Source organism: Balaenoptera ricei, chromosome 10 (genome assembly GCF_028023285.1).
Source record: "Balaenoptera ricei isolate mBalRic1 chromosome 10, mBalRic1.hap2, whole genome shotgun sequence".
Classification (NCBI taxonomy): Eukaryota; Metazoa; Chordata; class Mammalia; order Artiodactyla; family Balaenopteridae; genus Balaenoptera; species Balaenoptera ricei.
In genome coordinates this window covers 12,139,383-12,211,213 of record NC_082648.1, presented here as the reverse complement: position 1 = coordinate 12,211,213, position 71,831 = coordinate 12,139,383, and the positions used below count along the sequence as shown (strand labels likewise).

Here is a 71,831-nt window from a genome sequence, read left to right as displayed (position 1 = left end):
AGAACTTTTCAACCTAGAAGGGTTCCCGGATAGCTGAGTGGGATCTGTGAAAAATCTTTGTAAATTTTAGAGCACCAATGATAAAAGATAATTGTAAACATTTCCAGAAAGGAAAACACAAGTGTGATCTAAAATAAGAGTATGTTTGGGATGACATAGCAACGCAACAAAGTTGGAAAACAATGAGTCCAGAGTGGTCCAGTAGGACAGAGGCTCTGGTAGGGGTGACTTCCCCAAAACAGTCAGAAGACTTGGTTCAATAAACAAAATAATCGTGAAGCCAGATAAACTTGAGGGTATGACAAAGGCATATCATTCTTTTGCCAAAAAAAAAAATTAGAAAAACATGAGAAATAAACAAGTAATCAAAACAAAAAACTTTACAGGACTTTAAGTAATTGATGACATGTAAGGAAAGAGAGTCCTTTTGACCTTAGTCCTGGAAGATGTTCCACTGAGCAGCCTGGAAATGTAGACATTGAATGGATGGAGGAGGGAATGTTTTCTAAAGCATGCTACTTGGACTTGTTTTGAAACAAATAAAATTATATGGTCCTAATAATGGAACTGCTGTTGATTAGTTCTGCTTTTAGAATCAATTTATAGGAAAAAATATATAAGGTTCATGTAGGGCTAGTGAACAGAAAACTAATGCTAAAAACCGTGAGAATGTAAAAGAAAAGTGTGGCGACAGAATGGGGAAAAGAGGAAGGAAAGTCAGAGGGAGGCATAAAGACACTAACAGTCTCGTCCTAAATAAGCAAAGATTCGAGACAATGACTGAAGCTGATGGAAGACGAAATACCACTTGAACTATATTTTCAAAATTATAGTGATAATCAATGAGACCTAAAAATAATAAGGATTGAATTTAGGGAATAAGAATGGATGGGGAAAGTAGCCAGTGTTATAAGTTAATATCTCATCTTTCATAGCAGGGAGTCTCTAAATGTTGTTTATTTAAATAAAAGTATAAATCTATTACTTAAAGTTGTGGTAACTACAAGAAGATGAAAAATAGAAGCAGTTAAAGAGTCAACTCTAGGAAATGGAGAACAGAAAGAGTATAATGGGTACTTTGCTGTTTGGAATAAGCTCTTTAGTTTTATGAAACGCATTTTTACACTGGCTTTATAACACTAATTTTGTAGTAAAATAATGTATTAAGGAAATTCCCTGGTGATTCAGTGGTTAGGACTCCACGTTTCCACTGCAGGGGGCAGGGGTTTGATCCCTGGTAAAGGAACTAAGATCCTGCAAGTAGTCAAAAAACAAACGAACAAACAAACAAAAACTATAATACGTTGCTATTTAAATGTTTCATGTAACTCAATATCATGAGTGACTAGTCATTTCACCCTCTGGACCTCAAGCTTTTTCTTCTGTAAAATGAGGGCATCAGTGAATAATCTAAAGTCTCTTCCAGTTTTCACATATCTTAAGAAGGTATGTGCATATTTATTTGTCTACATATTTGTTTTCGTCAGCACTAGATTGCAAATCTAAACATCCACAAGATGGCAGTATAAGTCCAGTTCTATAAAGAATCTGCCCTTACTTTGCTTTATAATTGTCTTAGACTTGCTGGTAGAAACTACACAGTGTAAAGAACCAAGAGAAATCTTTTGAGGAAAAGTTCAGTATGGCCATCAACCACACCCAGAGACCAGGCTTACCTCCCCCAACCTTCAAGCATTTACCAGACCTCTCCAACGGCATGTGAATTGCATTGTCACAAGTCCTAACAGCCTGAGTGTAAACATGCTCTAAATAACGATCACAAAACCAAGTTCTCTGCTTTGGACCTCCACTATCACAGTAGGAAATGCAGTCGGCTGCTCATTCCCCTATGCCTTCCAGCTATTTCTGAGATTCCTGGCAGGTGCTTTATCAGCCAAACCTGTTACACCTTCATTTCTGTATCAGCCAATGTTCTGCCGCAGAAACAGAACGACTAGGATATAAACACAGAGGGATAAATTAGGAGTTTGGGTTTAACATACACACACTACTAAATATAAAATAGATAACCAACAAGGACCTACTGTAAAGCCCAGGGAACTCTACTCAATATTTTGTAATAACCTATAAGGGAAAAGAATCTAAAAAAGAATATATATATATAATATATATATTATATGTGTATATATATATTATATATATATATATATAATATATATATATATATATATATATATATGAATCACTTCGCTGTACACCTGGAACTAACACAACATTGTAAATCAACTATATTTCAAATAAATAAATAAATAAATAGTTTTACGGCAGAAATTAATGTACGTGATTGTGGGAGTTGACTAGCAAGACTGAAATCTTTAGGGCAGGCTAGAAACTCTAAAGCAGGTCCACAACCAGGTTTGTTCTCCAGGGAAACTTCAGTACTACTCTGAAAGTGTTGCAACTGATTAGGTCAGGCCCACCTAGATTAGCAAGGATGATCTCTTTTATTTAAGTCGGCTGATTGTAGATGTTAATCACACCTACAAAATACTTTCACAGCCATACCTAGTGTTTGACTGAATAACTCAACACTGTAGCCTTGTCAAGTTAGTACATAAAACTGACCATCACAGTTTTTGTACCATTTTCCTTTCCTCCCTCTTGCGGGGGGGAATGGGTTCTTTGGGGCAATGTCGGCTCCCAAAGATGCAGATGTTGCTGGTGCTGCTTACTTTGGGGGTGTCTGGAGCTCTCCTTCTGAACTACTGAAGCTGCAGCGCCCAAGGGTTTGAATATCCTCGTGCTCCCTTGTCCTCTTAATTTCTTCACCCAGATTTCAGCAACATGGTCTTTGGTTACGGCCTCTCTTCCCTGGCTCTCAGGACACAGGATAATCTGAGTGGGAAGAAGAACCCAGGACACATTCATGTACAAACCCACCCTCAGCCACCAGCTGTTTTCTTGAGACTAAACTTGTATACCTTGACTTCCTCCTGCATTCTCTTAGAATGGATAAATAAAGGTCTAACTCTTGGCGTGGCCTACGAGACACAAAGTGTCTGACATTTTCTGTTTCTGTCTGGTCTTGCACTGTGTTCCCACTGCCCCCCGCCCCCGACACTGGTTAATTGCTTTGTTCAATTCCTTGTCGTTGCCAGCTTCTCTCCTGCCTTGGGCCCTTGTACGTGCTCTTCTCTCTGTCTGGTGTGCTCCCATCAGCCACGCCTTCATTACCCCGGTATCTAGATAATTGTATTTTCCCTCCAGATTTCACTTCAGTTGTCATTTCTTCAAGAAAGTCTGTCCTGACAACGTTACCCGGTTATTTCCCCACTATATACACCTATAGATTTATGTGCCACAAATACTTACAGACCTTACCACAGTTGAAATATTTTTTTATGTCAATTTTGTTTCAAGTATTTCTTCCCAACTAGAGGGTAATTACCACGAAGCTAGGGACTATGTCCGGTTTTGTTCCTTATTATGTCTGCAGCGCTTAGCAAGAGCACCTGACATAAATTGGTGCTTGAAAAATTTGGTGACTAAAGAAATAATTATCTTTTGTATTCCTTTCAAGACTTAACCAAGTATATTCATTTCCTATGACGCTGCCATAACAAAGGCAAATCAGGCTTCCGTAACAAAGTGTCACCAACTGGGTGACGTAAAACAATGAAAATTAATTCTCTTACAATTTTGAAGGCTAGAGTCTGATATGAAGGTGTTGGTCAGGCCATATTCCCTCAAAACCTCTAGGGAAGCATCTTTCCTTGCTTCACCCAGCTTCTGATAGTACCAGATGTTTCTTAGCTTTGACAGTATAACTTCTGTCTCTACCTTTATTGCCACATGGCCGTCTTCCCTGTGTATGTCTGTGTCCCGATTCCCTTTTTTTAATTTTTCTTAATCTTTTCTATTGTTTTTTTTAATTTATTAATCAAAGTAGAGTTGATTTACAATATCATGTTAGTTTCAGGTGTACAGCACAGTGATTCAGATATATATAAATATATATATATTCTTTTTCAGATTTTTTTCCCCTTATAAGTTACTACAAAATATTGAGTAGAGCTCCCTGTGTTATACAGTAGGTCCTTGTGGATCAACTATTTTATATATAGTAGTGTGTATCTGTTAATCCCAAACTCCTAATTTATCCCTCTCCCCCCCCCCTTTCTCCTTTGGTAACCATAAGTTTGTTTTCTATGTCTGTGAGTCTCTTTCTGTTTTGTAAATAAGCTCATTTGTAGCTTTTTTTTAAGAGTCCACATATAAGCGATATCATATGATATTTGTCTTTGTCTGGCTTACTTCACTTCATATGATAACCTCTAGGCCCATCCATGTTGCTACAAATGGCATTATTTCATTCTTTTTTTATGGCTGAGTAATATCCAAAAAATGGGCAGAAGATCTAAATAGACATTTCTCCAAAGAAGACATAACAGATGGCCAACAAACACATGAAAAGATGCTCAATATCGCTAATTATTAGAGAATGCAAATCAAAACTACAATGAGGTATCATCTTACGTTGGTCGGAATGACCATCATCAAAAAGTCTACAAATAATAAATGCTGGAGAGGGTGTGGAGAAAAAGGAACTCTCTTACACTGTTGGCAGAAATGTAAATTGGTACAACCACTATGGAGAACATTATGGAGGTTCCTTTAAAAAGTAAAAATAGAGTTACCAGATAATCCTGCAATCCCACTCCTGGCCATATATCCAGAGAAAACTATAGTTCAGAAAGATACACACACCACGACGTTCATTGCAGCACAATAGCCGAGACATGGAAGCAACCTAAATGTCCACCGACCGATGGATGGATAAAGAAGATGTAGTATATATATTTAATGGAATACTACTCAGCCACAAAGTCCCCTTTTCTTAAGGACAAGTCATATTGGATTATGGACACAGGGCATTGGGTAGAAAAGAGACTTAATGTTGTACTGTGTTCACTTGTATACTCTTTTAATGTTTATCTTGTGCGTAGGCAAACATGTACATGATAAACATGGACAGCCAAGTAGCACAACAGTTTAAACTGGTCAATAAGGGGGAATGAATTCAGAATTAGCTCAATGGATTCCAAAGTCTAGTAGAAATGGTCTTCCCAGGGTTCATGAAGTGTTCATTCATGACAGCAGGTGGCAGCACTATGCATGATTTGGTTTAGGGGACCCTGGAGAAATGTGAAAGGAAAATAGTTAACCACTCATTCTGAAAAAAGCTGGAAACAGTCTCAGTGCCTTGGACCTCTGGCCATAAAGAGAATGGTTTGCTCATGTTTGAAATATGTTTAGATTTATTACCTGAGTTTTAGAGTTTTATACTGGAAGGGTCCTTGACAATTATTTCATCCAATATCCTTGCTTTAATCCCCAAACACTGAGCCCCAAGAAGACGAGTAAATTATCTGATTACCTAGTAGGTGCTGTGTGGCAGGGCCAGGCAGAACAGAGGGCTCCTGACTGCTTTGCCTCAAGGAGATGGTGTCCACTGGTGTGGACAATTGTCCACACGATTCTCGCTTTTAAATTTCAGTTTTCAGCAGCCTGATTCTGCCCTAATGAAGCGAGAAGTCAAGCAGCTCATTTCAAGTTACAAAAAGAGAAAAATCAATACCGTATGCTAACACATATGTATGGAATCTTAAAAAAAAAAAATGCTTCTGAAGAACCTAGGGGCAGGACAGGAATAAAGACGCAGACTTAGAGAATGGACTTGAGGACACGGGGAGGGGGAAGGGTAAGCTGGGAGAACGAAGTGAGAGAGTGGCATGGACATATATACACTACCATTGTAAAATAGACAGCTAGTGGGAAGCAGCCGCATAGCACAGGGAGATCAGCTCGGTGCTTTGTTACCACCTAGAGGGGTGGGATAGGGAGGGTGGGAGGGAGATGCAAGAGGGAGGGGATATGGGGATATATGTATACATATAGCTGATTCACTTTGTTATACAGCAGAAACTAACACACAATTGTAAAGCAATTATACTCCAATAAAGATGTTTAAAAAAAAAAAAGCACATGCTAGTTTACACAAACACACAATTTTTATGGCCTGTATAAGCCTTCCCCTCTGGCCTTTTATAAAACAGAAGTTCTCTTCTGTTTCTCTCTTTGAAATAATTCAGTGTCATATCTGCTCAGTTCTCATAATATTAGTTTTTATGTTGCTCAGTCTTGTGTGATTATTTTTCCTTGCGCTAAATATTAGACTTATCGGTTATTCTTGTCTGTGTATCTTTTCCCTTCGTTTCTCTAGTTGTCGAGAAAATGCTCTCCTTTCCTCAGTTTATGGTGATTCTTGATCTTTTTACAACAGCACAGCGGCAATTGTTTAATAGCAACTGTGTCTCTTTGCCTAGGGTGTGTACACCAGAGGAGCACTTTCTCCTTACATACAGTTTTCTGCTCTAACTGTAATGCTAGGAGCTCTGGAATGGGGGTTGGTGTCTATATCACCAGCACCATCAACCCCAACTTCTACCCAAGGAAGCAAACAAATAGGAAAGGGGTGGAGGGTAAGTGAAGGTCACTGCCTCACCTGCCCAGAAAAAGCTCTCGTTCTCCCTGGTCTACCTACTCCCGTCAGAGGAAGCAGATGAGGACAGGGAGTGACAGAGGCTGCAGAGGGAGGGTGGCCACGCCAGGCAATGGCAAGAAGTCACCCCTGGGAATAATGGTGGCTGTTTGGCTCTAGCTTCTTGGAATTTGTCCAGCACTTAGACTCTGAACTCTCTGACATTCTCTGCAACTGAAGAAGCACTTAACTGGGTTAGGTGTGGAGGAGGGAGGCATCGTCTATCTTATTAGTCCACACAACGGTCTGAGACTCAAAACACATGACTATTAGCCCCTGTTCTCACCCATATTACATATGTTTTGGGGGGCAAGTGGCACTGATCTCGGAGAGAAAGCAGTGAGTGTTCCTGAAGAGAGATCTTAGTTCCCTGCCTGGGAATTGGACCTGGGTAGCCTGGATGAAAACCAGGAATTCTAGCCACTAGACCACCAGGGGCAAGAGGCTTGAAGCAAACTTCCCCTGGCTCTTACCCCCAAGTGAAAGTAAGAATATTTCAAGAAGGCAAAAACTGTAAAAACAGGTACAAAGTATATTAATAGAGACACAGCACAACGTATGGGAGAGCCCACAGAGAAGCAGTTTATTTATTTAAGGTCAGAAGCTAGGCAGAGATACACAAGAGCCCACAGAGAAGCAGTTTATTTATTTAAAGTCAGAAGCTAGGCAGAAATACACACCCAGAGAGAAAGGGTATGGGCGTCTTTCCTAATGAGGAGAAGGGCAGTAAAGAGGTGATTTAAATCCCTTATATAGGTCGGTTCTTCCAGGTCTTTGTTTACCTTTGGCCAATTATCCTGTTTCTTTTTTCACACCTGACCTGCCCTAGGATGTTCCCCAACATGTGTGCACAACTTTTTGCTAGGATGGATCCCACCGCAGAGGCCTGTGGGTGCATGTCCACCCTTATTATGGGGTGGCGCTCCCTCCCTTTTTGACCCCGAAGGAGGCTTCCTGTGCATCGGCAGACGGGGGAGTCTTCCTTGACCCCAGATGTGGGCGCCTTATCTCTTTACTTCAGCAGAGCTCAGCTTCTGCCACTAGCTTTGTCCTTGGAGTGTCTGGGTGCGAACAAAGCTTCCATTTTACTCCACCTGACAAACACCAGCTGTTCAGCCCAGGGGCACATCTACCTACTACCTCAGAGCCAGTTAAATCAGTCACTGGGTGGCAATACACTAAGAATTCGCTAATTCCCAATGTTTAAAATATAGGCTTGGACCACATCAGTGTTTTCAAACTGACACAAATGAAGAATCATTGGGGACCCATATTAAAAATACAGATTCTAAGATCTTTTCCTTGGAGATTCTTATTCAGAAAACCTGGTGTGAGGTTCAAATTGCATGTGTTTGTAACAAAAGGTTCTCAGTGGCTGTTATTATCAAGGAAGTGTCAGAGATTTCAAAAAATCCTCCAAACCCTAAACTTCTACGAGAATTCCCTTCTGCAATTGCTCTTTTTCATCTATTGTGTTCTTCCTATTTGACATTGTGCTTCCTCCGCTTCTGGGGTTTATATTAGAATCAACTTTGGAGGTTTTAAATGTATCCATGCTATTTCCCAGCTCTAAGTAAAGATCACTGGTTGACAAAGAGTGTCTGTTCTTTGATACTATTGCTCTGCTGGCTATGTCCAATTTGCCCCTTTACATCCATTCTCCACCCTTCTCCACCTGATCTTTGGTGTTGAAGGTGAACCCTACTCACCACAGCAATGGGCTCCTTTGCCTCCTGACTTCAAGTTAGGCTTATCCAATGGAAGGCATCAACAGAAAAGTAGAGAATGGGAGAACAACATTGGGGTATTAATTAGCCTCACTCCCACCCCTCTTGATTACCCATGGGATCACGGTGGCTTGGCTGTATCTTACTACTGAAGACCACCTCCCTCTCGGGGTTGGGGGGTGCACTTCCTTATGATTAGAGCTGACCTCTTAGGGTTCCTCCAGATCTAGGTTGGTCACGTAGCCCCAAAATTGTCGCTAGCCCCAAGTTACTCTATTAGCTTTTGTAGATTCTCCTTAATCCTTCCCAAGCCTTTGTAAATAGTCCCTTTGTTAAAATTTCCCCAATTACTCTGTTTGAGTATGGTATCTCTGCTCCTGGGATTTTGATGGGGATAATAATTTACCTTTATCTCTTTCACATGTGTTATTTGTGTAATAAAGGTTTTCTTGTATCTTATTAAAAATAATAGAAAAGATAGAATTAGAATTTAGGAATAGAAAGAACGAAATTCTAGTGCTTGAATAAGCTTTAAATTGTGTCTATTCTGCACTATGCTTCGTAACAGGAACTCACATAGTGTAGTAGGTCAAATATACTTCAAAATCAAACAAACAAGCAAACACACTCATAGAAAAAGAGATCAGATTTGTGGTAACCAAGGGGGGGTGGGGAGATGGGAGGAGAGGGAAATGGATGAAGGTGGTCAAAAGATACAAACTTGCAGTTATAAGATAAATTAGTACTGGGGATGTAAGGTACAATATAATAAATATAATTAATGCTGCTGTATGTTATACATGAAAATTGTTAAGAGAGTAAATTCTAAGAGTTCTCATCACAAGAAAAACATTTTTTTCCTATTTAATTTTCTATCTATATGAGATGACGGCTGCTCACTAAGCTTATTGTGATAATCATTTCGTGATGTGTGTAAGTCAGATCATTATGCTGTACACCTGAAATTTATGCATTATTGTATGTCAATTATATCTCAATAAGACTGGAAACAAATAAATAAATTATATCTATTCTAGCTTACTACTAAATACTAGAATCCTACATGAAATAGGTCTGTTCCATCCTGTTCAGTGCAACTTTAAAAAAATTTATTGGCAATGAACATTTTCTCTTTCAGACTAAATATTATGCATTCTTCAACAGTTCTTCACATAGCATGGTTTCTAGATCCTTCTCCATCCTGGCCATTGGCTACGTTCCTCTGGGTGAATTCTATTGTGTCAGCATTATTGCTTGATGTTTAGGAAACATTTGCAAAGTAAGCCAAATGTGGACAGATCTCCCCAGCTGGAGAAGAGGACAGGCATCCCTAAGTGAAAGGCACACCCTTCCACTGGGATGAGCGAGGGCAGACTGAAGGTTCCGGCTGCCAAACGGAGCAGCTGCTCAAAGACAGGCACATGGGTGGAGGCGTGAGCTCCTGCTGGGGGGAAAACATCCTTACCACTACACTCCTTGCACGTCATGGTTTCATTTTTGAATTTATACCCTACTTTTTCTTTTATACTTTCTATTTTTCACTAAGTGTTATAGGGAAGAACAAATCTGACTCCATACTGGATCTGTTTCTTTTACTTTAACCTTTGTATTTTATTGCTTTTGCTACAAGTTCATCACTAAAGGGATGTTGCCTATAACTTAAAGTACGCATAATGGCCCGTCTCCGAACCCTGGCTCCCATGCCTGAATGTGAAGCTAAAATGCCTTTGTTTATGCTCAGAGGAAACATCCGGACTAGGCCACCTGTGAATGGCTACAGGAAAGAAGAAATTAACAATCCCCTCCAGAGTCTGGCCAGGACCAGAAAATATTTGCAACAATTTATCACGTCTTTTACTTTACCTCCTCACACCTCCCCCACCTTGTTCTAGAAAAGAAACTAGCATCCATATACGTGGAATCTAGAAAGATGGTACAGAAGAACCTGTTTGCAAGGCAGAAATAGAGACACAGACGTAGAGAACAAACGTATGGACACCAAGGGGGCAAAGCGGGAGGTGGGATGAATTGGGAGACTGGGATTGACATATATACACTAATATGTATAAAATAGATAACTAATGCGAACCTGCTGTATAGCACAGGGAACTTCACTTCAGTGCTCTGTACAGTAGAAACTAACACAACATTGTAAAACAACTATACCCCAATTTAAAAGAAACTAGCATCCAAACCTGGACAATTTGGTTCTTTGGGACACTGGTCCACTATCTTCTAGGTCTGCTGGCTTTCTGAATAAAGTTGCTCTTCCTTGCTCCTTTTTTGGCCTGTCATGCAGTGAGCGACACGAGCTTGGACTTGGTAACGGGAGGAGGGAACAAAGTGGAATTCTAGTTGTGCCAAGGGTTAAAATGAAAAATAGGCATGCTTTAAATTTCCATGATCTGGAAACCCAGTCTCCTTACCCCATTCCCATCCAGATGTGTCCCTTGAGCTTTTAGATTTCTGGCCGGAAGGCAACAATGTCATTTGTGCAAAACAGTGAGTGCAGAGCCTGCAGCCGAAGAAATGTTCTCCAGGGCTGAGCATCTCTCATTCCCATGCTCAGACAAAGTCACAGGATTTATTGCTACCGTGAACCTTAGATTACTTAATTCAGGCAAACTGGAGGATCCCAAGAGTGAGATCTTTGCCCAAAATGATGGCGCCAGGATTAGAACCCAAATCTCTTTCCCCTCTATCATCCTGCCTCTCTTTTCAGTTAATTTACTCCATTCTTTTGCCACAAATTACAAAACTGAAATGAAGAAGTTAATACTGCTAGTACCCAAAGCAACCAAGTCAGACAGAGGGAGCCCTTGAATTGCACAATTGCCTTGAAAGCACTGGGGAAAGATAGCTATGTGCACATTACATTTGACACTACTTCAGCGGTGAAGCAAACCATTATTTTATTTTTCCGATTCCACTACCTATCTTTTGCATCTGAGTCTAAACTTTAAAGGATACAAATCTTTTGAATCAACTGAATCAAGGCACTCAGAAGGCTCAGAGTCTTGAGTTTAAATCTCCAGTTTGCCACCAACTCAGAACTGTACAATTTAAAGCTGCATCAGATCTCAGGGATAACCTAGTCCAGTAAAATTTAGACCCAGAGAGGCCATGATTTACAAAGTTACAAAGCAGAATCAGAACTTGACTCTTAATCCTATGCTCTTTTGCATGCACTGTGCTTATTTCCTGTGTGACTGTGCCTTCTTTGTTTAATTGGGTCTCAGAACAGGGCATCAGATATTTGCATATAGCATTTAATAGAACTTCATCATGAGATTCGAGGTATCTCCTTTATTAAAGAAAAAGGTAGAGGAGTGACATAAATGGTATCTTAAAAGCCTAATACCAATCATAATGAATGCCTAGCAAAAACAGATTTGAAGGACTTAAACTTTAGAGAAATACGGATGACTTCTAACCAGCTGATAGGAAAAAGTGGTAATGTTTGAAAGGCCCTATCAAAAGTTGATTTCACCCGCTGTTCTGAGCTAAACTATACTGCATGAGAGAGTCTGACACTAAGAGAACTCTTAGTAGTAACTTAAGGGAAATGACTGCGTAAGCCAAAGAAACCATTTCCGACAGCTGTATGTCAAGACTCTGGCAGGTCAATAGGGCAGAAGTAACCAAAGTTACAGCAGATGCTGTTGAGAGTGGCAGAACCTCTGGTGCCTCAGATGATCCCAAACTAAGCGAGCTCGTGCAACTCCAAGTGGCTGAATGCCTCCCAAGGACAAATTACCGTGATATCTGCAAGGGAAAAAAGAAGAACTTATAAGCCAATCTCACCCCTAGGAGAGCCTCTTCTGCTCAAAAGGGCATCCTTCAGGCAGAGACCCCTCACCCCTCCCTTCCATATGCTGTCCAGATGACGGGGAAGTTCTCTAGAATGGCCCTTCAGCCCAGGAAAGATCAGACCAGTTGTTTAATCCTCTGCAGGGCTCTGATTCCCCCAGAACAGGCTCCCAAGGTATTTGTGTTGGTTTTATTCTGCATCCTTTTTGGGGACATGATTCAAGGCTTTGGACTAGGTCTATCCTGGGGGAGTGTAGCTCTCTGATCACACGGAGTCTCACAAAACCACTCAAGAGGGAACAGAGGTGGAATTCTAGTTAGCCCAAGGGTTAAAGTAAGAAAGAAATAGGGCCGCTTTAAATTCCCATGGTCTGGAAATCCAGTCTCCTTACTCCTTACCAATCCAGATGTGTTCCTTGGGCTTCTCTGACTGCTCTTAAGCTCCTTTACATTCTGAAATGCCTATATCCCACTGCCTACTGGGAAGTGATCTCAAGGCATCATCTCATCCAGTCTCTTGCATCAGCAATAAGATATTATTGTTCCTCAATTACAAGGAAGCTGGCTGATACCCAGAGGGATTAAACACCCAGCAAAAAAATCTCACAGTTGTAGAGACTGAACTAGAACCAGATCAAAGACTTCAGAATTTCCATCAGTATAAACCTTTTGCCACTATTCCAAATACGTTGGCAGAGTTAAGGATATATTCCAGAGTCAAAAGTGAACTTGCTGGTCTTATACACACCTGGCCAAAATAGAGAAGCGTTTGATTTAAAAGAGTAGCATGTGAGCCTTATAAAAGTGGCTAGAAATTCTATTTGAGATCGGAGGAGTGGCATTAGACAATAAAAAGTAGATATGCTGAGAGTTGCCCGGAAAGGACACTGATTGCTCTGAGTGCCACCATTTATCAAAAGTGTATTGGATGAGCTGGAAAAATGTGGCTACACAAAAACCTGCCCAAGGAAGTTTATAGCAGCTTTATTCATAATTGCCAAAACTTGGAAGCAATCAAGATGCCTATCAATAGGATAAATAAACTGTGATACAACCAGATAATGAAATATTCAGTGATAAAAAGAAATGCACTATCAAACCATGTAAAGACATGGAGGGAGCTTAGATAACTATTATTAAGTGAAAGAACTCATACTATATGCTTCTAACTGTAGGACCATCTGGAAAAGGCAAAACTATAGAGACAGTAAAAAGATTAGTGGTTGTCAGAAGTTTACGGGGAGAAAGGGATGAACAGGTAGAGCTCAGGAGATCTGGGGGACGAGTGAAGGTATTCTGTATGAACCTGTACTGGTGGATACAGGATATTGTGCATTTGTCAAAACCCATGGAACTGGACAACACAAAGAATGAACAAGCTATTTCAGTTAATAACAACGTATTAATATTGGTTCATGAAGTATATAACAAATGCCCCACGATAACGCAAGATGTTAATAATAGGGGAAACGATGTACAGGGGGAGGAAGGTGGCAGAGGGGGTCTATAGGAACTCTGTACTTTCTGCTTAATTTTCCTATAAACCTAAAACTGCTCTAAAAAATAACGTCTATTAATTTTTAAAAGGATATGCAGGGGGCTTCCCTGCTGGAGCAGTGGTTGGGAGTCCGCCTGCAGGTGCAGGGGACATGGGTTCAAGCCCTGGTCTGGGAGGACACCACATGCCGTGGAGCAACTGGGCCCCTGCGCCACAACTGCTGGGCCTGAGCTCTGGAGTCCGCGAGCCACGACTGCTGAGCCCGCGCCCCTAGAGGCCGAGCTCCACAACGGGAGAGGCCACCGCAATGAGAAGCCCGCGCACCGCGGCGAGGAGTGGTCCCTGCTCGCCGCAGTTAGAGAGCTCCCGTGTGAAGCAGCAGAGACCCAGTGCAGCCAAAAATAAATAAATAGAATAAATAAGTTTTTTAAAAAGGATATGCAGTAATTTGCATGCATTATCCAACAAATAAAAATTCTAGCCAATTCAAAAATATTGTACCGGATACTTTCAGTATGCAGGGCCCTGTTCTGGGTGCCAGAGGATGTGTGAAAAAAGGAAGTAGGTGAGGGAGTCGTTGGCCCGGTAGAGTGAAAAGGCTCTCCTGGCCCCACCCTTGTTTCCAGTACCTCACTCTGTGGCCTCAGATTGTCACTTAATTCCTCTATGTCTCAGATTTCTCTTCTGAAAAATAAAGTTGGTCTAGACTCACTCGAAGAATCCTTCTACCGTGAAAGACTACAATTCATCATTGTACGCCCTCAAGAGTATTTAACAAAACACAAAGATTCATTAAACTTTGGGGCAAGTCTGATTTCTTTTAGAGTTTTAGCCTCTGGGCACACACATACTTATTTAGGAAGTTAAATTAAAACCCCACTTTTCTAGATCTTTAAAGAATCTGCTGCCTGAGGTATTTCTGGTAACTTTCAACTGCCCCATGTGGCCTGAAGTAGAAAAAAGGGTGAAAGTCCAAGGGTAAAATTCACTGAAATCTTTGGGTGGCTCACCTGTTCCTAGTCCCTCCATGCCCGGAATGTCATCTCCAAACCTATGGAAAAAAATACAAGAGAAATTAGCTGATATCGGAGCCAAAGGATCCTGGAATAAGTCATGTGAAGAGTTTCCAGATTCAAACGGAAAGAAGAAGAAGTTTAAGTTTTTGTATTTGAGAAACCCCTTCTGTCTGCATTGAACTGGGGCAAAGGAAATGGCACTCAGGCAGGTTTTAGACAATGTGTCCCAGAGGAGGGATAGTTTCCCCTCTGTAAAAATTTAACTCAAGACAATTGAGAGCCAGAAAAAAAAAAAAAAAGAGATCAGTGGGGCAATTTAGTTAAGCTCCACTTTTTTTTTTTTTTTTTTTAGAAATTCACGTTCTTATTTATTTATTTATTTTTATTGATTGATTGATTGCTGTGTTGGGTCTTCGTTTCTGTGCGAGGGCTTTCTCTAGTTGCGGCAAGCGGGGACCACTCTTCATCGCGTTGCGCGGGCCTCTCACTGTCGTGGCTCTCTTGTTGCGGAGCACAGGCTCCAGACGCGCAGGCTCAGTAACTGTGGCTCACGGGCCCAGTTGCTCCGTGGCATGTGGGATCTTCCCAGACCAGGGCTCGAACCCGTGTCCCCTGCATTGGCAGGCAGATTCTCAACCACTGCGCCACCAGGGAAGCCCCCAAGCTCCACTTTTTAAAATAGAAATTGGAATGAGAAAGCAATATGAAAGTCATTAAAATGATTAATTTATCCATTTGTTTAGTTTATCCAAAAGTACATATTAAGCATCTGCTATGTCCCTGGCATTGTGTTAGGCCCTGGGAGTTAAGGAAAAAAACAAACACACAAATTTTCTCTGAGGGATCTCAGTCTCAGGGAACAGATGACAAGAAATAAATGTAATATAAAATAACACAAGTTACCATTGCTGAATGTAGAAAATGCAAACATGGAAGTAATGATAATGTTTGTCTAAGGGAGTCAGCAATGGCTTTCAGAAGAAATTAACATGAGTGTGTGTTGAAAATAAGCAAGATTTTGCCAAGAAGAGAAAGAGAAAAACAAAGAACTGAAGAGAGAAGATTTGAAGGCATAAAAATAAACGGTGTGTTCTAAAAGTGGCCAGTGTTTCTGTGTTCCAGATTAAAGCACAGATTACATCAACGAAGGAGAGTGGTCAAGAAAAGTCTGAAAGGTCAAGTCGAAGGTCACTGTGAAGTTTCCATTTTCCATGTTAATTCTGACTGTAGATCTGGGAGCTGACGGAGGAAGGATTCCAGGACTGAAAACATGATTCAGCAAAGATTCTGTTAGATAGGAAAACAGAGGGTGGGGTTGGAAATTTTTATAAGTCTATTTAATATTGTGAGCATTAATTTCTTAAAACCAAAGCACTCTTTTTTTTTTATAGACCTTTATTGGAGTATAATTGCTTTAAAATACTCTGTTAGTTTCTGTTGTACAACAAAGTGAATCAGCTATATGGAGGGATAAAAACAATAGAAAGTCTTCTTTTTAATCTTGGTCTTACCCTTTCACACCTTTCTTAGGAGGCTTGCTCTTGAACTGACGTGTCTGCCTCTGCTTGAACTTGGGGGGTCCTTTGCGTGGGGTGGTGGGACCTTGGTTTGAAGTTGGAGGGGCCAAAGTAGAATTGTCACTCATTCTGCTGGTCCTTGGGGGGCTGATGGTTTTCTTTCAGGCTCCTTAGACAGTAAGAGAAAAAAAGAAGACCCTTCGAGGTATGAGAACCATTACTTATTGGACCCCGATGATAAACTGGAGGTGGGGAGAGAAGCACCTTGATAAAGAAGCTCAGTATCTTGTGTTGACACCAAAAGGGAGAAGTTATCATCTTTTAAAGGGATTTTTAAGAGAATGTGGTATAAATCAAGGGAGGCGCTCATTATAGTGGGATATAAACTGGCACCTGATAGAGTTCAAAAATCTAGGTGGATTTGTTGTTCCAATAAATCTGCCACTAACTTTCTATGTGAATTTATTATAATGATGTCCTTCTGTTTGATCACCAGTTCCACCATCTATAAAGGGAGAGAAATGAACTAAAGAATATCTATAGTCTTTGCAGCACTGAAAAATTCTTTAAGCTTTACATATTTTTCCATCTAGCTATAAAATAACCTGACTCTAAATGTTTACTGACCCATTTTTTATGGCCTTTGTTCTTTATGGTCCTTATTTTATTTACTTCTCATGTGATCCAGAGACTTCTTTCCTAGTTCTAGAGATGACAGTGTAGTAGTCTGGATAGGGGAAACTCTGAACCTGGTATACCAACACCACAGAAGTGTTCAATACATCCCAATACACACACACACACATACACACAAACACACAGAAGACAGTGTGGGGTGATTAAGTAGTAAGTGTGTGCTTTAACTCCACATCCAGATATAAAGCTTCCTAGCCACATATTTCTCAGAAATCTTCAACATTTTCTCCTATCTAAATCAAGGAGCTATCCAATATGATTTTCCCAGACTTTCATTTTAGCTACAGAAATGTACATAGTCATTCTTCAAGTACAAATAAAAGAACATAACAGATTTTTATTACATGTTACAATAACATGTAATAAGAAATTAGCATGATTTATGCTAAGCTAAAGAATATTCTTCTTTCTCCTTTTCTATCACAAAAGTCGATAGCACTTAATCTGGGAAGGAAGATTCTGAAAAAACTCCACAGAACTTCCAAACAGCCTTAATCTCCCACCTGGAGCCAAACCGTCCATAATCTACCGCCTGGGAGCTTGTTTTCGTAGAATTCCGTATTTCATTCATTATAGATTTATGCTAATATTCTTAACTTCAATTGTTCCCAACAATGTTTGGCTCACGCTAACCATCTTTTCTCTCTCTCTGCCACACTGCACATCCTTCAAAACTAATATTGTATAACTTTATCAACTTGTTCTTACTACTCTCAAAATCATGTAAAATTATTAATAAATCCTTGCCTCCAAGATATTTTTCCCTATTTTCTCTTCCCCAATTACTATTTTAATTCTCTCCTGGCCAGTCCTCAACTTGTTCAATAAAAACACATTGACTACTCTGTGAGCTGGAACCAGGGATGGTGAAACTGGACAGGGTCCTGGATCAACTTCACATGCAATGGACCTTGTCTTAATCCCCCACTGGAATATGCTCCAGGAGGCTGCTTTTTCAGTCTTTGTTCATTTCTGTAGCCTCAGAACCTACAACAGTACCCGGCCCATAGTAGGTACGCCATATACATATTTGTCAGATGAGTGAATAAATAAATAAAGAGAACTAATGCTTTGAAACTTGGGTCCTGAGATCCTGACCCTGTGACCTTCTCCATCAAACCGTAGGTAAAGCATCAGCTGATCTTCACCTCATAAAGCCCTCAGTGGCTTTAGAAAATATGCTGCCAACTCCTCTGCTCACTGAATCCAGTTCTTGTGCTGCGGGCCCTCTCCTTCCCTGGTAAACAGGCAAAGTTTGTGCCTCTCCCAAGTGTGGTTGGGACCATGGGAATGTCTTGGCGGGCAGCCAATAGCAGTGTTACTCTCTGACTGTGCCACCAGTAACTGACACATCCCAGCTCTGCCAAAGCCACAGAGGAAAATTGGAGAATTTCCCTCAGATCAAGCTTTTGGACTTCCCAATTCTTTCAAAGCAGTAAGAAATTGCAAACTTTCCTTTCTTTAATCTAGAGAGCCTCCTAGGCTTAGGATTGCCACATTGAGCAAATAAAAATATAGGACGACCAGTTAAATTTGAATTTCAGCTATACAACAAATGATTTTTTTTCTAGTATAAGTATATCCCAAATATTTCATGGTACGTACTTATACTTAGAAACTTGTCTTGTTGTTGTTTATCTGAAATTCAAATTTATCTGGGCATCTTTTATGTTATCTGGCAACTCTAACTGAAATCCTACTATGTTAGATCCAAAGTCTGTAATGTGAGGGTCTAAGGTAACCTTAATCAGTCAAATCACCCTTCAGGGGGCAAAACAGTGTAAAGAGTAGATGCTTTAGAATCAAATAGAAATAATCTCAAATTCCTGCTCCACAAAACTGTTTATGTGACCTTGGATAAGTTGCAAAACCTCTCTAGGTCTCACTCCATCTATAAAATGAATCAAATAATATCTTCTTTTTAGGGTAATGGGGAAAATAAGAGGGAATAATATAGAGTGTTTGGTGAAAAATACTCAAAAAGGAGTAACCTTTTTATAGTAGACCTTCTGGGAGACAAGGAAGCCCTGCAAACAAATTTATGGTTTCGACATAGGTTCACCTGGACTCCCACACCCTTTCCTCCAGGCCATCTGCTGAAGGGTCCTTGTCAAGCACCAGAGAGGTAATTGCTACCTGCACTTGCTGGGTAATCCTCTGCATCCTTCAAATGCCCCAACTATTAACTTATTTTTGCTCTCAAAATTCTGTCTTAAGAAGACTTCTTTGGATCCCTTTGACAACCCTAACAGCAACCCCAAAGAACATAAATTCACACTTGACTTCTATGTACCCCTGATTACACTTCCCCTTTTCTCTGGCGAGTTTCTTTTGCATGTTTATATAACTCTGAAGTTGCAGTTGCAAGTTTCTCTAGGCTTGGACCGAGTTCCTGTCTAATTCCAAGTGTGATGCGTTACATAAAAGAATTGTCCTTGGAAAGAGTTACGTAACAGTTGCCTGGCTAATCCCTGAATCCTCATGGCCCTCGGGATTTGCACTATGAATAATAACTGTTTTTACATTTACTGAGCATTTCGTGTACAATATTTCATCTTTGAGTACCTAGGACAGTCAACCAATCCCTAGGGTGTTTCTGTCATAGATTTACCCTCCAGTGTTCCCTGTAACATCTTTGGGATGAGCAGAACAAATATGACCTTGTCCTGCCTTGGAAATCAGTCTTGTCAGCCACAGGTATCACCTACAGCTGAACTTATCCTGACCGTGCTTTCCGAAGAACTCCAAGGGCATCCCTGGAAGCTGAATAATCCTGAATCTAGTATCAGACTTGATTTTAGCTGCAAGCAGAGGTTTCACATTTTTGCCTCCCAAAGTATCTAGTAATTCATTCCTTTGTGAGACAGAATGTTTTCCCTGTTTTTAAAACACTGTTAGCCCTTCCCCTTTTGAAAATTACAAGCTGTTCCTCTGCAGAAAGTGGATGCAGCAATGTAAGCTTTCAAGGCATAGGTTTGAGGGAACTGAGGTTACTGTTGCCTTAGACCCCAGGCAGCAGAGCTCGGCTGTAGGAAGCTACAGATGATACTTCATAAATTCCAGGTAAGGAAGGGCAGTTTCTGAAGATTCCTGAGTCAGGTTCTCTAATGCTACTATTATCGCCCTAGGCTTCGAGTTCCCTCTTTCTCAGCATAGATATGGGCAGATAGACGATTCCATTGTTGATGGATGAGGATGGGGAGAATATAGGCGAAGGAGCAATTTCCTCCACTGATGTGGTTGGACCTATAAACGTCACCCAGGGTCCCACTGAGGCAGAGAGAATCTAATAATTTGGAGAGCCAAGGAAGACCCAAACCAAAGCCGTGAAAAAAACAAAAACAAAATTCCAGCGAGTACCTTGCTTCAGCTAGGAACAAACAAACGTTTTAAGCTCGGAGGGAGAAGGTTTAGCACACCTGCCCCTGCACTGCGGTCATTCCCCTCCTGGTTCCGGGCTCCTTCCCCTCATCCTACGCTCCCACATCAGCCTCCTGGTGCCTGGACTAAGTTTTCAAGCACACCCTGGGAGTAAAGAACTGTTTGCTCTGTGGTCATTTAGTGCCCCAGATCCCCCTTTTCCCAGAAAACTGTTTGCTTTGGAGCCACCAAAAGAGAGGGTCAGTTTTGGGTTGCTTCTAAGTGAATTTAGTAATCAAGGTTTGCAATGACCTTGTAATAATCAAGTTTCACTTATGAGCTTGTCCCATGGCATTATAAGGAAGTTTTGGTGTATTTCCTCCATGTTTTCTCCCATTTCCATCCCCAGCCCTGGTCCAGGCCCACAGGTTCAGTGTGTTCTTTTCTTCCATTTCTTTGTTTTAGAGCCAAATCAAACCCCCACCCCTGCCCCCACAAACAAAAGCCCTTTGATTATATCCTGCTTAAACTCCCCAGAAGTTGAGGAATACTCACAGAGCTGAGTGTTTCTCCAATGAGCTATCCGGTTGCCTTCTTCACAGTAGATGAATAAAGGACCTTTGCATCCTGATTTATCTCTCTGTAATACACTCATGCTATCTAAGTGCATCATCATAGGCTTAGGAGCATAAGCCCAGGTGCAAAGAAGCTGGAAGAGTGTGGGGTGAGACTGGGACAGGCTTTTCTGTTAATTGGATGTTCTTACAAACTGACTTGGGCTCTCTCCTGCCCATAAATAGGTATTGAATTCACAAACACACACAAAGTGTTGATTTCCAAGGGGAGACTTGCAGATTGTAGTTCAAAATCTTTTTTCCTTCTCCATTGTTACCTTTAGTCCCTACCCCCCATTCTTCCCTTTTCCTGACACACACAAGCCCTTGCATACTGTCTCTCTCTCTCTCTGTCACACACGCACATATACACACACAGATGATCACGTAATTCTCACAGTGTCCCCTGCTTCATTGGAGACATTGATCATGTGAGCAGTGCCATTGTGAAATACCAGTATCTCTCCCTAATGAGTGTTATATGCATTTTCTCAGACAGATGAAACCACAAATCAGGAATAACCTAAAATTCAGTGATACGTGACAGAGAAAGAGCACAAGTGATAGCTGGGAACTCTTAACTGATGATATTTATTTGAGAATTGATTGCTGGATCTTTCACACCAAATGCTTCAGGGTGTAGGGTCCAGACTACAATCCCCTTCAGTGGGACACTTGACACACAACTTCCAATTGCATTGAGCCACTAATATGAATTTGTACATCACTTTATACAGTTTTGAATAGACCTTAACTAATATGCCAGCATCATTAAGCTCTTTTGACAAATTTGTCATAAAGAAATTAAATGATTTATTCAAGATTGCATATAAAGTGAGTAGGGGAGCCAGGAGCAAGGCCCAACCCTGCAAATATCTTGTTTATTCAGCTATCTTTCTACTCTACTACAGCAAAGCAGACCTGGACCGAGATGCCTGTGTTGCTGGTTACTCTCATGCATTGCTAGTGAACTACAGTGCGCTTCTCTAAATTGTTACTTATAGGAGAATTGCACTCCATGAGATTATAGAGAAAGAAGGTCAATTTATCCTTTCTAGGCAGGGGATGATTCTTAACCTGCAGCCCCAAGCAGATTACATAGGCAGCTAACCAGCTTAAGGGTTTTTTTCAGTAATCTTTCCCTTGGTATTTACCAAAATCAGAGGAATTCTGAAGACAGCAAACACCTTGCAGAGCCAGCAGGGTGTTTTGTCTCTGGATGGGTCTTTCCACTCCCTCCTTTGTCTCCATTACTTTTCACATCTTTCTCTACCCCTACACACCAGACCCATGGATGTCTTGATGCTTATCTGTCAAACCCTCCCACATTCCCCATTTCTTTGGTGAAGGACAGAGGACTTCTCATCAGAAACAGTGGAAGCCAGAAGGAAGTGGCACATTTTTCACATCCTGAAAGAAAAGAACTGTCAACTCTGAATTCTATTATCAAGTGAATTGATCCTTCAGGAATGAAGGGGAAATAAAGACATCCTCAGACAAAGGAAGATTAAAAGAATCTGTCATCAAAATACCTTAAAAGGATAATAAAGGAAGTTCTTGAAACAGAAAGGAAATGACAGAAGAAGAAAATGTTGAACATCTAGAAAGAAACAAGGATGAAAAGAGTAAAAGTATGGGATACAAGGAGGAGTATGAAAGACAAGGAACACAGTCAGCTTCAGCAAGGCTATGTGGAGAATGAAACATTGTTCAAGACCCTGCAGTTCTAAAGACCTGGTCACCTGGTATCTTCAGGAGGTGCATCGTGTTTCCCTGTTCCAAGTGGCTGCACTTTCTGCTCTGCCTCCACTGTAGAAGTAGAGTAGACTCTACTTCTACTGAGTCTTAGAGGATTGGAGTAGACTAGCCAGTCAATCAACACCCCCTGCCTCTGTTGGACAGAGCTCTTCTACCAGGTCACTTCATTGGTCATTGCCTTGCCTACTGTGGTGAACTTTTGGTCAGTTATCTATCTCAGATCTTATCAATCAGGTAATAGGGTCACACAGCTATAAACAAGGTGATCAGTAACCAAGTAATTTCCTGGAAGAAACTTGGGTGTGCCTGGATTTCACAGACAAAAGAAACAAAGCCAGCAGGAACCTTGCTGGGGGAAAAGAAAAAGAGAGAGAAGATTTATAGATGGATGGAGCGACATAAATGGAATAACATTATTTAATAGATGAATATTAAACACATTTTGCTAAGTGAAAGAATCCAAAGTCAAAAGACTCTATACTGTCTGATTTTATTTATGATATTCTCAAAAAGGCAAAACTATAGGGCTGGAGAACAGATTTGTGGTTGCCAGGGATTGAGAGGAGGAGTTGACTATAAAGGGAAATGAAAGGAATTTTTGAAGGGTTATGGAATGATTTGGTATCTAGATCATAGTGGTGGATATACAACTCTATGCATTTGGCCAAACCTATAGAATTGTACACCACAGAGAGTGAGTCTTCCTATATGTCAATTTTAAATCTAAATATCATAAAATACTTTTTAAAAAAATAATCTTTGTTCCATAGCTCTGTAATCTTTGTTACTTAATCCTTTCTGATGGATGGGAAAGTCTTATTAATTATATACAGGAAAAGAGTTAAAGGGCAAGTACTAAGTAATTAGAAAGTAATTAAGATTTTAGCTGTCCTATAAGCTGCTTACACAAGTGCTAATCTCGAATCTTTCTTTAGTGTTTCTTAAAATACCAGTGAGTCGGAAGACACACGTCAAAAATGCATCTCCTCCACATTTTGAATCCCCTAGACTGAGCTTCCCACTCTACTAATGCACAATGGACCCTAGAGAGGAACACGCTAAATGTGAAGGAGGAATGCACAAGGCCGGCCCCTCCTTCCCTCAACACCCTACCATGCTAAGGGATTCTCCAGAACAACGTTATTAATCTTGAAAAAATAACTTCATTAAAAACACAATATTCTCTTTCAGAAAATAGAAAGGTAGACTTCCCCCACTCATTTTATGAGGCCAGTTTTACCCTCATGAGTTTTTAAAATTATTTTTATGTAAGATTCAGGTGTAAGAATTATAGTTTAACATCTGTATACACTACAAAGTGATCACCACAAGTCTAGGTATATAGTTACCATCTATCACCATACAACTGACCCCTTCACCCATACCCTCATGAAACTTTTTCACACCAACATCAAACAAAAACAGTAAAAAGGAAAAATACAGACCAATATCTCCCATGAATTTAGATGTAAAAATCCTTAAAATATTAGCATATCCAATACAGCAATATATAAAAATACTAATGCATCAAGACCAAGTGGGATTTATTCCATATACGCAAGATTTGTTCAATATCCAAAACTCAATCAACATAATTCACTATATCAACAGACTAAAGAAGAAAAATTCTATGATCAAACTAACTGATGCAGAAAAACCATTTCACAAAATCCGGCAGTCATTCATGATAAAAACTCTCAACAAACTAGAAATAGAGGGAAACTAATAAAGACCATCTACAAAAAACCTACAGTTAACATCATATTTAATTATGAAAGGCTGAATGCTTTCTCTCTAAGATCGGGAACAAGTCAAGGATGTCTGCTCTCATCACTCTTATCAACACGGTACTGAAAGTTCTGGCCAGTGCAATCAGGCATAAAATAATAGAAACCACAAAGACTGGAAACAAAGGAAAAAAACTGTTTCTATTCACAGATGACATGATTAGAAAAATCCTAAGGACTTATATTTTAAAACCTTCCTAAAACTAATAAGTGAGTTCAGCAATGGGAGATCTCATCCATTTACATAATTAAACCAGTGTTTCTCAAACTTTACAATTTACCTGCAGTTTTTTTAAAACAGCTTCCTGGCCCCAACCCCTGAGATTCTGATACAATAGTTCTGAAATCAGGCCTAAGGATTTGCATTTCTAACAAATTCCTGGGTGATGCTGATCTGCTGATCTTCAGACCGCACTTTGCGTGACCTGGTTTAAACTACTGCCCATAGCCTGATGAAGTGTAAATCATTAACTTAAGGTTGAAATCCAGTTTTATACATCACACTTACTGTCTGAAATCACTTCCTAGAAGTGACCCAGTGTCTTTCAAACTCAATACTCAACATGTCCAAACTCAAGTCATTACTCCCCCAGTACCTCTGTTCATTCCTTTGTGTTCTCTATCTCAGCTGGTATTCCTACCAAGGACCCACTCATCCTAGCAAGAAACCCATAAGTTATCTGTGATTCCACACCCCTCCTCACCCTCATCCTTCACGTCTCATTAATCACCAAGCCATGCCAACTTCACCTAAATCTTTCTCGAGTCTGATCACCTCTGTCTCTAGTTCAGGCCTAAACAGTCTCCAAACTGGTTTTGTTCTCATCGAATCCATCTACACAGCTACCAGAGTAAACTGCAAAGGAAAACACAAAATCGATCCTGTCCCTCCTTCACTTTCAATGGCTCCGAATCGCGGACAGGATCAAGGCCAAGCTCCTTGTTTACATAGTGTAAGGGGTCCACTGTGACCTGGACCTGCACTTACCCCGCTCCAGGCACGCTTCTCCTCCTTATGTAATGTGCACTTTGAGGTCCAGCCACCCTGAGCTGCTTCCTTGTAATCTCCTGCACATACCACATTATTTTAGGATGCCACTCCTTTGCTCATGTTTCCGCTTTCCTCAAATGCCTTCTCCTCCCCTTCCAACCCTCCCCATGTCAACAACCCAACACCTACTATCCTTTGAGACTGAGCATTGTAGTCACCTCCTCCAAGAAGCCTTCTTTGATATCCTTACTTAGTGCTCTCATAATACCCCATGTATATTACTTTTCCTAAGCTCACAAAAAGTTTTCCATTTGTTTATTTCTGTTTTCCCCCATTACATCGCTGGCAACTAGAACTAGCTGCACAGGTCTAGTTCTGTGTCTTGTTTATCTCTGTACCTGTGCACAGGTCGTGGCATGGTGTGGACTGGGAAAGATTAAGGGTTTGTGGAATTAAGAAATGAGTCTTGGGGCTTCCCTGGTGGCGCAGTGGTTGAGAATCTGCCTGCTAGTGCAGGGGACACAGGTTCGAGCCCTGGTCTGGGATGATCCCACACGCCGCGGAGCAACTAGGCCCGTGAGCCACAACTACTGAGCCTGCGCGTCTGGAGCCTATGCTCCGCAACAAGAGAGGGCGTGATAGTGAGAGGCCTGCGCACTGCGATGAAGAGTGGCCCCCGCTTACCGCAACTAGAGAAAGCCCTCGCACAGCAACGGAGACCCAACATATCAATCAATCAATCAATCTTTAAAAAAAAAAAAAAAAAGAAATGAGTCTTTATGCCAAGGCTATGGAACCCTGAATAACGTAGTTAAAATGTCATATATATGAAAGAAAGGAAGAAAAAGAAAGGTTGGTCTCATTGACCCCTGTAGATACGTGACCATACTCATACTCATCCTTCTGCAAGGCAATATTCTCACCACAGGAAGGAGATGGAATCAGGGGTAGAATGCAGGTAATTCTGTCTAGTTTAGATAGATATACTTCTACTAAAGAACTTCAATTCTGGCATGATTTGGTCAAGTCTTACACTGGGCATTCCAAAGACTGCAAGTTATGTAAAACACAGACCTTTCCTCCTGCAATTTGTATTTGGGTGGAGAAATGAGATTAATATTCATAAAATAATCACTAAATAACACACGGCAGTGTTTACTAAGGTACTAAATTATATTTGTATAAACAGTGCACACTCTAGGGGTTCAGAAAAAAACTACACACTTGTTTTGGATCAGCAGTGGAAAGGTTCAACGAAAGAGGTAATATTGGATATGCATGCAGGCTGATTATAAGCACTGAGATGAAACTGACTCTTTTCTAGTTATTCTAACATTTGCTCTGCAGTAATAAGGATCAGAATGTGATGGTGGTGATGATTCTCTTAGGCTGGACCATTTATTGAGCACTTACTCTGAAGTAGGGATGCTGCTATATGATTTCTCACACATTATTTCCAACCCTTCCAGGAACGCCGAAGTATGATATCAGCCTTCTTTTACAGAAGAGAAAACTAAGGCTCAGAGGAGTGAAACCATTGTCTTAAGGATACAAGGACAGGGAGACACAGATCCAGCATATCTGCCTGACCTGCAGCTCTCCCGTCCACCCCAGGTGCTGTTTGGGCCTCAAGGACACATTGCAGAATGAATAGCTCTTGGGGCAGAAAGTCTTCCCCTGAGAGTTTATTTTCCCTACTTGTAGCCTCCAAGAAATATATCTGTGCAGGTGGGTGGAGGCAATGGTGGGATGCAAATCCCACATCTCTTTGAGGACTGAAGTTGAAGAGTCCCTTTGGGATGTCTGTCGACTGAAGAAAATTTGTGCAGACTAAGATTTGTGAGTTAAGTTTTATCCGGGGATCTTACTGAGGACTGTAGGCTGGGAGTCAGCCTCTCACATAGCTCTGAGGAACTGCTCCAAAGAGGTAAAAGCTCTGGTTCAAAACGACAGCGCCTACCACTCTGTGACTCTCTCAGAACTTGTCACTGGCAGAGAGAAATTTCTTCCCTGCAGGGGAGATTAGCCCCCTGAATTGTCGTTCTTCTTCTCTGTGTAATATAAAAGCACCAGGCCAAGAGAGAAGACTCCCTAAGAACAAGTTCAGTCCTCAGACACAGATCCTGATGGCACCTCTGAAGGCAAGAAGCCGTTAGACCCCAGGCCCTGTGCTATGACCTAGCAGTGCCTGGTCTAATTTGGGGGGAAGGGAGGGAAATAAAACATTCAAATTTTTACTCCATCGAATGATGAGAGAATAATGCTAGTTTTGAGCTCAATTTTTGGTCATGACGGATGTATTTAGACTTGATTTTAGTGATTTCTGCAATGTCAATAGCATTTTCACCAACACTGTGAACTTCTCTTCTCCTGGCTTAAACATCCTTAGTTTCTTCAGTAATTATTCTGATAATTTCTAGAATTTTCCCTCTGGTCAGCCCTCCTCCACATCCTCACCAAGCTTGTTGGTCTCATCTAGAACGTATGTAGTTAGCCAACATTTTTCTTGAAATACTGTGTCTGCATTAACATAACACTCCATGTGTCATCTAGCATGGCTAGCCCACATTCTAATAGTACAATATATACATGTGATCAGGACAGTATTACTGAGAGAGTCCAAAGTTGAATTGTCCACCCTCCCACCATCTGACACATCACACTATTGACTGTCTGCTAAATCTGTTGTCTGCTACAGCCTTGGGAGTAACTGCCAAGACAATCTCAACTCTCTTTATTCTCAACATTTAGAACTTCCTTTTCTTTTTTCTATTTATTTAGATATAGAACTTTACATCTATTTAATTTCAAATGCATCTAGTTTAAGTCTGTGGAAGGCCTCATTTAGTATCATATGATGCCCCTAGAAGGTTCTTTAAAAATGCTGGTTAACAGAATGCTTAATATATGCTTTTTAAATTAAAAAAAAAAATGAAATATGTGTCTGCAGAAAGGGGAAGTTTCAACAGTCTGCAGTCATCCGTCACTTTTTCAGGCTCACGGCGAAGGTACCATGGAAAATTTGCCTAGAATTTACATTTCAGTATCCTTATAGCAGCAAAGGAAAGCTGGAAAATACTTAAAAGTTTTGATTGTTTTCCGGAAATTCCTGTGCAAATTTCCCAGTTCCATTGATTTCATTTGGCATTACAGAGCTAAGGTCCTTAGAGTAAGAGCATATTACTACCATGGCAGGCATTTTTGTACACTTGCAGAAGCTCAGATATGGAGATGGGAGCCTTGGTACATAACACATCTTTGTCAGCATGGGCTAGAAGGGGGGTGTCTGCCATGTTAATCTTCTTGACGGAATCTCTTAATCTCAGTTTTCTCATCAGATAAAAATACATGTGAAAAATGAACTGCAACAGAAGAAAATGAGAAATGGTAATTTCAGGTAGATCCCAACCCTGACTGTGATGCTGGAAGATATTTTAGAAGGGTATGGCAATTGTCCTCCTACTTACTGAAAATCCATCATTATATCATCAAGAAGAGGCTCTATTCTACATTAGCAACTCTTAATTCATTTGAGGTCACGGACCTCCTTGAAAATTTGATGAAAGCTATGAATTCTCTCTCCTCCCCCAATAAATGTACACACACTGCATACATACATATTCCTTTTACAGACACTTTTAGGGGTTTCCATACCTTCCAATATCTGTGCCTAAAGCAGTGCATTAAGAAAAATTGTGAGGACGTATTGGGTTTAGAAGAAAAAAAATGCCCTGTTTGAATAGTGATGGCTTCCCTAATAGCATGAGAAATGGGTAGTGGCATCCATTGAATCTACCACTCTCAATTTTTCAAATCCTTCTTGTTCCAAATAATTTATTCTACCTATGTTGTTTTTTTTAATTGAAGTATAGTTGAGTTACAATGTTGTATTAGTTTCAGGTGTACAGATCCTTCTTCAGATTCTTTTCCAGTATAGGTTATTACACGATATTGAATATAGTTCCCTGTGCTATATAGTAGGTCCTTGTTGTTTCTCTATTTTATGTACAGTAGTGTGTATCTGTTAGTCCCAAGCTCCTAATTTATCCCTCCCTCCTCCTTTCCCTTTTGGTAACCATAAGTTTGTTTTCTATGTCTATGAGCCTTTTTATGTTTTGTAAATAAGTTCATTTGTATCATTTTTTTAGATTCCACATATAAGTGATATCATATGATACTTGTCTTTCTCTGTCTGACTTACTTCACTTCGTATGACAATCTCTAGGTCCATTCATGTTGCTGCAAATGGCATTATTTCATTCTTTTTAATGGCTGAGTAATATTCCATCATATATATATATACCATGTCTATATATACCTTCTATATATATATATACCATGTCTTCTTTATCCATTCGTCTGTCAATGGACATTTAGGTTGCTTCCATGTCTTGGCTACTGTAAATAGTGCTGCTGTGAACATTGGGGTGCATGTATCTTTTTGAATTACAGTTTTTGCTTGTTTTGGATATATGCCCAGGAGTGGGATTGCTGGATCATATGGTAGCTCTACCTATGTTATTCTATGTTATTTTTCAATTGTCTGTCTCCCCTAGAGCATAAATTCCACAAGAGAGCAGAGATTTTGAGATTGTCTGTTGCCTACTGCTGTATCTAGATACCTTGTATTTATAAACAGTATATCTAGATGCAGTGTCTAGAACAATACCTGGAGGAATTATGTGCTCAAAAAATATTATTGAAAGAAGAAATATGTCCCTTCTTGAGAGCTCTGAGCTACAAACTTTACTATCTTCTGTGTAAATTAATATTTGCTTTTATTTATAATACAGTCAGATACTTTGTTTCAAAGGCTATGTTCTATCTACATCATTTTGAAATTTATAGACTAAATCTGTATTTGGTTTTCCTCGCTTTTATTAATTTTAATTCTATACTGTTTTCCTTTTCATATTTTTCTAGATTAATCTCTTTTCTCCCATCAAATGACCACCACCTCCTTATTTATTTCAGTTCCATTGACTAAGGATAAGATCTAGCTGGTGGCATCAATTTACTAAATGAAGTGAACAAAATGCACTACATTTAAATGACTACAAAATAAATGTCAGTTTCTCCAAATATATTTGCGTAATTTGTCAGCTCTAAACATATTAGAACAATGTAAATACTGAATATTGAAATATTAATATAAATAAGCATTTATTATTAGCAGCAACAATGGAAATGTCTAGTGAAAATGTGGCTTGGATGCTTTAAAAACTGTTTGTTCCCTCAAATGATTTAAATATGGCCTCTGCAACTTGTTCCCATTTAAATTACTTCACAAGCCATTTCCTCAAATAAGGTACAAAGTCAGTTTTAGCACTTGTTAAATTATAACAAGTTCTGAGTTTGAAGACTATGAATTAATGAAGTTTTATTTTGTAATCTGCATTCTTAGGTTTAATCAAAACAGTGCTTTGGCTTCTTTTAATTTAAAAGAAAAATTAGTGAAAACTACAATAAATAACATTTGATAGTTTGTGCTGGAATACACGCTACATCTTGAAATTATGACCAACAAAACTCTAAAGCTCAGTTTGAGGACAAATCTTAAGATTTAGGGCTAAATACATGTAGTTAAAATTCATAATTTCTTAGCACCCTGCATTCACTGCCAGCTAACTTTCAAAATATCTGGCTGATAAGGAAGCTGGCAGAGACCCCAAAGGAACAGAAGTTAGTGATACAAAGTAAGGCCTATGCGAATTTTCTGCTACTGGTTTTAGATTACTTGCCTCAGAAGCGTATGCACTGAAATGACTTGATTTTTAGACATAGCCACACAATTATTCATAGGACGCACAGTTATAAGCTCCAGGCCCTTGTCTGCACACTCAGATATATCCGTGTTCACATGGGTGGCCGTGCTCTCACATGTGCCATGAATTGTCAGGAATGCTGTTCAGAGTTGGCTGATCAAGAGATACACAGCGCAGAGGAACAGGATTTGAGACAGCCCAGGGTTTCCTCTTCAAGTAGGTTTAAAACTTTTTTTTTTTTTTTCTCACAACTTCCTTCCTGTTCTAACTGCCAGTACTCAGAAGTCAGCCTTGAGAGACAGAGGCACCCAGGACGGAGACGTGAACCCCTGAATGTAAGTTGAAATACCTTCAGGGTAGGGGAGGCTACAGGTGAGCACAGACAAACGGAGGAATCTCTACACCAGACGACAGTCCTCTACGGTTTATTTTTTTGAGAGGGGCTGTGCCTCTTTAAAACAAACATTATAAAAGAAAGTACTAAGGAGGCTGCAGAGAAGGGGAAGTCAGAGCAGGGAGTGGCAGCAGTGACTCAGGCGAGGCACCTCGGTGAGGGAGGGTGCGTGCTGCAGCCCAGGAGAAAAATTCTGGATGTCTTGGAAAAGGGCTCTGAGCGTAGCCACTGGGTGTGCCTGGCCAGGTTCCTACAAGGTTGGAGCCGGCATCTGGCCAAGCTCAGAAGCAAAAAGACTGTAGATCCAAACTGATACGAAACGCGTTGGTAGATGGTGGGTTGGTGCTGGGGTGGAGATGTGTGGTTTCCTGTTTATAGGCAGACTTTAAAGAGACTGGTTGAAAAGAAAAAAAAAAATGGTTCAAAGTTGTCAAATATTAAGCTGTTTTCCACTGAAGAATTTTCTGGTGATATAAAAGAAATGCATAATGAAAGCCTCCCCTAGGGTACAGTGGGATTTAATTATCCAAGGGGGGAGCATGGCTATTCACTCATCCCTCTACAGGAATAGGTAGCATTTCTACCACTAGCAAAAGCCAATGAGATGGGCAAAAAGATAAGTGCTGTTGTTGCCAAAGACCAGCTCTTTACCTCTGAGAGAACTGAAAGCAAACACGGAAGATACCAAACAATTTATTAAGAGATACATTCTAGAAAAATCCAAGTGGGCTCAGAGAGGACCCCCAGTCAGTGGGCCTTCAAAATGTCAGGGTCTGAATTTGGCAGCCATGAGAAGTGCTTTAGGTGTGACCTGAAATACTTTCTTCCTTTTTAGAGGATGTCCTAGGCAGCATGTTTCAGAAAGTGGTCTGTAATTAAACTCTGGACCTAGGGTAACTTGTGGCATGGGTCTGATAAACTCTGAGCTGTTCTGCTCAGGGTGGAGGAAAGCAGATTGCTCCTACATGGAGGTCCCATAGTCGCCCCTTCACGTAGAGACCAAGAACCACTGAATTCAGGGTTAGCATGTTGGAGCCGCAGCGCAGGAATGATCAAGTAAAGGAAATCAAGCGGTCTGTGCTGGCCCCAGAGAGTTCAGTCGTAGGCAACCATCATTCACCCTCGCCATTGCTTTGTCTCATTACATTTATAAGGAAAGATCCCTCCCAAATCCAGATATGACACAGACATAGTAAGATCATCGTATTATTTCCTGAGATGTGTGGACTTCTGAGAGAATAGTTCATTCCCCATGCATACCGCCCAGATCCAGCACACGTGGAATAACCAGGTTATAGCCGAACAAAGGCTGGCATCTTCCAGGCATTGGAATTTGGTCCTTATTTGGGAGACCGTGAATTTGTCCCTCAGGAAGTATCCTCTGAGCAATGTCAAGGTTCTGTTTTCAGTGGAAGCTCGGAACAGCAGAGTCAATCTGATGGAAAGATGAGGGCCCCGACCAATTCATGGGAGCACAATAAATTCCAGACTTCAGCTGGCAGGAAGAGAGGTGCCTTGGGGGGAGTAAAAATTAAGCAGATAGAGAAAGAGAAACAACTTACGTGGAGGGCCTTCTACGTGTCAGGTCTGGTATGAGAAATTTATAAATCTGAATTCTGAGAGGACACAGTGAAGGCAGGAAGGCTCAGAAGTGTTCAATGACTTGGCTAAGGTCACACACTGGTGCAAAAAAGAACCAGTAGCTACAATGCCTCAGAGGGACATTTTAGGAAATGCCCATGGAAGAAATATTCTTTAATCCCACATTCTGAGCATCCTTGTTCCTGGGTCAGTGTTACCGTCACCCAGGATCTTGCGTTAGAGTCCATACTGGCACCCCCAGAGATGGGTCTCATGTTACTCCTGAAGCTTCGACATTTATCCATTCAATGAAGAATCACTGAGTCCCTCCCTGCTGGTTTGCACACACTCTGGTTTCCACAGCCAGAGCTGGTAAAAATTCACTTGGGTTTTCTTAGAGGCGCTGATATTCACCAATTGTGCTTATAAAAATCGTGTCTACTTCTGTCTAACTTTTCATGCTTAATTTACAACCTCTGTGAATGGATCGAGTAATTGCAGTGTAGTCTTTTGCCCAATAATGGCTGCCTTAATGCAATTTTCTTTGAGCATTATTTCAAATGAATGTTTGTGGAAGTAGGGTGACTTCACACAGTAGAGGCTCAGGAAAGTTGAATGCATCCGCTGAGTTCTCGCTCCTTTTGCATATGAATCTGGGTGTCCACGGGGCATTGGCGCTAGGACCACCCGCCTTCTTCCTTGATACTAAAATCCACGGATGCTCTGAGTCCCGTGCCCTCAGTATCAGCAGAGGACCAACTGTACTATGAATGTCCAGGAAGGAATGATGTATTATTTCTTGGGAAATAATTATTTCAAGGGAAATGCTAAAGAATTCTGCTTCTAGGAATCTGTACCCTCCTCTGATTGATCTTAATGTTTATTGTATGTAACAAGACACTGTCCTGTCAGGCATTGGGTTGGTTCCTCTTATCCAGCACTGCAGTTTCAGATGTTCTTGGTGGGGCGGAGGTGGTAGAGAGCAGCTCTGAGAGGCCCTGGAAGCACCAGTTCCTCTAGGTCACTAGGGAATAGTGACACACCAGAAAGGAATCCAGAACCAAGACAACTTCTGGTGTCCCGAAGGATAAACTTGGATTCCCCCAAATGAGCCGAATTACCACGTAGGCAGCAGAGCAGACCCAAATCCTCCTCAACTAGCTCTGAGATGGTCCAGCTCTCCATGACCCGCTATAAAGCTACAACCCCAGATTTGGGGAAAGTGGGCATATCCTGGACATCGGGAAGTGAAGATGTCAGGGATGAAAGGGAGTGCTGATGCTCACATAGGTTCTTCTCTGATGGGAATCCCCTACTCCTGTTACTTCCACATTCCTCTCTCTCTCTCCCTCAACTTTACTCTTTTATCTAATACTCCCGGCCTGTGCATCTAGAAGCATGATCTGGCAACTTTGGGGCATGAGTTAAGTCTCCACTGTACTTTGCTCCAGAGCCAGAGGGAATTCTCTCCATTAGCTGCGCCTGTGTCTCCTGTCATTTCCCATCATTCACAGAGTGACCCCTGGCTTCACTTATGAAAGAGAGCAATAAATAGAATCTAAAATTAAATTGCTTTTTAAATAAATATAATAGTGACAGTCCCATTTTACGGCTGACTCAGTTCATAAACAATCCTTGCAATTCCCAGAACTTCTTGTCTCTTTCCTACTCCTCAAAGAGACAAAATCTATTTTTAAGAAGGAAGGAGAGGACCTTGTCAACACTGCAGATCCAAAAGAAAGCATTGGTGTCTGGCAGCCAGTTACCTTGCTGAAGCTGAAACTGTAGCAAAACAGACAGCGTCACCAGGAAGGGAGGAGACAAAGGGAACAGAGTGTTATTGAGCATCTACTAGTGACCAGGATAGTCCAAGAACTTTTCATGTTTTCTCCCACCCTGTAAAGAAAGATTATTATTCCCACTTTACTGGTGGAAAAACTTGGGCTCAATGAGGTTAATAACTGGCTTAAGTCACATAAAAAGTCAATCATGGATACACATTTTGAATTTCTGGTCCATCGGTCTCGAAGCTCAAGTTCCAGGAGACATACAGGGTCATCTTTCTATGAATTAACCAGGTGATTTGTTTCATCTAAACTCAAGAGTTTTACCTTTTCTTGCCCTCCACTTATTTAGAACTGCATTAATGGACCAGAAGAGTGTGCTCCATCCTGGAGACTGGTAAATTCTTAAGTGCATTTCACTTTCAGTGTCTTGGAAATTTCACCGAATTTGTAAGCAAAAACACCGATTTGTGCTATGTTATACTCATGCCATGAGTACCCACCCTAATTTAATTTGGCATTTTAATTGAGCCTGAGAGGATTAAGTTCCTGCCTCAGCCCATCTAAAGCTTGGCACTGTTTCACTGAATACTAAACATGGGTGTGTGAGGGTTTGCTGTGAAAATTCACATGTGTAGGCATCTGTGAAGCAGGAAATAGATAACTAGAGTGGTGAGCACATAAAAAAAAAAAAAAAGCGTGTGTGCTTTGGGGCCTTATGAAATCTAAAATTGATAATTCTCCATTTCACTTCTACTGTGTAAAGAACCAAAGTCAAAAACAACCTACAAAGAAACAAACAAACAAAACAACCCTGCTCTTTGTGGAACAGGGGGTGAGCTGCAGAGGGAAGGGAGCAGACCCCAACAAGAACGTTCTATGCTCATGGGCTGGGTTCTCCCCAACCTCACCTCCGCTTCCTCTTTCCCTTTCTTGTTTTACAGGCTTCTTTAACTTAAGGAGCATTAGGGTCATTGAATTATGAAGGGGGTCTCAGAGATCTTTTAACGCAACGATTTCATTTTGCAGAGGCCAAAACTGGAACAGAGGTTCAGTGACTTGCGCAAGGGGACACGGAGCCTAGTTGCACCGAAACCCTCTTTATGTGACACTTCCCTGACTTGCTAAAGCCGCCCTGCAGAGTTTTGCAAAGCAGCACTTACCTCTGCCTGTGCACCCCCCGGGGAGATTCCCACAATGACCAACGAGCTCTCCAGAGCTCTCCAGTTTCATTATTACTTCTTAATAAAGACAGCTGGAGCGACAGAGCATAGAGCCTCAGGTCAGACCACCCGGGCTCAGATATTCATTCTGCCGCTTGCACAACAAGTCTTCTTGGGCAAGTTACTTACCTCACCTTTAGTTTCCTGATCTGTAGAAGGGAATGATGATAACGGCCGTCCTTAGGGTTGTGGTGAGGACTAAATGAGATAATCCTCAAGACAGCATTTAGCACTATGTGTGATAACTGTTAGAATTATTATCATCAATTACAAAACCAGCTGTTCTTTAGATGATGAGATTAGAAAAAAGTCTGGAATTTCCATAAAATTCCTATTCTCACTTCAGCAGCACCCATAAAATGGAAAAGAGAAAAATGAGGGAGTTCCCTGGTGGCCTAGTGGTTAGGATTCCGGGCTTTCACTGCCGTGGTCCGGGTTCAACCCCTGGTCAGGGAACTGAGATCCTGCAAGCTGCACGGTGCGGCCAAAAAAAAAAAAAAAAAAAAAAACAGTAAAAATTATAAAAAAAAAAAAAAAAAGGAAAATTGTATTTGTAGTTCAATATACACACACAGGTAGTCTGGGACACCATTGTCAAGATATATAAACCAGTTGGGGCTTTGGGAGAATCTGAAGTTCCCCGGAAATGAACTGTGAAATTGAAAACGTAGGATCTTTGGGGAATTCACATAAATTTGAAATAGTAAAACAGAGGTAGGTAGTCTCTTATATACACCGGTGAAATACGGTAACTGAATGGCAATTTAGCTGACACTTGACTACAGGTAAAGGCCTTAGAAAAGGAAAGCACCTAGAGATGGTCTGCCCTAACCCCTCACTTCCCAAGATGAGGAAAGGAAGATCACAGCAGTTGGAACATTTGCTCACAGGGTTACAGCTAGTTAGTGGCAAAGCCAGAATGAGAACTCATGCATGATGAGGCCTAGTTCAGTGAGGGAATAATTATCCAAAATCAAATAGATTGACCCAGAACTCTTCCCTAAAACTGCCCCCTGTGCACCGTCGCTCTTCTGCTGGGCTTGTGGTCAGATCCAGATGTTACCTGGTATCTTCTCCTGCTTCTGAGGGCCAACGTTTCAGGTTCACAGACAGGATCCTTGGCTTGAGGCTGAGTTGTGCCATTGGTCTGGCCAGGCTTCAGAGACAAGCAAGCTTCCCCTTTAACACTCAACGCTCTGCTTCATTGTTTCCAAAAGTTACAGTTTCAAGGTCATGTTCTTAATCATGGACTTCAGTAGAATCTACAAAGGACTTCAGGAGTCCATGAACCCCTGTACTGCATGCACAATTTCATGGACTTTTTCCTTTTTTCCTTTTATAAGGACCGTGACCCTTACCCAATTTTTAAAGAGCTTTGTAATCTCCAAAAAGATTAAGAACCATCAGTCAAACGAGCTGGGCTTTTTTGATATGGCTAGATTGCTCTTCCTCCAGCGTTTTCTCCACTTTGGAGAATAACTTAAATATCAGTATGTGCTAAAGTACAGTGTCTTGTAAATACTAGATGCTCATCAAATATTTGTGACCTTAATTTTGCTTTTAAAAGGCCTTTCCCTGAGAAGTGGTTTCCAGTCTTTTATTTGCCATATTATAACATTTTCATCTTTTCTTCCAATCAGCTCTCCAGAGTGAACTGGTTTGGGGTCATCTGACTTCATATCTCTTTTTTTTTATGCTATATAATTAGACCAAATTATTTTCATGTAGTCCCGAATTTCCTCCTTTTGACTTCCACAATTTCATATAGTAATCCCACATTATCCTCTGATCTTCAATGTCTTTAAATAAATTTTTGGCTCATTTTTATAGAGCAACTATTGTATCTCTAATGAATCAAGGAAATTTAAAAGTGACACAAGTCTCAGATTCACTAATGAAAAGATCAAGCTCTAGATGACAGTTAAATTGACTTGTCAATGATTACAGTGTGAGAAGTTAGCAAATGCTGTCCTAGACCAGATCTTTCTCTCTCTCTGTCCCTCTGTCTCTGTCTTTCTGTCTCTGTCTCTATCTCTCTCTCTCTCCTTTCAAAATTGAGATTGGAGGGTGCAGAATTACAATTCCCTAGGTTATTAAAGTCACCTTGATCTACTGTGATGTCATCGTCTCATGGTCAAACTTCAAGCACATGACTTGTTAGAACCAAGCGATATATTCCAGAAAGTCCTGCCTATGGGGGTTGAGATGCTTTCATCTGTAGATAGCTTTACTGATGCTCTGTCTGCAGGTTTCTTATGTGACCTCTACCCTGGATATCTGGTCAGGCTCCAGAAGAGAACCTGTTTCATCGGATTAGTCTCCTCTGGGTTGCTCTTTATGTGTGGCTTAATGGTTGTCCTTAAACTACCCACAACCTACGACCTCCACCCACTGCATCCTTCATTGTTTTTCCAACCAGTTCATTCACTTTCCCTGAGTGTTGTTTGTAACATGAGTTGAGTTAGTCACTCTGTTTATTGTGATCTTCTCTAGAGGCTCAACTCTGAGTGGAGCTGGTTCTGTAGCTGAAGCAAGAGTTGCCATAGGAACAGGCCTACATGCTTCCTTCCTACACAGGAAGCGGACCTGGGCATTGCAATACTGTTTTCAGAGTTGATCAGGAGTCACAGTGTTTGGCTTGTTATTTTGCTGGAAGAGGATTGATGAGCCAGGAGATATGATTTCTTTTCCTTTCCTTTTTTTATTCTGTTAAAACTGCTTTTGTTTGGCTTCACTTCCAAATTATTTTTCTTCCTGTTGCCAGTAATAGTGACATTGAGACTCAAAACCATAACTGATTTTGGCCAGACACAGCTTCACTCTCAGGGGACTTTATAGAGATTTGAAGAGTCACTCAGGATGAGATGTGATAGGTATTTTCTTAGTGTTCTGCCACTTCCGAGCACTAAAGCCTTTACCCAAGACAGGGAAGAGAGTTACCCTCAGAGCAGAACAAAAGGAAATCAGGACATTATCTCCTTCTCCAAATATGTCCCTTGTTTCCCCAAATAGCTCCATTGCTGCCAGCCATGGGGCCTGAAATTCTTCCAGTAGAGATTTCTTCCTCTTTATTAAGACATGGCATCTCACCCAGCTATGTGAACTTGGGCAGTTCTCTTAACCTCTGGGTTTCAAGGTTCTCAATGATTAAATTAGCGTTTGGAATATATTACCTCTAAGGTTCATTTCAGCTCTGAAAAGCTCTGACTATACATGCCCTAAGAGGAATAATTTTTAAATTTATTATTCATTCATCAACACTTAAGTGTGAATAATTTTATTAGATCTTCCCTCAATGTTTTAACACAAAACAAGTAAATATAAATGATGATGGAAGAAGACAGACCCCAGAGTATGCCCGGGCGAGGTCTTAGAGCATAAGGTCAGGGGAAATCTCGAGAGGGTAGAGAGGTACTAAATGGGAAGTGGAAATGGATAGAAGGTACTAAAGACACAGTTACAATTTGTCTGGAGGAATTTAGAGTCCTTTGCTATTTTGTGTCATTTCCAAAGAACAGAAGATCTTTATATATAGAACCTATTAAGTCAATGAATGAACACTTATAAAATGGCTGAACTATTCCAGTGTCTTGGGAAATTCAAGAGAAACACAACACTTAGTACCTGCCCTCAAGGAATTATTAGCAGTGTGGGGTGAAAACCAATCAGACACTCAGGCAGGTATCACAGGGACCTACAACTTCTCAGGAGTTACCTTTGAGCTCTTGCAGGAGTTCAGGGAAAGATTCAATGAATGGGAAAGAGCTAACTTTTTTTAGCACGTACTTGAAACCATCATAACTGGGATTGTACACCCTGAGCACTTTGACACTGGCAAGGCTGGCTGGATTTGGAGGACTGTGATAATTTCTATAAGTATATGAACTAGGGCCACTCATTATTGTCCGGGGCAGCTTGCACTATGTTGTTTCACTTGTTTTACAGAACTCCCAAAGAGTTACTTATTTTCTGTCAGTTTCATTCAGCAAACGGGAGGGACCCATCACAGTGTGGTAACATTCAGGCATGTCAAAGGAAAGCCTGGAATGCATTATATTCTTATTTTGTGAACTAGAATGAGGCTGAATTAGCGGAAAATCTGGAAAATCACTGACAATTGCACAAGTTCATTCTGGCAAAAATAATGCTAAGAACAGCCCGACAAACATCGTTCATATCCACTGACTTTTGGCTAATAGACCGTCATCTCTCTCTCTCTTTCTTTCTCTCCCTCCCTCTCTCTGTAGATCAAAATGACTGAAAAGGCCCCAGAACCACACCTGGAGGAGGAGGAGGAGGAGCTGGATGGCAAGCTCAATTACAAGCCTCCACCACAGAAGTCCCTGAAGGAGCTGCAGGAGATGGACAAAGATGATGAAAGTCTAACTAAGTACAAGAAAACGCTCCTGGGGGACGGTCCTGTGGTAGCAGGTGTGTGTGTGCAGAGATGGGGGGCAGGTGGAGGGGCACTGACAAGGCAGACATTTCAGCTACTCAGGAGCAGTTGCAAAGGAAAGTGTACCAAGTGCTTCCAGAGTTAAGTGAGTGAGGTGCCATCTCTATGTGCCGAATCAAGTTATGGACCAGATACTTAAGTCTTCTTTCGAGATAAGGTGCAAGTTGACATTGAAGTAGATAAAAATAACACATAGGGAGGGTTTAGAAGGAATTTCAGACTACCACTCAGAATTGTATTTTCTCCACGATTGCTCACATTCTCTCCTTTTCTTCTCTTTCTCCTTCTCACTCCTTACCTAAATAACCATCTCTTCCACATACACATACGCAATGGCAGACTAAGACATGGCCCAGAGATATGGATGGGCCGTGACTAACCAACAGAGTACCCATAGCCACTCAGGAAATGTCTGCTACTGATGATTGAGATGGACCTACAAGTACCTGAAGCAGAAATAGCATCACTGGAATTTATAAGGCCACTAAGACCAAGCATGGTGAATCTGCCACTTCCATTTCTATTTCTCCTCCAGATGGAGATATCCCTTTTCTTTTTTATCTTCTCTCTCTCCTACTTGAAATGCACACACACACACACACACACACACACACACACACACAGAGTATGTAAATACCTCCTCTCTGTGCTTACATTCCCTTTTGAATCCTGCAGACCCAACAGCCCCCAATGTCACTGTCACCCGTCTTACCCTGGTTTGTGAAAGTGCCCCAGGACCAATCACCATGGACCTCACTGGTAAGTGGACACATCTTTTCTGTTCAGTGGGGCCTAATGGCATCACTGGGTAAACTGGTTTTTGTCCTCTGTCCCAGCAAAAAAAAAGAAAAATCCTAGTAAAGTGAATTCTAGTAAGGTATGCTGAGACCAGTTCACAAATCATAGTTTTCACAGTATTTACTGTGCTTAATGAAAAGCCCAATCTCTGTCTCTAATTGAAAAGGGGTCAGGTGTAAGTACTGGATATAGCTACCTATATCATATTTATTTCAGATTTTTATCTCCACATGGTAGCAGGAGAATTACTATTTGTGTAAAAAGACTGCTGATGGAAATGTTAAGAAGCAAGCTGTATGCTTCTGAAATGGTAATATTTATATAATCTAAACATCAGAGAAAATATTGACCTTACATCAGCTACAGAACTTACCTGAAGACAGGAAGCCATCTAAGACCTCCTGAATAATGCTAGGAATTCCACTGTTAAATACACATTATTTAACTTAAAGCTCTGATTCTTTTAAAGAAGCAACTTCCCCCACTAAAGATATACAAATTAACATGTTATTTTCTTTCACTTTATTGTGACAAGGGTCAAGTCCTTTCCTGAGACTTAGGTCTGGAGGAAATGAGGAGAGACAGGGAAGGTGGGTGATTTGGGGAAAATTGGCAACTGGAAGGAATGAGGAAAGGGCCACCGAGCTAGGGGTTGGGGGCATGAAAGGCAGGTCTTTAGTAAAAAACAAAAAATTATTACCAGATTCAAAAAATGGACTCATGAGACAGAATAAAGCATGACTCTAGAACAGTAGGCTTAGCAACAAGGTGGTTCCCCTCACACAGGACACATCCACTCTTTACCTTATATGGGCTTTTTGTCAGAGAGAGGAAATTGGAGGCTAAGACACACTTCCTATTCAACCGAAATCATTAGAGCACGCATTCGACTACCTCCATGTTCTAGCATCTCTCCAAGAGAGAAACTCTCTCTCTCTCTCTCTCTCATCGGACCTCAGACCTCTTCCTGTGCGAAATTGCGTAAAGTTACCAGGTACAACCGTCATTTTGCAAGATAAGGTCTGAATTAGCGCTAAGGAAACCTGCTCTGTTCAGAAGGGCTTGATGATATTGCAGGGAAAACTTGGTCTCTGTCCTCTTTTCCCAGCAGCAAGAAAACCAAATTCAGTTTTCTGTCACAAAAAAGCTATGGAGGTGAATCCCAGATGTATACATAGGATTCTGGTACCAACTCTGTACATGAAACAGCTGCACAGAACTGTGCAAAACATACACACACACGCACACACACAGAGTCACCCCGAATGTCAAATTATACAGGATCACATTGGGAGAGGAGCAGAGAAAAATCACCTCTCTAACCAGGGTACAGGAATTAGGGGCAGATCTGTTTTATGGAGCCTGAAGCTTTTATAACTTAAGTGATGTTTCCTTTTCCTTAAGAAAAATGATATGAAATTGCAAATGCAAAAGCAAAATTAAGTACAAAAGTGAATTTTTTTTAGAATGATAAAAAGGAACCAAATGAGTACATTTTTTAAAGCTAGAAAACACCACAAATGCTAACAAATCTCCAAAAACAAATAGCTGGCACTCATATAATATTTTTCTCCTGTTTCTTTATTTGTGGGGTGGGGGCAGAGTCTTTAACCATAATGTCTTACATATTCTTAAGGTTGCAGTCAAACTTGGGGAAAAGCTCTATCACATTTCTTTCACATCTGGCTGCAAGATTTCAGGCATTTCAAATGTGTGTTTGTGCAGCAACTAATCTCAGACATTCTTTGACTTGAGGACCATGTGGATCATGTTGCTCTGAGGAGCCCAGCAAATGGCTCTGGAGCTTCAACTTCATTCATCTCCTCGTGAATGTCCTTCTGAGGAGAATTAACTGTTTCAAAATCCACTTCTACAGGGGATCTGGAAGCCCTCAAAAAAGAAACCTTTGTGCTAAAGGAAGGTGTTGAATATAGAGTCAAAATTAACTTCAAAGTAAGTATCTGGTTTTGTATGTTTTAATAAAGTTTAAATCTTTCCTATAATCAGAGGAAGAAAAAATCAAATTCCTTGCATTATCACGTTGGCATACTTTTTGTTTATTTATCTTTTTTCCCTAGACTGTCCTCTCCCCAATCCTGGGCTCTACCTGTTAAAGGTGCACCTTTGCTTCATGCCCTTTTTCCAGCCAGGACCCTTCCCTTGGACTCTCCCTTGATCACTGAAGCCAATGGGATCCCTCTCCTGGGACCTTCTAATACTCCCATCCACAAGACACACATTACTTTGTTTTATATCATTTGTATCATTTCTCCCCCATTCAGCCTAAACACCTTGAGATAGGGAGAGACTATCTATCCCTTCTTTGCAATATTTCAAGCAAAACTTTGTAAATGGTAGATATTTCATGACTATTTATTGAGAAATAGATAAATGAATGAATAAATTAATAGGAAAAGAAAATAGAACAGCTAGAGCCTCAGCTCTAATTGCTCAAGGATATATAAATCCAGGGGGTGTGGTCCTTGGTAAATAACTGGAAATTACAACTTAGTTGTAGAGCAGGTAAACAAGTAAGAGCAAAACTAAATAGGAGATAAACTGACATAGAATGAATAGGCCCATATCCCAGTGAGCAGCCAAAATCAAGGAGAAAAGTAACCTTGACTTTGAAAACAAATGAGTTAGAAATTCACTGTTTGCATTTAATTGCTTATATGTGCCTTGGTTGCCCCTCACTCCCACTTGGTCACTTCCTCCAGGGCTTGGGCTCCACCAACAAAGACCCCATCTGCCCTCTCTATTTGCACACCAGCCCTTCTTTCTCCAAGGTTCAGGATATGATTCAGGGTCCATGGACAATCATTCCCCACCACATACAAATATGCCTCAATATAATTTCCTTCTGAAAATATTTGTTGATGCCTACTCTATAATAGACACTCTATAATAGTCACTTACTTGTTTCCTGTATTTATTACTAAAGCACCTGAGAGTTTAGTAAGGCATTGTATCCAAATATGCTTCAAATGGGTTTCACATCAGTCCAATTTCGAATCATTAATGCTACTGCCTTAATTTTTCAATTTAATAAGCAGTTGGGATTGACACATATACACTAATATGTCTAAGACAGATAACTAATAGGAACCTGCTGTATAAAAATCAATAAATAAAATTCAAAAAGAAAATGTTGATGTGAATAAGATGAGAAGGAAAGGTCTGGTACATGGGCTTCTGCCATGGGTGGGAAGGCCGGGGTTGGGTCCTCGGCAGTCAGGGTTACACATGAAGGCGATGGAGGAGGTGGGCACAGAAAGCAGTTTTCAAGTCCCATCCACTTCAGAGATTTGGCCTTGTCTCTAACAGGGAAAGATCACTCTCTATGTGTAACCCACATAAAGTCGAACTGCCCTGTGGCCTGTCCCAGCGTGGATCGAGGAAGAAACACCAGTCCAAAACTGAAAATATGTAATTGGAAAGTGATTTAAATCTTTACTGATGTCTCTTGAAAAATGGCCAAGAAAGTTTGCATTCATAACACCAGCAGCACATCCTAGAATCCTCTTTCACTATCTCTCTTAGTTGCTCTCAAAGTTCTTCTCTTTCTTCCTCAAAACTTAACAACAATCTCCAAAAACTGGGATGGTTCTTTTAGTTTCTCCCCCTTTTCCTTCTGCCTCCCAAGGAGGTGTGGTATATGTGATTTCCATGGCTCTCACTTTCATTCATGCCCCCAGTAAACTGTCTTTTCCTGGGGTGGAAAAGACAATTGCGAGGGATGTGCAGGCAGAGGAAGAGAATAGCTAGGAATATTTATACTTTTCTTTTGTCTGTCTCAACCATATTTATATTAAATGAACACTCCATGCAGCATTAGAAAAACAGGAGTCTCTTTATTTTGAAGCCCTTATTTACTACTCTGCCACCATTCCTGTGTTTTGGTCTTTTAACCACCAGACCACATCTTCTACTAGGCCCAGAAGACCAGCTTAGAGACTTCTAGAAAGATGCATTCATTTTTCCTATTTCTATGAGTCACAAGTGGAAGTCAGAGGAATTAGAAAGTTTGGGTTTCGTTTCATCACAGTTTCTTCAATGAAGCTGTTTTCATTCTGTCTGCTTTTGGTAGGTTTATGCTACAGATTTTACCGAGTGACAGTTTCAAACCTCAGCTGGCAGTATTCACTGCTATGCTACCTCACTGCCAACAAAACAAAATGTAGCACTGACAGATTGCTTTAACTATTCTGTCCAAAACAAAAAGGGAGTCCTACTTATTGTTGAGGAGAAACTATTTTTAAGATGCTTTAATTCTTACATCGGTGAACAATTAACCAAGCCATCCAGCTAATGCTGCCATGCCCACTTTAATTTGTTTGTATAAACATGACCACTGTATAAAATTAGCAGAGAGACCAGTTCAGTCCTAGGTAGAATGAATCATGGAAAAACAAAGTGCTTGGGCTGTCTATATTTTCATTCTGCTTTAGTAAATTTTCTTTGAAAGGCTTGGGAAAGTGGCAAGATCTCAGACAACGTCTGAAAATGACAGTCATCCAAAATACTTGCCAGATGCAAATGGATTTCACCCATTATTTACATAGGGGGATGTTTTCCTGTGACCCATCTCCTCATCTCTAGACTCCAATCACAGTTACATTACAGGCAAAATCATCTTCTAGACCTGATTTTCCATTACGACTTTTGTCTGTTTGTTTTTCATATGCTAGGTGGATCATTTCTGAAGTTAGGATTTTTCAGATATCTACACAATAGTTTCCATTGGTACCTTTGTAACCTAAAACAAGGGTGGTCTTCTGGCCAGTAATATCAGGGAGGGGGAGATCAAGACCATTCTCTGGACCATTGAGGAAGGAGAAATGTAATGAAGAATACTGAGACAATGTTGTAATTAACCATTCCCTCCCCGACACCAAAAATCACAGTATTAGACAGTTACAACCAGATTGGTAACGTGGAGTCTTGTGACCTCCTCTCTCCAATGTCTGCCTCATCACCACGCTAAAAGACAGTAGTAACTTATTCTGAACCAAATCTTCAGTCCTTTCGTCCTCAGAGAAGCCTCAGCTAGGTAGGATCAGCATGAAAGATGAGGAAAAATGAAAGACCCTCTAATCTGAATCGCTTGGATCCTTCCCACCTACAGGTGAACAAGGATATTGTGTCAGGACTGAAATATGTTCAACACACCTACCGGACTGGGGTGAAAGGTAAAGTATCCATACTTTCCACTGTCCCAAACTCTGCTTCTCACTGACACTTAAACTTCAGGTTATTAGCAATTTTTAGTCCTAGACTCATTTAAGAATCTGATGACAGCTGTGGACACTCACCCTATGAGAGGCACACATATACTTCTGACCTACATATTAATGGCAAGTTCTATATTCAGGAAACTTAGTTAAGACTGGGTCAGCCACTAACCTTCAGCATTCAGCTTCTGGAATTCAACTTTATTACTTATGAAGGGGAAGAGTAACCAAGATAAGTTTGAATCAAAGTACATAAATGTACTCTTAAAATTTAAAAAAAAAAAAAAAAAAAAGCAGTCCACAAGTATAAAACCTGGGTGTCAGAGAAATCCAAGATAGGAAAGATCTATCCAATGGGAGGTGGGAGCAGCATACGGGGGGCAGGTGGCAGGGCAGAGGGGTGGGGACGGTGCTCAATTTCATAAACAAAGAAATAGAAAAAAGTACTCTTTCTAGAACTGAGAAAAGCTTTGTAACTGAAACAAATAATATCACATTACTTAACGTGCAGTTTTCTCGACAAGTTGTACCTAAGCGGTACATGCCGTGGGAACCTGTCTTCAGTTGTCTTCCATTAATATGGGCAGGGAGAAGAGAAAGGTGGAAGGCTGATGGAAGCACTTGTAAAGTTCCCTTTTACCTGAAGGTGTCAAACAGCATCCCCCAGAAGTGTGAAACAATAATGTGTAGGTCAGTTCCTCCGAATCAATCAATGAGGGCTAGGGAAGACATTGATCAATTTGCATGACATAGAGAACCACTCAGTGACTCAAATGCCACAGAAGATTGTTAACCTGAAAGATCTTGGTTGATCTTTCCAATACCTAGTCTCATGAAAAAATAGTTCAGTTTCCTATTTTCCTTTAGGCGTAAAGGCTGTGGTGCTTCACTCGGGCAAGAGGTCGATGACATGTCTGTAGCTGTTCCTCCAAGCTTATTCAAAACAACAGCCAACTAAATGTCACCTGCCTGCCTACCTACCTTTACTTATACTTTCTAATCCCTACTATTCTTAATATATATCCCAGTTACCTATTAATAACTTTGGTTGGCTATTTTTACTATCTATCCCAGTTCATCACTATTTTTTTTAACCAAATTATTGGTTTTTCCTTTTCATTTAATTATTCCATCCATGAATTCTGTTCATTCTGATCCCCAGCTGTTACCTTACCTCCTCCAACTGTTCGTAGAATGATAGTTTGTAGACAGAAGATCCTTAAAGTTCATTATATAGAAAAGAAAGAGAGGCTCCAAAGTGTTAGGTAGTTGCAGAGCTGAAGCCAGAACTCAGGTCTCAACTAGTTTGAGATATTTTTTTATGGAGATATAATTGACATATAACATTGTATCATTTTGAGGCTTATAGCATAATGATCTGATATATGTATATATTGCAAAATGATTACCAAAAGTTTAGTTAATACCCATCACCACACATAGTTACAATGCTTTTTTCTTGTGTTGAGAACTTTTAATATCAACTCTCTCAGCAACTTTCAAATATACACTAGAGTACAGTTAACTATGGTCACCATGCTGTACATTACACCCCCAGGACTTACTTATCTTAACTGGAAGTTTGTACCTTTTGACCACCTGAGATTTTTTTTATGGTATAATCTGCTACATCTCCATAAAAAGAGTCTTGATCCCCATGGATTTAGGGCACTGATTCCCCACCTTCCTGAATCTCAAAATCAGCTGTGATGTGTTTTAAAGACACTGTTTCTTGGGACCCCCAGCAGATCACTAACCTTTGGGAGTGGGTCAAAGAATAGTGTATTATTAAAAAGAACTCCAATTTTTTTAAAAAAAATGTTTTTAAGAGAAAACAAAAAGTTGCCCCAGGTAAATCTGGTGTTTAGCCAGGATTGGAAACCATTGCTCTTGGCTTTGATCACAGTGAGCTGTGCTCCAAATTCTCCAGTGTGCAGAGTTTGTTTTCCCTCTACCAGGCTTTCACCCTAATGAACTTTTCTTTCTTCCCAGTGGATAAAGCAACATTCATGGTTGGCAGCTACGGACCTCGGCCAGAGGAGTATGAGTTTCTGACTCCAACTGAGGAGGCCCCCAAGGGCATGCTGGCTCGAGGCACTTACCACAACAAATCCTTCTTCACAGATGATGACAAGCACGACCACCTTACCTGGGAGTGGAGCCTGTCCATCAAGAAGGACTGGACAGAATGAGCGCCTCTGCCCATCCCTTTCCCTACCTTTGCCACCCAGAAGAGCCCCGTCCCTCCTCCCTGATCACAGCTGAGCCCCTTCTCCAGCAACCTCCACCTTCTCTTATCGCTGCATCCTCTCCCACACTGTCTCTCACAGTGGTCCCCCAAACAAGATGCTTAAAACCCAGGCTTTAATCCTGCCCCACCCGTCTGATCCCCTCTCATAGCCAGATCTCCCCAGTTCTCCATCCCAACAGACAATCGTTTAATATTCCCTCTTTTATTCCCATTCGAGCAACTAGAGGCCAGGAAATGGGCAAACTAGCACTAACAGTCCTTTTGCCTGGGGTCCCTGTATCTCCTCCCATCCCTGGATTCTCCTGTGGTTGCTGCTCGTTCACTGAAGGTCCCTAATCACATTCCCTGCCAACTGGGGTTCTTCTTTACTGGGAGACACTGTAAACAGCACAAGAGTACAAGAATAAAACAGTTGTATGATCAGATTGAGACCCTCATTTCTTTGCTTTCTTCCTTCAAACAAATATGGTAACCGGATGGTTCCCATTCATGAGTTTCCTCAGAGGAACTGGGGCAGAGCACAGTACACGTGGTGTTACATCATTGGGAGCAGTGTCGTTCCCCTCTTCCAGTGAGATGGGCAATGAGCTTTCAGGATAGGAATGGTAGGAAATCTCAATTTATTTTATTTTATAGTATGATCATATAGAAGTTTCTACTAAGCTTGAGACTTATATATCCCGCTGCCTGTGAGAATGTCTCAAATTTCCACAGGCACCTGGGCCACATCAGGCACTGTTTCTCTCCTGCTTAAGATCTTTCAGTGGCTTCCCATCACCTACGAAATAAGACAAGCTCCTACACTTAGAATATAAAGCCCCTTGCGATCTGGTCCCAGCGTGCCTTTCTGCCTGGATTTATCATTCCCTTTTCTGGTAATACTAATAATTATCTCTCACACCACGTTTACATCTCTGTGCTTTGGCTCTTTACATGAAACTCCCTTTCCACCTTCGTTGCTTCGTAAAATTTTATTTACCCAGGACTCTGTTTAGGCATCCCCAGCAGGAAGAAAGCCTTCACTGGACCCCACCAGTGTTTAAAACGTCCTCAGTCCATCCTCTCCTAGCACCCTATGAGTTTCCCAATTTTATAATCACTTTCCATTTTATATTTAAATGATCTGTTCATTTGCCCATTTTTCACATAAACAATCTAGGCTGGGAGAGGTGATCAGGTCACAGGTATCATTGTATCTCTAGTGCATAGGTCAATACCCGGCATAGAATATTTTCTTTAAATGAACTGACCTGACTTTCTTCTAGCTGGTTTTGTTCTGAGGCCCTGTCACTGAACTCCATCTCTTATCTCAGAAGTTGAAGGTCCCCCATCCCAGAGCCAGCTGCAAAGTTCCCAGAGCTTGAATAACACCACAGTCAACTGAAGAGTGGGCTTCCCTGATTCGGCAGCTTCAGACACCACGGCCGGGGTTTGCAGCAGGACCAGGAGCAGGAAAATGGGGGCCATGCCGTTCAGATGCCTGTATCTGTTAGGTCTCTTCACATGCAAACTATCCCCGGAAGTTGCTGCAGAAGTTCAGGAATCCTCAGGTAAAAGAAAAGAGCACCATGGGGTGAAAGTGTTGTTGGAAGAAGGGAAGGGAACACGCTAAGGCTCTGGGTATTTGTCTTCCAAACCTAGGAAACTTCCCAGGAGATGCTGGACAAAGATCTGCCTCGCGTAGTCTGGCATTCTCCTTCAGAAATAGGCTATCTTGTGGGGACACCCCCCTCCCCACGTTAGTAAAAAATAAATAAATAAAGCCTTGGAATGATAACTGCGCTCCTAAATCTCATTGGCCTTAGTATGAAGAGAAAAAGTAGAGATGCCCCTATGATTTAGAGCTGCTTCTTCTCTACTCAGTATGCCCAAACCTTCTGTCTCTCTCTCACTCTCCCCCCACCACCCTCCTCTGTCTCTGTCTAGATGGTCCCGGCGCCCGGGAACCCGTGCGGCTCACAGATGTCCAAGCCGCCATGGACTTCGTCGCTGCTGCTGAGGTGGCTGTCATAGGCTTCTTCCAGGTTTGTCCAGATACCCCCAGCTGTCGTCCCTCCAAAGAACCAGAAATATTCTACCTTAAGGGAGCCGCGTTAGTCACATGCGGGCCAGATGACACTGCCTTAGCAGCCAAAGGGTACAGAGTCTGCTTTTAGCTTGTCCATCAAGATCTCTCAATTTCTAGACATTCCCAGTCTCTGAATTATGTCTTCCTCACACTTGCTTCAAGAGTTCTGAGACTGCCGACTGTGTCTCCCCATCTGTGGATGCTTTGAAGCTTCGGACAGTATCTGAATTTCTGAGGCAGGGGCCAGAGTAACCCAACTTCTATCATCCAGGCAACGCATTTGTCAATAGTTGCCTCCAGTCTAGAGCCTCTTACCAAATAAGTAGTCCCCCATGCTTCTCTCTCTTTGTTTGCTCTGAAATGTTGAATAAGGATGGCATTTTATATATTGAAGGTGTTAGCCTCCATCTTCCAGATTGGCTTCCTGGCTAAGAAAAGCAGCCATAAAGGAGAAGGCATCATTCCATCATTTTTCTCTTTCTCTGGAGGTAACATCTGGAGATTCTCACAGCTGATCAAGCCCCTGCTCTCTCCTGGCAGACCTTCTTGTCTTCTTTCCATTCATTAATTCCAACTCATCATCACCCTGTCTATTCTGTGTACACAGCTGGAAATAGCCTTGATGAGATGTAAGTCGGGTAGGAAGACCAGGGAGCAAATTTTTCAATGATGAGAGATCTGAACTGTAGACAAAAACAGCCACCCTCAGACAGGCAGGAGTGCCAAGTGGAGTTGGGCGCAATAACTTAAATGACCACCGGGTGTCGTTGTTTGATTCACGAGCAATTCCATTCTAAGGAGCAGAATAAAAAAAGAGGAAGCCTTGATGAACAATCGTTCATAACCTCGAATGAACTCCACACACCCTTTTGGATGAGCAAGGTGCCAACTCCCTCTGCTTGACCCCAGATGCAAGGCTCACCATGATCTTTTCTCTTAGCACATCTACTTCTCTAGCTAGAGAGATGTCAGGGACAAATACATTCACTCTATAGTTTATTGCCTGGAGCTGCTGAGGACAAAGGTCCCATGACAGCAGGGAAATAATGCCAGCTTGCTATAGAAGGACTGGACTCATCACTCAGAATAGGCTTCCCTGCTCTGTCCTGCAGGCCTGGGTTCTAGAATTGGACCAACGCATGAACAGTATCTTCATGGCTTACACACAGTGGAAAGAGGATTGTTCCTCTACATCCTACACAAGCCTTTGTTAATAAACCTTCTAAGCTTCCACTTTAATTTCTCTTATTTTCATTATTTTCTTTTTTGGTCCTTTTGACAGCACCTATTTCTGATTTTTGCATTTCTTTTTTCTTCCACAAATTATTCCCCAAACATTTGCCCCCTCTGGTATATCAATGATAGCGCAGCCCAACTCTGCAGGTCTCTATGATTTTGAGACCCCTCTCAGCTACTAATAAACTGCAAGTTCTATGGTAAAGCCAGACAGGAGTCCCAGGCTTAGCCACAATGTCATAGTTACCTATTAACCCACCCAGCCTGGAAAATTCAACTATGTGGCTGCAAATCCAGCCTGCATTTTTAGAGGTCAATGTTGTCTCACTGGACACTATGATTTCTGATACGAGTGAACACATTTCTACTCCCTAGCCTGTTTCTCTGTCTCTCTCCTCCAAAAACAACCTGTGGGGTTTTTTCTTCTCGTTTTTAGGATTTAGAAGTACCAGCAGTGTCCCTATTCCACAGTGTGGTGAAAAATTTCCAAGATGTGTCATTTGGAATCAGCACTGCCTCCGAGGTTCTGGCCCACTACAGTGTTACTGGGAACACCATTTCCCTCTTCCGTCTGGTAAGTCAGGTGGGCAGCTCCAGCCTTCTACCAGTTTTTCCTTGGGTTGTGGATGTACAGACTTCTGAGACCAGGAAGGAGCCTAGGTCTTGAACACTAATGGTGCTGCCTGAGTCATGATGACAAGGACGATGGCTCAACTCAAGCTTCCTAAACAGGTGGTGTCACGAAATGGGAAGAAGCCTGGACTGAGGGTCAGGACATAAGATTTGGAGCACTGCTTTGTCACCGACCAGCCATGTGACTTGGGCAGGTCACTGAACATTTTTTGGCTTCAGTTCTTTCATCTATAAAATAAAAGGGTTTGACCATATCATCAGTAAGGTCATTGTGAGCTCTAAAATTTTATATTTTCATACCTTTGAGAGTTCACTTACATTCATCAAACATGTGGTAACAACTACTCTGTGTGCTATGCAAGATAATGATAATAAAAACACATTGAGTATATTCTCCCCTCTCATAGATCTTACAGATATAGTAGAGATTGTAAACATAATATGCACGTATCTATAATACAAAGAGCATCACCATAGATAAAATATTACAAGGGTTCAAATGATAAAGGCAGGGTAGGAATTCTGACCAAAATAAATTATGAAAGAGACAACTGAACTGGGATTAAAAACAGATAAAATTTGGACAAAATAGAGGAGAATTCATGGCCAACATGGGGGAAAAAAAAATAAACTTGGGAAACAGTGATCAGGCCAACTTGACTGGATCTCAGGGAACATGTTTTGGGCGAATGAATAAAAGACAGAGAAGCTTGATTGGAACCATATTGTGAGGAAATTTGAATAGCAGCAAATGGGTTTGCACTTAAGTTGCTTGGCACTAGGCAGCCCCTCAAGCCTTTAGGTCAGGGGAATAATATGAACAGAAATGTGTTTGCAAAATTATTTTGGCAGCAATGAGTCAGATGGATTGTTAGGCAAAAAGACAAGAGTAGAGAGAACTTTTATTAGGCTGACAAAATAGATCATGTACTAAGGATCTGTAGCAAAGAGGTAGCAGTAGAAAGTGAAGAAAAGGCAGGTCCTGCAAGGATTAGATATCAAAATTATGGAAAGGAGGCGAGGTTTAAAGCCAGGGTACCTAGGAATAGTGAGGGCATAACAGAAATAGGGATTTCTGTTGCTTTATTTTGTTGTTGAGTTTACATTGTTGGTGGAACACCCAGGTGAAAATCACCAGAGTCCACTGGAAATGAGAAACTGAGCAAAAGTTAAAGTTTCAAGATTTCTGAACTGAAGGTCCGTTCTGCTCTCACCTCCATCCTATCTATCTCATATGCCTCATCCAACTGTCTTTTAAATGTATTTTCTACTCAGTGTCTCCAACTTTCTTTAAGCCCATAAACTACCTAGTTTATGTACCACTCCATTAAAACTGCTTTCATCCAGTTCAGGGTGGCTTCCATATTTCCAAATCCAATGAATACTGTTTAAGTCTTATTTGACTGAACATTTCTGCCATATTTGACATTGTTGGCCTCTCTTTTCTGTTTAATATTCTCTCTTTCCTTGACCTAGGAGCCTCCTTCTCCTGGTCTACCTCTTCTTTTCGTCTCCCTGGGATATTCTCTTCCTCCACCCATACTACTGCCTGACCCAATGCTCTTCCCAATCTAGGTTATATAATCCATGCTCCATGGAGGCAAAGGCCGTCTTGTTCATTACTTCAACCACCGAGCATTTAAAAGTGCCTGTCATGTAGCAGGTACTCATAAATGTTTGGTGAATAGATGAATATGTGAATGAATAATTATTTTTTTTTACTTTTTGAAAAAGTATTTACTTGGAGTAGTTTTAGGTTCAGAGCAAAATTAAGAGAAAGATATAGAGATTCCTCTTATCTCCTGCCCCATACATACATGACTTTCCCCATTATCAACATCCCCCTCCAGAGTGGTACCTTTGTCACAATTGATGAAACTACACTGAAACATCATAATCACCCAAACTCCATAGTTTACTTCATGGTTCACTCTTGGTGTTCTGTGGTCTATGGTTTTGGACAAATACATAATGACATGAATCTATCATTACTGTATCCCAGTATTTTCACTGCCTTAAATTCCTCTGTACTCTGCCTGTGAACGAATCAATTACTGAATGAATGTGTAATCCTTCAGTGATATAATTCTTTGTCATGTTTGACGATTATGTGTTTGTTGAGGATTTGGAATGTTTTACCTCTAGCCTGGACCTCTCCTGTGATTCAAATGCTTGCTGGATATAACTGTTTGAATATCCTCATAAGCACTGCAGTCTTAACTTTGTCAAAACTGAATTTGTCATCTGCACCTGCTGAATCATGTTCTTCCCTCTAAAACACTGTCTTACTGAATGGCTGTGTTCATTCAGTATCTAATCTTTGCCAATCATACCTCCTAGCCTACTGGGCCTATGCTCTCCTCCACTCTTTCTATTTCACTCCTTGCTTAGATTCTTAGCATCTTTGGCATAAATATTTTCAATACCTTCTTAATAGATCTCCCCTTACTACTTCTTAAAGTTTCTAGGTTGGTATCACAATGATGGATATAAAATGGAAATTTGACGATGACACGTCTTTCTTAAAAATTCTTCAATAGTCCCCATGTCTTAAGAGAGCAAAATCAAGATATTTAAACATGTAGTTTTTATGACGTGGCACTACCTACTTCTCCATTCCCTTTTCTAGCACATTCCCACCCTGGGCTCTACACTCTCAATACCCAACTATACACAGTGTAGTTCCACCACATCACACAGGCTATTTCTCTGCTCAGAATGCCAGCTCCCGGCAGGGCCCCTGTCACAGCCTCACCCTCATATTCCAGTGGATCTGTTCAAGCAGTTTATCCTTCAGAAAGCCTCCCTGGAATCTCCAAACTGGCCTAACTATTCCTCTAAATGTCCATGTCTCTGTTTTCATTTACCACTTTTTATAAGGCAAGTCATGTATTTCTGTGTCTGTCTCACATTTTACCCCACTAGACCATGAGCTATTCAAGGGCAGGAACCATGACTTATTCATCTTTGTATTCCAAGGTCTACAGTATGTCTCTGGTACCTAGAAGACACTAAGAAAGTGTTTCAGGAACTTACTCACTCCCAAAAAATATGTCTGAAGGTGCCTGAGTCCCTTCAGCAATTCTTCCCCAACCTGGACAGCAGTTGCAGCTTTGCACTCTAAAATAGGATGAAATCAAACTCTTCTGTGAAGAGCTTTGGTGAGAAAGATACAGACTATATATAAAATAGATAACCAACAAGGGCTTACTGTATAACACAGGGAACTATATACAATATCCTGTAATAAACCATAATGGAAAAGAATATGAAAATGTACATATATAAAACTGAATCAATTTGCTATACACCACAAACTAACACAACATTGTAAATCAACTATACTTCAGTAAAAATATTTTTTTAAAAAAAAGATATGGAAGGTTACACTAATGCGTTTCATTGTACTGTTGAACTATTTGTAGCAACCTATCAGTACAAAAATTCTAATTAGCTACAGATCCACAAGTACTTCTTTCCCAGTTTTTTGTTTATAGATCTTATGAAAGCCTGATTTAAAGTCCTAGTACCACCAAGATACACATGTGGGGAAGAAAAACAAGTGCTGTTGCTTCCAATGTCTCTGCAGGCTTTACAACCTCTAATGGATGCACTACCTTTGTTTACAATTTATTCTTTACAAAGCCCTGTTGATGACTTCCCAGAGCTGCTCGCTCTCCTTTAGAATCTGTTTGTTGTTTCCCACTAGTGACAGACATACTCCGAATGAACTCTTGGAACCTCTGGGGACAAGATTATTTATGTCCCATACCAAAAACAAGCACCCTGGTTTCTGCCCTACTCCACTGGCAGGTCTGGGACAGGATCAGCTTCTGCAGTGACAGCTTTTAGATAAACATTTTTTTTCTCAGTTTACACTTTCAAAAATTCAGTCCAAACTTTACAAGGATTATTGTTCAGGAGTTTGGAATAACTTTATTATTTTTTTTTTTTTAAAGAACATCAACCAAGAGTATTCTTCTTTTTTTTTTTTTTTTTTTAGGGTTTTTAAAATTGTGGTGTATTTCAAATTTTTGCATTGAAAAAACTTTTTTTTTTAACATATTTATTGGAGTATAATTGCTTTACAATGGTGTGTTAGTTTCTGCTTTTAACACGTTCAAAAAACATCACACAATGCGATCGTGCCCTTCAGAAGATGATCCTAGTGTTTAGAAACAATGGTCAATTCCCGAGTCCTGCAGGGGTGGTCTGGGAGCTAACGGATGTCCTTACATGATGGACATGGTCTTTACTGATTCCTGCCAGTTGGTCACTGTGGACCCTATGTAGGCCCATGAGGAGACCCTTTTACGTCTGCAGTTAAGACTCTTCTTTTTGACATTGGGAACCATGAGCCAGTTGCAATCTTCTGGTACCTACTTTCATCTAAGGTCTAGAATTTCATCTGTTTGCTTTTCTGCCTAATTTATGATAGGCGCTCTGCCAGGTGTTCCCCGAGGTTCAACCATTGAATTCTCACAAGGCTCTGATGAATTTATTATTATTATCCTTGCATTATCAATAAGGAAACTAAAGTTGCATGAGATTGATTCCAGTATCTAGACTCGCACAACTAAAGAGTCACAGACACCTGATTCATCCCCAGCATGGCCGACTCCAAAGCTACCATTTCTACCATATTATAGTGACTTTCTACAGTACTTAACCCTGAAGAAAACCAATGTTTTTACTCCTAGATTCTATTTACTCTAATGCCCCTCATTCTAAAGACTTAAAAAAAAAAAGAAAAGAAAAGAAACACACTTTCTCCTAAACCATTTCTCTATCTCCATGGCACTATTTAATCAAACCCCAGGATTATTTCTCAAGAGCTAATCTAGGCATGGCATATTTTGACAAAGAAATTGCAGAACTTGTCCCTACAGTAAATTTCCATTGTAAGAACGTGTTTAGAAATAAGCTGAAATAATAAGTGGGAATATGATTTGACAGCTATGTTGGAGAGATGAGAGACTGGCAAATGCTATATTTATGGAACGCATCACCTGCAAAAACAGTGCAGGCCAACTATATACATGTGATTGGGAAAAACGTAAAATGGAGCAATAGTAAGTTGTGTATGACAACCTGTCTGTGTGAGGACAGAGCTTGTCTTTTGTGAGAGTGATAGTAATCCTCACCACTCTCAATAGGACTCTTAATGTTGCCCCAACAGAGATGTAATCCCATGTTGAAAAAACCATGAGCCTGTCCTAAACTGGAATTTCAGATATTATTTGAATGTTTACCTCATTTTGAATATTCTCAATCACTTCTATTTTAAGAAATATAGGGACTTCCCTGGTGGTCCAGTGGTTAAGACTCTGTGCTTCCAGTGCAGGGGGTGCGGGTTCGATCCCTGGTTGGGGAACTAAGATCCCACATGCCAAAAAAGACATATAATTAGCCTAACTTTGACCCAATGGGATAGTGATGGAAACACAGTAGAGGCATCCTTTCATGCCTTTCACAATTATTCCTTGGAAACCTATTATAAGAAATGCACCTTTCCAAGCAGAGAATCAGAAGAAACCAGTGCATAAAAATAAACTGATAAGAAAGGCAAGAAGTAAGATAAGTCAAATTTTTAAATATTTTTTCTGAAGTATATACTTACCAAGTATATGGTAAGCTAAGCAGCTTATAAAAACAAACCCAGAGAAGCAGCCGCATAGCACAGGAAGATCAGCTCAGTGCTTTGTGACCACCTAGAGGAGTGGGATAGGGAGGGTGGGAGGGAGGGAGATGCAAGAGGGAGGAGATATGGAGATATATGTATATGTATAGCTGATTCACTTTGTTGTAGAGCAGAAACTAACACACCATTGTAAAGCAATTATACTCCAACAAAGATGTTAAAAAAAAACACACAAAAAAAACAAACCCAGAGACATGAGGGCATTTGTTAAACAAATGATTTCTCCGTGATAGCCCAGATATTTAATATTGTAACTGGTGTAAACTAAGACAACTTTAATATGTCTTATGAACTGCTGGGTTGTTAATTAGAGAAATCGAGCAGAATTCAAAGGAATATTGCTGGAATACTAATAAACAGAAAAGGAGTGATGAAATCCATTGGTAGGACACAGTGTCTGAAACATAATCCACATCTGATTCTCTTGGAGAACCTCAAAATTATATTGTAAGGTGACAACCCTTCTGGTTTACTGTTTCTGGTTTACTGTTTACTGTTTTTATTCTGGTGCCTCTTTTCTTGGGGAGAAAAATAATATGATTTTTCAAGGAAAATTCTTTCCAAAAACTGGCAAAATATATAAAAAACTTTCCCCCACTCTTGGTTCCAGGGTTGGGTTTTCTTTCCAGTGCATTAGGCAAATAAATTCCCTTTACAGAGGAAGAATTCCTTTCAAATGTTGTTTCCAGGAACCCTACACATGAACGTTCCAGAGTTTTTGGTTTAAGAAATAGAGAAGTAACCGGGTATGTTTCGTTCAAAGAAGCCCAACCAACTGGAAAGACTTCAGGAGGGTGGTTTTTATTAAAGCTCTTTGCTTCTCAGAGAATGTTATCACCGCTTAACCACGGTGCTTCCAGTATACAGCATTCCTTAAGTCCAGAAACACCTGGAGGAGCTGGCGTTTCCTGTTCGTCTTGTTCTGGGAAATGTGAGGGTTTGCCTGGAAAAGGGAGCAGAAAGGGAGGAACTCCTGACTCAGACCACAGCTCTGTCCCCTGAGCTTAGACACCAGGCCTGCAAGTTTCCAGAAAAATAATCAGGAAGTATTTAAACGTATTAAAGATTAAAAGGACACTGTTTTGTGATTACAATGATGATTTTGATGGTTGCACAATTAGCAAAGCCTTAGGAAGGAGACATGACAGGTGGCAAAGCAGGCCTTAAGCAGCTTTTAAGATCCTTTGTGTTCACTTTCTTCTCTACCGACTAGAGGAGAGGGATGGGAGAAGGGTGGGCAAGAACTCCACCTAGGAAGACATTTTTCTCCTGCTTTTATATTTCTGCCCCAAGCTTTCTACTCAAACTGTGTGAATTTAAAAACAATTAAATATGCAAAAGGAGTTCACCTTTTAAAATGTCCTGTGGTTTCGATGAATTTTTTTCAAAATTCTTTTTTTGAAAGACAAACATTTGCTGTACCTCGGCATTTATGTATTTCATAAGTTCGGGTTGTGAAAAACAATCATGAAATAAAGTGATTAAATTGACATCTGAGTGAGGTCAGCACTTCTGGGCCTCAGCACCTAACATACAGCAGGCACTCAACAAATAATTGAACACAAATGGATTATAAGAGAAATACCCAGATATGACTAAATAGACTCAGAATTAATACAATTAACCATAAAGAGTGCATTGGGTTTCTTGGAGGTTCATATTGCTTTTAACTAACCCAGTGAGAGACCACCTAGAAGAAAAGAAGAGAAAAATAGAAGATGGTTCTGATCCAGGGCAAGATCTGATGGGGTAGGACCAATATAAGATAGCAGATAAAGGGAAAGGGTTAAGGAGGTGTTCAAGTGTTGGTGGCCCAAGGATCTCAAAAATGACCCAAATTATTTCAGGAAGCAGAATTGTTCAGGATCTGACCCTGACAGTTTTACCTGTAGGCATAGTTGCTATGGGTGATGGAAGTTTTATCTTCTGTCTTTATGGGCATGAGGAGATGGGGGAGGGGAATGGGAAACTTCTGGGAGCAATGTTTGGCAATATGACATCCTATCTTTTCAACATACCTGAGTATCATGGAAAGGCAGCTCTAAAATGCAAATCTGGGATAACAGACCAGGTAACTAGACAATCCCTTCCACTAAAGATAATTTTTTGGAAAAAGCTGAGCAAAAAAAATATTTTAAAGAAAGACCTTGGAGAACTAGCAGGAGAAGGGGGTATGTCTAGGCTAAGATCTAAAATAAAATGGAAACCCAAAAAGATGAACCCTGTATTTGGACTGCTTTTCATCTGGGGGGCTTAGCCAGTTCTAGAAGGAGCAGCAGAGACGCTAAGAGGTTTATTAGCATTTTTGCAATATTCAAGGAGCCAGAAAATTAAATGTTGGAGTTCAGGGGCCACAAGAGGAAGTAGGAGGTAAAACTAGTAAGACATCCTTTGTTCTACTTTGGACCCTAAAGAGAAATACCCTAAAATCAAAGATAAACCATAAGTAGATCAGCCCTCCCAAGAGCTGCAGCACAGATTCGAGTCACCTCAGCCCCTGATCATATATGAATATATAAATACACACACACACATACACATATATATATACACACACACTACATACACCTGCACACACATATAATTATATATATGTATCATCTATATAATTTACCCATAGCCATGCCATAGTATAATAACAGAAAGTCAAAGAAAAAGAGAAAAATCTTACATCAGACAAAAAAGATTACCTTCAAAGTAAGCCAAGGGTAATACTAAGATTCTCAGATGACCTCTCTATAGAAAGAGTGGAATGCAGAATACAAATAATTATATCTTTCAAAAACTGAAAGAAAATAACTCTCAACAAAGAATGCTACCCCCAGCAAAAATAACCTTCAAAAATAAAGGTGAAAGAAGCATATTTTAAACAATCAAACTGAAAGAATATGTCACCCAACAGATCTAACTCATTCTAAAGGAAATACTAAATGTGTTCTCTGGGCAGAGGGAAAAAATTCCCAGATAGAAGCTCAAAAATGCAGGAAGAAATGAAGAGAAACTAAGATATAAATATATGCATAAATGTAAATGTATATTGATTATATAACAATAATAATAATGTCTTGTGAGATTTAGAATTAACACACAGAACAATAATCGCCTGTAAGTCTTTTTTATTTTTTTTTATTTTTATTTTTTTTTGCCTGTAAGTCTTGAGTGTGGGCCACAAACTGATTTGGAAGGAAATAAAGTGTATTAGAATGTTCTAATGTCTGCATTATCCAAGAAGAAGGTAGAATTGCCAGCTAATATTAGATTCTGGTAAGTAAAGTATGCATGTTGTAACACATGCTGGTGATCATTAGGAGAATAATTATAGCGTGTGTAACTTCTGAGTCAAAAAAGAGAAAGAAGGCATAATAAAAAGTGCTCAATGGATTCAAAGTAGGCCAAAAATGAAGGAAAATGAGATTTGGAACAGGCAGAACCAATGGAAAAATGCATATTTAATTAAATATATTAGTAATTACATTATATAAAAATAATCCAATTAAAAGGCAAAGATTATCAGACTGGATTTAAAAATAAAACTATGTGCTTTCTACAAGAGATACAATGTTTTAAAAAATAGGGACATATGTAAAGTATAAAGATAGGTTGAAAGTAAAAGGATGGAGATATGCCATGTAAACACTTCTAAAAGAATGCTGATATAAGTATATTAGTATGAACAAAGTAGTCTTTTCTGCAACGAGCATCCCTAGGGATAAAGAAGGACACTTCATAAAGACAACACTTTTAATTTGCCCAGAAGATTTACCAATTCTAAATCTGCATACGTGACTTGAGAATATATAAGAAGAAACTGCCAGAATTGTAAGAAAAAATGGTTAAATCCACAATCATACTGGGAGATTCTGACACTCCTCTCTTGAGAGAATATGCTAGTCAAAAAAAAAAAAAAAAAAAAAATATATATATATATATAAAATTTGAATTATAAATTAACTGTGTCCTGATGAGCATATGCAGAATACTGTATTCAAAAACTATAGTATATTCATAATTTTAAGGACACATATCACATATACAGAAGTTGACAAATAATAAGAATAAAATGTAGAAATTAAGCTGGAAATCAAAAACAAGCATATAACCCAAAAATCTTACATTTTGAAATTTAAAAATACACGTCTAAATAACCAATAGGTTGAGAAGAAATAAGAACAGAAATTAGAAAACATTTTGAATTGAATGATAATGAAACATACATATAAAATTTATGAATTTAGAAGGCATCCATAGCCTTATAAAGGGAAATATGGAGATTTTAATGTGTATTTTAGAGAAGAGTAATGCTAAAAATCAGAATCTAAGCATCAGTTTAAGAAGGAAGAAAAAATGAGTCCCAGGTAGATTTTAGATCCATTGTGAACAACAAAGTAATAATGTTTCTAGGAGATAAAATAAGAGAATATCTTCAAAACTTTGGTGTAGTCAAAGCACTTTAAACAAAACAAAACAAAAACACACATGAGTTATAGGAAAAGGCTGATAACTTGACTACATTGAAATTACCTTCTGTTCATATGCAGTCACCATTAAAAGGGAAGTCCCCAGCGAGAAAAGATATATAATATAAAACCACAAAGGGTTCATATCCAGAATATATAAAACATCTTCAAATCAGCAAAGAAGGGATCAACTCAATAGAAAAATAGGCAAGTGACTTGAACAGACACTTCAAAGAAGAGGATATACAACTGGTTAATCAGAGAAATACAAGTGAAACCACAGTGAGATACTACCAGATATTCATCAAAATGAATAAAATTAGAAAGGTGGATAATACCCAGTGTTGGCAAGGATGTGGAACAATGGGACATTTCCAACAGTACAGATGCAAATGTACATTATTGTCCATTTTAGAAAATAGCTTGGCATTGTCTCCCAAACACACATCAAAATACATGTCAAAAACATACATATCCTACAATCAAATCCTAATCCTAGATACATGCCCAACAGATATAGAGACATGAGTACCAAGAGAAATGAACAAGAGTGTTCATTGCAGCCTTATTTTAATAACCAGAAGCTGAAAACAGTCTAAATTTTCATCAGTAGTAAAATGAATAAATGCTTTGCATATTTATACAATCGGATATTATAGAGCAAGGAAAATGAACAAACTATAGCTAAATGCAATAACATGGATGGCTCTTATAAACAAAATTTTAAGCAAAAGAATTGAGACACACATACAAAAAATAATTCGTTTCCACTTACATAATGTTTTTAAAAGATGAAACTAAACTATAACATTAAGAGATGCATTTTTAAGCAGTAAAGCTATAAAGGAAAGGATGAAGATGGTCATCATAAGTCAGGATAATGGTCACTTTGGCAGAAAACTAATGGATTATTGATTAGAAGGGATCACATAGGGCTTCAGGCATTCTGGTAATGTTCTATTTCTTTCCCTGAGTGGTGGTTCCACAGTTGTTTGCTCTGTGATCATTTACTGAGGTTTATATTTTCTGTTTTGTGCTTTTCTCTATATGTGTGTTTTATTTCACATCAGAAGGGTACATAAATAAAACATAAATCTGATCCTGTAAGTGTCTCCCCTTGCCCTCAGGTTAGAGTTTAATCTACTTACCTTGACTTCAAGGCTCTTTAGGAATTTGTCCTGCCTACCCCACTGTCTATGTCTCTCTTCTACCTGCACTTAACATCTACTGCTAGAGTCAAGCTAAACAAACTGCAGCTTCTAGAATGGGCATCTCACATCTTTTTGCCTTTGGCAAATACTGTTCTTTATTTAAAATCCCATCCCCATCCTCATTCATCTGAACAAGTCTTATTAGCCATTCTTCAGGAGCCGCCTCTTCCTGGGAGTTTTTCTGCTCTTCCTTAGGTGACAAATGGGTCTGTGATGACGCTAGCCACATTCTGTGTGATGTTTCTGTTTACTTCTCTGTGTCCCACAGGACAGTGTGTTCCTAGAGGGCAGGGAACATTTCCTATTTACCTTTCTGTCTTTAGAGCTTTAGTTAGTGCCTGACATGTGGTAAATAGTCTAGAAACATTTATTGATGCATGAAGACAGTGACAATGTTATCCTTTTTGTGTGACCCAGGTGGATAACAAACAACTGGATTTAAAGAGTGAAGATATTGAAAGCATGGATGCTACCAAGTTAAGCCATTTCATTCAGAGCAACAACCTCCACTTGGTGACAGAGTATAACCCTATGGTAAATAGCCCCTGTCTGCAGACCCTTAAGTCGCTATGTCAGGGAGGGTATTTGCCTTCGTAGCAGAAATCCTTTCCTCCAGGAGTTCCGATCTTTTGACCAATAATAATATTAACCACCATTAATTGAACACCTAGTTGTTTATGTTGCCATCCCTCTACAACCCTTAAGTTGACAGACTTGTCCCTACCCAACAAAGAAAGAAACAGAAAAGTTAAATGATGTCACATGACTAGTAAGAAAGAGAGAGTGCAGTGCTGAGGTGACTAATTCAAAACTTCTGAGTTTGGTTGCCTGAGAGAGTTCAGTGAAGGCAACAAGATTGTGAGCTTGCTGCAATTGCAAAAATGCTGAAGGTCCATTTTGTTTTCTTAAAGCATTGGTGACCAATACTTTTGTAAAATACAATAAAAGTAAATTAATAGACAAATGAAATGTTTAAAAACAAAGCCCACTGATCACATATTTGGATGTCGCAATGATGTAAAATTTCTTTAAAGCTTTTATACACCTATTCCCATTTTCTGTGCCTATCTCCTTGTCGACTAATAACTAACATTTCCTGGTCTGGCCTAGATCGTCAAGGGGTCTCAGGTTTCTTTCTGGGTTTGTCTTCCTTGGGTGTTGCATGCTGCCTGAAACCTGGGTGAAGGTGCTGGTCCAGCTGTCCTGCTGGCCTTCTAACACTCTACAGCTTATAGCATTACTTTACATGTCCTGCCTTTTGCCTTCCTGAACGTAAATCATAGACTGATGGAGTGTTGACTTCCAGTGATCTACATCAGCTCAGAAATGCTATGCCTTCTCTACTAACAGTACTTTATATGCATGTCATGCTTTTTAGAACTTACAAAGCCCTTTCACACCATTTTCTCATTTAATACTCACAGAGATTCTTTGAGGTAGGAGAGAGGAAATTATTATGTCCATTTTATAGAGAACTCTCAAGTTCCAAACAATATTCAAGATTACACAGTAAGTGGAAAAGGCATCTTTCAAGTCAGAAAATTTAACTGATGATGCATTAGCTCATATTGTCTATTTCTATTCTACTGGAGAGGAAATGGGAGTTCAGAACAGTGAAGTAACTTCCTCAAGGCCATATGACTAGGAATTTGAGCTTCAGTGACAGCCCTATCCACTTGTCCCTGATTTTTTTATGACTGGTCTGTCTGACTGAGTCCTGTGGTTTTTCCATTGCCCCACACAGGCTTCAACAGAAAATACCCCTTTTCCTGTTGACTAAGTTCCTGTCCGCCTCTCACACCATGTTTTTCTCCATGGAATGGTGACTCCATTTCCACATTTGCTAAGATTCCAAACACACGCACCACAAGGGTGTTGGCAGCAATAATTGAAAAGGAATTTTTCTCCTAGACCATCATCATTCTGGTCATTGTGTCTATAAAACTGCCAGGAGTGCATGTGGGACCAGAAAAGATGATCTTCCGGTCCCTGAGCTTACGGTCCAGGGTCCTGGAGTTCTGCAGGTGAACGAGGGCAGAGGCAAGGACTAGCCTTCCTGAGTTCTGATGCCTGGTCCATCTCTCATCTTATAGAACAATGACATTTGTTAAGTTCCATATTAGTAGTGACAGCAAATCACATCAAGAAGAAATTAGGAAAGAATTTCTTTAGAGAAGCAAGTTCAACTTTTATTGTGACTTTTTCATTTCCGAAAAGTAGTGTTTTTCTCAACTGGTGACCTGCCCATACTACTATAGTTGTTTCTCATCGGTTGCTGATACAGAGGTTTGTACCCATAGCAACTGGGCAGAAATTCACAGCCATGTATTTGGCCTCCTGTGCAGTTTTAAGGCACACACTCAATACTTGGTTGCAAGGTGAAAATCCAGCTGTTTAATCTATTAAGATTAAACTAATCACTTCTGCTGTGTTCAATCCCTTCTGCTAAGACAACTATATCATTTGACTCCTCAGCTTTGATTTTTTGACTCCTCTCAAGATTTATTCTCCATCTCCGCTCTAGGAGAGTAGATGCATGGTCTAAGTTTAAGTAGCAGGATCTAGTAGAACAAGAGACAATTATTTAGCATCCAATCTCCCAAACTTAAAATGTAAGACCTGGTTTGAAAGTCCAGGGAGAAAGTTTTGGGAAAGAACTCACTGGACTCTCCTTACCTACATGTTGGCCAGTGGAGCTGAAAAAAATCTCTACAGAGTAGTGTGTAGCTTCTGGAAGGATCCTACCTAGTTGCTCCCCTTCCCACCACCCTGGGACTCTGCCCAAAGATTCCTTAACACACCATACTCTCTCTTCTTGTGCACATGCTAGTTTTACAGCAGTGCTTTCTGTATTTAGACGGGAGGGGTGAAAAGGAATGGGATTTTGTCTAAAATAGCGACAGTTGCAGCACCATTTCAGGAAAGGGAAATGAAGGGAACCCGTGCCATAGTTTTACACTCTATCTTCTCTCCTCCCTCCGGTTCACAGCTGTCCCCTCCCCTCCATCACCGACAACTTCCTGGGGAATGACCATCTCTAATCAGCAAAAAAGGGCCAATGCTTCTGGTCTCCTGAAGAGCTTACCTTGTGGCTGACCTGAGGTGGTCTGATTCAACCATGCTGAGGGCTGAATTGGTTCTGTTGAGGCTTTGCCATCAGCTGTGTATGAGGCAGTACATCCTGGTGGTTAAGATCATGGACTCTGGAGCCACACTGCTTGCTGCGAACCGCAGCTCAACATTTTCATGACTTTAGGAGATCTTGGGCCTCAATTTCTTCTAAAACTGGGACTTTGAGGATTAAATTAGTTATTACACGTAAAGACTGGAAAACAGTGCCCAGCACATCGTAAGCACTCAAAAGTATACACTACTAACATGCAAAGTCCACATTTTAAGTGCATCTGGCTGCTCTTGCAACATGAAAAGGGGTTTAAAAGGTGACTAAAATGTTCCACGGTGTATTTGTTACCTATAGATGCATAACAGCTTACTCCAAAATTTAACAACTTAGAACAGAAAAAAAATGGATTGTCTCACACAGTTTCTGTGGGTCAACCGTTTGGGAGTTGCTAGGGCTAGATGCTGCAAACCTGGGGGCTCATGTGAAGTGGCAGCCATTGGTCAGGGAGGCAGTCATGGGAAGGTTTGACTGGGGCTGAAGAGTTTGCTTCTAAGATGGCTCAGTCACAGACAAGTCAGTGCTGGCTGTTAGCAGGAGGCCTTAGTTCCTTGTCATGCGAATCTCTTCATAAGACTGCTTGAGTGACCAGTATAAGAGAGTAAGTGATACGAGTGAGAACAAGGCAGAAACCACTATGTCTTCTATGACCTAACCTTGGAGGTCACACTCCAGCATTACTGCAATATCCCTTTGGTTACTCAGCTCAGCCCTATTCAGTGTGGGGAGGAGGAAACTACACAGTTGCATGAAAACCAGAGGGTGAGACTGACTCAGAACCATCTTGGAGGAGTTGCCACTGGTGTGATGGATGGACAGCTCTCATGTATGTTCCAGTGTACCTATTCACCGGTTGTCACTAATGTTTTTTTTCCCTCCTTTTCACTTTCATTCTACTTCAATGCATTTCAATTTCCCAGGCTGTAATTGGCCTATTTAATAGTATGATTCCAATTCATCTTCTACTGATGATGAACAAGGCCTCCCCAGAGTATGAAGCAAGCTTGCACAGATACAAGGAAGCAGCTAAGCTCTTCCAGGGGAAGGTAAGTCTGGACTGGGAAATACCCTTTTGAATACTCAGCAACAAGACACTAGAAAAAGGGAGATGGGACCAGGGAAGTGAGATAAATGAGGAAAATACATAAGGTTAAGAGATAACAAAGTGAGAACTGGGGCATAATAAATCCCATTACTCTGATTTAAAATTTAAGATGTATTTTATACTATTAAAGATGTATTTAATCATATCTTCCATTAGCAGTAAGTCTATTTCTTTTTTTTAATGCCTTGATGGGTGCAGAGAAAATAGAGACTCAAAGAAACTGAAAATAAAAATCACCTGTTAGTCACGATTTATTTACTCCTTGCTATAAACTCTGAAGTTTTAGACCTCAGGGCTTATTTCTCATCTAAAACACCTGTCAGGTATCTAGTGCCCACTGGATGTCCAATAAATATTTATTTCTTTCCCTTCCCTACTTTGTGCAGTTCTGCTTATGTTACTGAAATAGTAAAACTTCAACCACTTCAAGGCTACTGCATTGAATTAGAGACCTCGATGACAAGGGCTGTCTGGTAATAAAACAAGCTGACTTTCTGGTGGTTGTTTCCCTAGCACTGGAAGTTTTCAGTGTTACTAAACGTAGATAACTCTCTAGACTATTATCAAGAAGATTTCCACTTTGGGCAGAAGGTTTGATTTAATAATATAAAATAGTTGACAGTTTTCAAGCACTTACTATATGCTAAAAACTGTACTAGAAATATTAAATCCATTCTCTCATTCAATCTCCCCCAACAAAAGCCCATTTTTCCAATGAGAACACCTAATCTCAGGGAAGCTGAGTAATGTACCCAAAGTCACACAGCTAGAAAATACTACAGGTAACATTTAAAAAGAATTCTCTTCATTTAGCCAATAGGCCATACTTTCTCCCTTAGCTAACCACTAAAGTCTCTTCCAGTTCTATGGTCTTAAAATGAATGAAATAAACCCGATCAAAGGGATAAAAAACCAAAACAATGCAAAACAAGAAGAAATTCATTTTAACTCAATGAAGATTTAAATTGTGTGGCACAGACCCTAAATTCCATCAGTGTAAACTCCAACAATCACAAGGTGTCTCTTCCTCCCCAGGACCTCAGAGAGATCTTTCTTTTTCAAACTTCTCCTACTGCAGATTCTTTTTATTCTGGTGGCCACTGGTGTGAAGCAAAATGGGAAGGTGATATCATTTTTCAAACTAAAGAAGTCTCAGCTGCCTGCATTGGCAATTTACCAGACTCTGGATGATGTGTGGGATACACTGCCCATAACGGAAGTCTCAGTAGAGCACGTGCAAAACTTTTGTGATGGATTCCTCAAAGGGAAGAGGTTGGTAAGTGTGAGACTACAGGTAAAGCAAGTTGAAGTTTGTTTCCCCTCTTGGTCCCTTTAATTTCCTGTTGAATAAAAATTCTTTGACCTCCACTGGATTTGATTAAGAGTAAAGGGATAGGAAATGTTCATATAAATGCATGCACTCACCCTCTTCTTTTGCATAATTGATAAGAGTATTATACACTATTGTATATTATTGTACAGCTTGACTCTTTTACTTAATATGAAGTATCATTTCATTGTGTGAAAAGCTTTCTTATAGTTTATTAACCAACTACACAGAATTTAAATGTATTGATGGACCATGATTTATTTAACTATTCTCTTATTGATAGACATTTAGATTGTTTCCAATTTTTTGCTGTTTCTCATCCTCCAATCATATAAACAAAAGTCTGTTTTACCCAAACTTTGTCCACACAATGTGTTCTCAAGCTTCCTGATCTTTATCAATATTAAAGGCGAAAAAATGGTATCAGTGTAAAAAAAGAAAAGAGTAAAGGGATAGGAGGATATGGTGGTCAGAGTTGGGATGCTTTTTAAGATATAGTCATGGGAACAGAACTCCAAAAACATTTTTGGAAATGTCTTGCATATTCAAAGGAGCTGAATTTTGGATTTTACCATTCTGTGTACAACATCAGTGGGAAACAAGTAAATTCCATATGAGAAGTTCATGAGATAAAAATTGAAGATGGATTTAGGACTTTCAGGAGGAATTAAATAGCTCAATTTGCTAATCTCAGAGTTCAAAAACAAGAGTGGACTCCAAATCTGAATATCAGTCTCTTGGTGTTTTTCAGAGAGAAAATCATGAATCAGAAGAAAAGACGTCAAAGATGGAACTCTGATTTCTCCCTGTTTCTTCTGCTTAGGACCAAGTAGCTACTTTATGCCGAATAAAAAGAGGTGACCCAAACCCCAGAGACAGTAAACAGGATCACCAGGCTTTACACATACACATACACGCACACACACACACACACACACACACACAGCCCCAGTTTGTTCCTTAAAATCTCATTGACTCTACTTTCCCTTTCTTTTAAATTTCCTCTAGTCTCTCACTACCCTTCCGATTGTCTCTTCTGCATTCATACTGAGTAGGCCCATGCACTGTCATACATACCACTGGATGGAGGCTTTATGAGAAATACTGCGCTACTGCTACGAAGGGGCAACATTCCTAGAGGGAGATTGTTCTTGTGTGTCATTTGATATTGAATTCGTATACTGCATGCGACTTACACACAACCTCTTGTAGGGTTGCCTGAGGGTTGAAACTCTGCTTTCCTCATAAGCCCATGTCCCTCTCTGACTCAGGGCCAAGGACAAAAAGATGGTTTTAAATGCCTTTCTGAAACTGTCTTTTTGCCAGAAGTCAAATGATATTTCCAAGTCTCTGAACTCAGCAGAAACAGACCATGTAAAAACTCTATGCTTGTTTCGAGTTCTTAACTCCCCATGTAAATCAACAGCTGCATGATAAATAAAAGGCCATCATGTTATAGGAAAAGACTGGCATCTCTTTGCAGATCAAACCTCTTATAAATACCCGGCCACCCAACTCAGCAGAATGGACCTCCCCCTTTGGTATCTACTGTTCGAGTCAGGCCATGAGCCACTAATGTGTTATCGTTCACTGTGGGTGGGATCGGAGCTGGTAGAGACCATCTTGCATGAGGATTGGTATAAATGTGGCAGAGGAGCTATGGGAATCAAATTGGGTAAAAGGTTGGAGAAGGGGCAGGGGGGAACTTGGCCCCAGGGGCGAGCTGGGGCTGGCTAAATGTGGATTACTGCAGGTGAAGTGTGCAATCCAGCCCTTGTGGGATGGAGGGAGAGTTTGGCTGAGTGTCTCTGGCCCACAGGCTGTTACTGTCAACACACAGATGAGACATTGTTCCCAGGAGGCCCTTGGCTCCAAAGCAAAGTACCTAAGTGCTGAAGAGCTGAAAAACTACAGTGTATACCTAAGGACTGGTCCAAGAGACTGGAACAGAGACTGAAAGACTTAGTTGTTCCTTCCTGGGGGGAAAACTCCATGGCCCCTTAGCTGGGAGTCAGCTGTTGGCATGGACTCTGTGAAGGCAACTGTGTATGGCACACCCCTCGGCAACACGAGACCAGTAGATTCTG

General features: G+C 40.4%; 3 protein-coding genes across 5 annotated transcripts; 2 read left to right on the top strand and 1 right to left on the bottom strand.

Moving 5' to 3' along the window:
• Window positions 1–11,712: 11,712 nt before the first annotated feature.
• On the bottom strand, window positions 11,713–16,258 carry PDE6H (phosphodiesterase 6H). Its single transcript, XM_059934506.1, has 3 exons — window positions 16,125–16,258; window positions 14,608–14,648; window positions 11,713–12,054 (listed from the first exon to the last, which is right to left on the bottom strand). The coding sequence occupies exons 1-3, from the start codon at window positions 16,256–16,258 to the stop codon at window positions 11,993–11,995; spliced, it is 237 nt and encodes a 78-aa protein (XP_059790489.1). The 3' UTR covers window positions 11,713–11,992.
• A 15,070-nt stretch (window positions 16,259–31,328) lies between these two features.
• Window positions 31,329–49,247, top strand: ARHGDIB (Rho GDP dissociation inhibitor beta). The gene is made up of 6 exons (XM_059935358.1): window positions 31,329–31,436; window positions 40,331–40,514; window positions 41,215–41,298; window positions 43,214–43,290; window positions 46,466–46,529; window positions 48,564–49,247. The coding sequence occupies exons 2-6, from the start codon at window positions 40,337–40,339 to the stop codon at window positions 48,761–48,763; spliced, it is 603 nt and encodes a 200-aa protein (XP_059791341.1). The 5' UTR covers window positions 31,329–31,436; window positions 40,331–40,336; the 3' UTR covers window positions 48,764–49,247.
• An 87-nt stretch (window positions 49,248–49,334) lies between these two features.
• Window positions 49,335–71,184, top strand: ERP27 (endoplasmic reticulum protein 27). Of its 3 annotated transcripts, none has more exons than XM_059935354.1 (7): window positions 49,335–50,372; window positions 50,749–50,846; window positions 52,563–52,700; window positions 64,546–64,662; window positions 68,230–68,355; window positions 69,493–69,686; window positions 70,496–71,184. In XM_059935354.1, exons 1-7 carry the CDS (start codon window positions 50,279–50,281, stop codon window positions 70,575–70,577), a joined length of 849 nt encoding a protein of 282 aa, XP_059791337.1. In that variant the 5' UTR covers window positions 49,335–50,278; the 3' UTR covers window positions 70,578–71,184. The 3 variants fall into 3 exon arrangements, with proteins under 3 accessions (XP_059791337.1, XP_059791339.1, XP_059791340.1); XM_059935356.1 differs by having other exon boundaries at window positions 69,493–69,690; XM_059935357.1 differs by lacking the exon at window positions 64,546–64,662.
• The last annotated feature ends 647 nt before the right edge of the window (window positions 71,185–71,831 follow it).

Excerpts from the sequence above, each read along its gene's own strand:
- ARHGDIB (XM_059935358.1), top strand. The coding sequence starts at position 40,337 with ATGACTGAAAAGGCCCCAGAACCACACCTGGAGGAGGAGGAGGAGGAG. Across the intron at positions 41,299-43,213 it reads AATCACCATGGACCTCACTG|GGGATCTGGAAGCCCTCAAA; the intron begins GTAAGTGGACAC and ends CCACTTCTACAG. Across the intron at positions 43,291-46,465 it reads GAGTCAAAATTAACTTCAAA|GTGAACAAGGATATTGTGTC; the intron begins GTAAGTATCTGG and ends TCCCACCTACAG.
- PDE6H (XM_059934506.1), bottom strand. The coding sequence starts at position 16,258 with ATGAGTGACAATTCTACTTTGGCCCCTCCAACTTCAAACCAAGGTCCC. Across the intron at positions 14,649-16,124 it reads CCTAAGAAAGGTGTGAAAGG|GTTTGGAGATGACATTCCGG; the intron begins GTAAGACCAAGA and ends TTTTTTCCATAG. Across the intron at positions 12,055-14,607 it reads CATGGAGGGACTAGGAACAG|ATATCACGGTAATTTGTCCT; the intron begins GTGAGCCACCCA and ends TTTCCCTTGCAG.
- ERP27 (XM_059935354.1), top strand. The coding sequence starts at position 50,279 with ATGGGGGCCATGCCGTTCAGATGCCTGTATCTGTTAGGTCTCTTCACA. Across the intron at positions 52,701-64,545 it reads CCATTTCCCTCTTCCGTCTG|GTGGATAACAAACAACTGGA; the intron begins GTAAGTCAGGTG and ends TGTGTGACCCAG. Across the intron at positions 64,663-68,229 it reads TGACAGAGTATAACCCTATG|GCTGTAATTGGCCTATTTAA; the intron begins GTAAATAGCCCC and ends TCAATTTCCCAG.